General features: G+C 35.1%; 5 protein-coding genes across 12 annotated transcripts; 4 read left to right on the top strand and 1 right to left on the bottom strand.

Annotated features, from left to right (window-relative positions):
• The first annotated feature begins 663 nt into the window (after positions 1–663).
• On the top strand, positions 664–10,361 carry LOC130973645 (putative pentatricopeptide repeat-containing protein At5g43820). 8 transcript variants are annotated; one of them, XR_009084223.1, is made up of 4 exons: positions 4,309–4,514; positions 5,869–5,925; positions 6,484–8,812; positions 9,894–10,353. XR_009084223.1 is itself a non-coding variant. In XM_057898296.1 (4 exons), the coding sequence occupies exon 4, from the start codon at positions 6,563–6,565 to the stop codon at positions 8,231–8,233; it is 1,671 nt and encodes a 556-aa protein (XP_057754279.1). In that variant the 5' UTR covers positions 4,309–4,514; positions 4,839–4,901; positions 5,869–5,925; positions 6,524–6,562; the 3' UTR covers positions 8,234–10,361. The 8 variants fall into 8 exon arrangements, 7 of the variants coding, with proteins under 7 accessions (XP_057754260.1, XP_057754289.1, XP_057754279.1 ...); XM_057898296.1 differs by adding an exon at positions 4,839–4,901 and having other exon boundaries at positions 6,524–10,361; XM_057898277.1 differs by lacking the exon at positions 4,309–4,514 and adding an exon at positions 664–1,099 and having other exon boundaries at positions 6,484–10,361.
• A 914-nt stretch (positions 10,362–11,275) lies between these two features.
• On the top strand, positions 11,276–18,089 carry LOC130947154 (CASP-like protein ARALYDRAFT_485429). Its single transcript, XM_057875918.1, has 3 exons — positions 11,276–11,576; positions 17,441–17,573; positions 17,659–18,089. Exons 1-3 carry the CDS (start codon positions 11,428–11,430, stop codon positions 17,851–17,853), a joined length of 477 nt encoding a protein of 158 aa, XP_057731901.1. The 5' UTR covers positions 11,276–11,427; the 3' UTR covers positions 17,854–18,089.
• Positions 18,090–37,220: 19,131 nt separating this feature from the next.
• LOC130961866 (uncharacterized) lies at positions 37,221–38,382 on the top strand. The gene has a single exon (XM_057887905.1). The coding sequence runs from the start codon at positions 37,639–37,641 to the stop codon at positions 38,191–38,193; it is 555 nt and encodes a 184-aa protein (XP_057743888.1). The 5' UTR covers positions 37,221–37,638; the 3' UTR covers positions 38,194–38,382.
• Positions 38,383–41,350: 2,968 nt separating this feature from the next.
• LOC130942213 (STS14 protein-like) lies at positions 41,351–42,197 on the top strand. The gene has a single exon (XM_057870916.1). It carries the CDS (start codon positions 41,424–41,426, stop codon positions 41,952–41,954), a length of 531 nt encoding a protein of 176 aa, XP_057726899.1. The 5' UTR covers positions 41,351–41,423; the 3' UTR covers positions 41,955–42,197.
• Positions 42,198–43,643: 1,446 nt separating this feature from the next.
• On the bottom strand, positions 43,644–48,366 carry LOC130973343 (uncharacterized). Its single transcript, XM_057897830.1, has 12 exons — positions 47,911–48,366; positions 47,669–47,738; positions 47,292–47,358; positions 46,961–47,044; positions 46,699–46,818; positions 45,901–46,359; positions 45,268–45,677; positions 45,064–45,163; positions 44,903–44,962; positions 44,711–44,797; positions 44,470–44,598; positions 43,644–44,010 (listed from the first exon to the last, which is right to left on the bottom strand). The coding sequence occupies exons 2-12, from the start codon at positions 47,734–47,736 to the stop codon at positions 43,708–43,710; spliced, it is 1,887 nt and encodes a 628-aa protein (XP_057753813.1). The 5' UTR covers positions 47,737–47,738; positions 47,911–48,366; the 3' UTR covers positions 43,644–43,707.
• Positions 48,367–72,089: the final 23,723 nt, after the last annotated feature.

Genomic DNA, 72,089 nt, shown 5'->3' with positions numbered 1-72,089 from the left:
ACTGTTGGGAAGGAAGGGAGGAGGTTATTCCGGAACTATCGTTCTCAAAAACAAAGCATTTGGAGAGTTGACAATGCTCATTCAGTGCCTTTTTTTTCCTGTTAATCTTGTTAAATTTGGTTTGAAAAAACTGTTAATTTTTGTCAAAGCAGATTAATTATTGTGCTGATCTTGTTAAAATTGTTTGAAAATTTTGTCAATCTTAGTTAAATATAGTTAATTTTTGTTAATCTTAGTGTATTTATTTATATTTTATTATAAAACGGGTATTTCGGTTGAATTATGGTTGAACCGATTAGACTAATAAACTAGTAAATCAGCCATTAGAATGGTTTGATGACTGATCTGGTTTTCAGAACGTTGTCCGTGACTCACCAATTGAATCAGAGACCTAGTGACCAATAACATGACTGGTTCGATTGTCAAATTGGTTCTGACCAATATTCTAAAAATTGGACCAAACTTACCTGTTAGACCGATTCAACCACGAACCGGTAACATTAGCGATCCGGTCAGACATGTAAAACCATCAGTTAAAAAACCGGTGAAAAACCGTTGAACCGGACAAGAACCGACAGGTTGGACCGAACCGGAACCCCGCCCGGTTTACACAAAAACGGAAGCTCCTTCGTTTCTTCTCCCTTCCCCCCCCTCCCCCTCTCCCTCTCCCTCTCTTTCTTTCGTTCATTCAGAAAGAAATCAAATCACCCAACCCCAGCCAAAAGAGTGGCATACTGCCGCGTCCGTCGCACTTTAAAGTTCGCCATCCGTCCGTCTATCTAGCTTCCCTCGTGATCCAAGTCATCAACCCCTGTTCGCTGTCACCGATCGCGGCTGCTTCCTCGAGCTCGGCGTCCGTCGTCTTTGTCTGCTCAGCCACGCTTCGGTCGCCGTTTGTTTGCCGTTCACGTTTGCGTCTTTGTTCAGCTGTCGTCTTCGTTCGCGTTCATCGCCGTTCACGTTCGCTCGGCGTTCACTCGCCGTTCACCATTCGAGTTCGCATTCGTGTTCGTCTGGAAGCCACGTTGCTCTGCTTCAAACACTGCGACCAACCCGCGCGGTCCACCTAGCCGTCGAGCTGCTCTCTTTTGTCGCCGCCGTGAGTTCCCTAAATCCGCCACCAGACAATACACTCACACAACACCAATACTCTGCTTCAAACTCTGCAACTTCTGATTTCTATTACAATAAGTAACTATTTGATTTGGTAGTGGTTTGGATTATTTCATAGACTGAATTAAAGTTACAATAGTTATGTTCTCTTCTCTATCACATTGATATTAAGCTTTGAATTCTCTTATTTCGTTTTAATTTTACCGCACTCAACATGTTTGATGAAATGCTTTAACCATATTTCTGGTTGGTTTTATAATTTCTAGCTTTTAGAAACTTAGTAAGTTGATTGCATGTGAAATTAGAATAATTGGATCTTAGTAATTAGGAAATTTTAGCTGCACAAATAGCATCTTTGCAGAAAACATGTTAGCATGATGATTCCACTTGCATTAGTGTTCTTCTGGTAAATTTTAACTGTTATTGTGAATTTGTTAATTTGCTAACTGTTCTTGTGTTGTTGTTCTGTTGTTCTTCTGTTACTTTTAATTTTTTTGTTTTTGTTGTGATTTTCTGTTCTTGATTTAAGCTGTGATTGAAGGTTCTTTGGTTTTAGTATTCTTCACTTTCCTGTAAGCTTAGCTTTTAATTCTTTGAGCATACACGGATCAAATCATTGTTTTCAGCAGTGGTGATTTTTAGATTTTTTTTTGGGTTGCTTTGTTTTAAATGTTCCTATTGTTGTTGTGTTTTTGCTGTGATTTAAATGTTCTTTTGATTCTTTTTTTTTCGAATGCCCAGTCAGTACTTGGTTGATTGGTTTTGCTCACTGAATGTATTTGATGATAAATTTTAAATTGATAACTCTATTACTGCTTTACTGTCTGTTTCTGTAGTTAAATTTTATTAAAGTTTCTTGAATTTGCACTGCCTATGTTATTGATTCACTGTTCCTTCATTGCTTTTTTTTTTGTTGTTAATCATTGTGATGAGCTTTGTTAAAATTGGGTTGAAAACTACTAATCTTTCTTCATTTTTCACTGTATTAACTTCTGTTCTTATTAAAAGATTTGCAATTGGTGATCTTTTGATTTATTATATGCTTCATGTTTTCATTGTTCTGTTCTTATGAAGAAAAAATGTGCAATTAGTGATTGTATGATTCATGTTTTCATTTTGTTATATAAACAAAATTCTGTTTTCATTGTTTGGTTGCACTGTCCCTGTTCTTGATCTCCGCCGACTTGCTACCCCTCCTCTGTGTTGGATTCTTTTTGTTTCAGGCTTTGTTGTGTTTTTGTTTCAGCCTCTGTTGTGTTGTGTGTTTGTTTTGGGCTCTGTTGTGTGTTTATTGTGCAACACTATCATTTTTTGTCTTACTTTTTGACTTAGCTACATTAAGATAATATTCTCTATCTTTAACTTGTGCATTGTAATTCAATCCAGCTATTTTTAATGGAAGTATAATCAACAATTTTGCAGCAAGCGATTGCATATTTCTATGATTAATTACATTTAGTTGGTGATATTTTACGTAGGATTTTAAATTTGAAAGATATTTAGGATGTTTATTTATAATTTATTTATTATTTTATTATGGAACGGTTTTTCCGGTTGAATCACGGTTAGACCGGTTGGACCAGTAAACTAATGAACCAGTGACTAAAACGGTTTGATGATCGGTTCGGTTTTCAGAACCTTGGTTCTGACAACTATGGGTGTGTTTGGCAAACACGTTGGGGAGGAGAGAAGCACGTTTGAGCTTTTTGAAAGTTTCACTTTTTTGTTTGGCCATTTTTATCTTCCTGAACGCAGAAGTGATTCTGTTTCTAAACGCATGTTTAGGAGAAGCTAAAATTTGTAGCTTCTGCGTTTCACTTTCATGGTTGCTTGTTGTCTTTGGAAAATTAGATAAAATTTTATTTCTTTTTTACTAATCCTACCCTTCATTTTCTTCTATAAAAAGATACTAGTAACTATTACTTTCATAATAATTTTTTTGTAGTTCTTCTTAGTTCTTCATAGTTATTCGTTACAAATTTTTCATTAAAATAGTTCAAATTTATTTTAATCACTAGAAAATTAAATATTTTAATTTTTTTATTATTTTTAATACTCATTTTTATATTTTAATTTTTATATTTTTTATTGTATTTTTAACTTATATTTTTTATTATATTTTTTATTTATATGATAAATACTTTTATATTATTTGTGTAGCGTTCTGATTTCTCATGTTATGTTTTTATGAGTTTTTTTAATCATTTATTATACTATTTTTTATATGTATATTTTTTTATGAAATTTTTTTATTTTTGTTTGATTTTTTATTTATTTTATTGTATTTCTTTTATTCATATGACAAATGTTATTGACTTTTTTAGGATATTTTTATTTTTTTATATGAATTCTTTTTTTTTTCTATCCTTTACTGCATTATATTTATGTTGCGTATGAAATTTTTTATTTCTTTTAATTTTATTCATACAAATTTTATTTACTTTTTATTATATTTTTTTGTTCATATGATATATGTTGTTGATTTTATGAAATTTTTATTATTTCTTATGTGTATGATTTTTTTCTATTCTTTAAAGTACTCTATTTTTGTTTTGTATTAATTTTTTTATTTTTTATTCTGACTTTGTAAAATTTGTAATTGTAATTATTATATACTACGTTTATTATCAAATTTTGTATAATATAAATTATGATCCTATAAAAAAAGATAAAATAAATAAGAAATTAATTATAAGTAACAACAAAATCATAAATAATGAAAATTTATAGTAAAAAATAATACTAAATTAAAGAGTACTAACAGTACTAAAAAATTATAGAATATTTTTTTTGTTTGACATTATCAAATTTATAGTACTCTCTTTTATATTTTTATTTTTTTATTATATTTATTTTATTTATATGATAAATATTTTTATATTATTTTTGTTAGTATTTTGATTTTGCATATAAAAAAAATCATTTAAATTGATGTCTCTTTTAGTAATTTTTCATCTAAAAATGATTTTGAGTAGTATAATCCAAACAACATTTATTTTACTGCAATCAATTTTGATATAAAAATTGCCAAACAAAAATTACGTTAACCCAAACTTACTTTTCATCAAAATCAATTTTGCAAAATCACTTTTATGCAAACTCCCGTTTGCAAACTGAAATCCAAACACACACTATGCCTCTGCCATCTTATTCGTTTTTGTGTTTATCCACTACCGCATCCCATTTTCTATTCACTTACCTAGCAATTCCCACTACTCCCAAAGTCCCTCCCTCTCCCCATTTGAGCCTCTCTCTCAAACATCAGAACGGTGGCCACTTCTTTCTCTAGTGTTACTCCCATATCTTCACTGCGGCTTTTGTTATGTGTTCTCTCTCCATCGTCACTGTTGCTATGTAATGTCTCTCCAGCGAGGCTGCAACCTTTTAGCTATCTGCTCTATGTAATGTCTTTTCTGATTAATTGATTACTGATGACTTGATCTATTAACAAGATGAATTAGTTCAATCTTTTAAATTTCTTTGTTCAGCGATCTATTTTATCCGATTAGTTCTGGTTTTGCCTCTTTAAGATATGAAAATAAAGTGAGTGATTAAAATGATTAAATTCAAAGCTAGCTCTCAACTCTTTGTGCTTTGTTCTGCCCAACTAGAATCTTAATTTGCCTGACTGTGAATAAACCTTGTTATTATGAATGAACTAATTAACATTCTGGAGCTTTAATTTGTTTCTGTTTTGCTTGTCATTTGAATGTAACAAATGGAAGGACGAAGGCTTATCATATGAAGAAAATTGTCAAGTCTTATAGGTGTGGCTCGGTTTTCACCTGGTATAGCCGTGGCACAAACAATGAGATTTATTGATGATCTTTTTTATTTTATGGTTTTCTTTTTCTCTTCTGTTGATATATTTTTCTGTTTGTGATTCTTTCTGTAATTCTATTTCTGTTGATCATATTTATTATATGGTTTTCAATTTCTATAAATTGATTTTGTAATTTTGTTTTAGTGATTCATCTGGAATTATGGATGATTACTTAAGGGATCTTGTCGATCCAAGCACTATGGTGGAGATTTCCTGATCTTACTGACATAATTGAGGAATCCTTCCAGCCTGTTGCATCTGACTTTTATAATTGATGCAGAAGTTAAAAAATAAGAAAATAATATAAAAAAAAATTCTACAATAAGTTACTACATATTTGTTCTCGTTAGTTAAGCTCCTGTTAATCCTAATTTCGTGGCTGTTGTTCCTTTCAGATTGTTGGTATTGAAAACAAAAAATAGATATAGGATTATGTCTTTCTTGGAATCTTCATGTGGTAGAGGAAGCAAAGATACTCTAGTTACTACAGAGAGCATAAAGGTTGTAATATACTTGCTTAAGAGAAACTGAAAAGCGTATATGCTTAACGCTATGAAGCCTAAAGTTAAAATTTAACTTACCAAGCATAACTATTTGAAAAATTAAAGAATTAGAGGATGTGTTCTGTGATGAGAAACCAGGGTATTTTGAATATGCAAAGGAAATAACAGTGAGTGCTCAATTTAAGAATACTAGTTTCTATGAACCCTTCAATTGTATATTGAAGCAGATGAGGCTTGCTCAAGTTTGTGTGGTATTCTTTTTATAAATTTTGGCAGCAAATTCTGCATAGATTTTGTTCTCTTAGTTAATGTCGCTGCTTTTACTCCCTCCCGTCCTTTTCTTGTCCTTTTTCAGTCTTTCCTCTTCATGCTATCTTGTGCTTTTGTTAGTACATTAGAATCTAAGTTTTGCCATTATTATGTCTGTAGGAAGTGCAAGTGGATCCTCTATAATGCTAGAACTTCAAATTAAGCACTTTGCAAAAGGTATAAGCTTTGCTAATTACAGTCCCATACACAATCTACACGATCTATGCATTACTGTTGGTTTTGTGATAAAATGGTTAGTTTTGGAGTTGATTTGATATGGATTCCCATTTTATATATGTGGAATTTAGCCTTCATAACTAAAGCTATTCTTAAAGCTGTAACTTTTTAGCCACTGTCAAGGGGCATCCAAATCAGAAATATCATCAAAATCTTGTTTAACTTATTCATCACAGTCATTCTTGAGTTACTGTACATTATGATAGACCTTCAACTGCTTTCTATGTTAATGTAGTATTCCAGTATATGGCATAGAAAATTAAACTCGTTGCATAATTAATGTCAGTGCACATCATTGCCTGTTTTGACTTATTGCTTTACTTACAAATTGGATGATTCTGTTATTGTACATTGTGTGTCGCAACTTATTAAGAATGAAAAAATGTTAGGTCTAGGGGTAAATTTATGTACTCATTACTCAAGGTGTTAGGAACAAAAGATTTTCTTTACCAATTTCTTTTTTTCTTTTACTAAATTGGCAAATCTTGTACCTTGTAGGGGTTCAAAATACAAAGCTAAATAAACGTACTCCTCTCAGGTATATGCAAAAGGCAACATTTAGTGGAGCTGGTCATCTATGGCATTTCGATTTCTACCGCTTCTAGTGCAGTGTGCCAAATTGAGGCACCCTTTTCCCTCCAAGCTTGGTTCCATTTCCACATCCCTCCACCATCTTCCAGATTCTTTCTTCTCGGAAGAACTGTTCCCTGATCGACAAAAAACCATTTCCAATATCGACGAACACCTCGTTCTTGAGCAAATATCGGATCTCTTACCCGTAGCCAAATGTGCATCACAGAACACTATCTTGAAAGACCACGAATCCAAATCCGTAAGGGAACCCGTTGATGGGTTTTTGTCACCGGAGGAGAAATTGCGTGGTGTTTTTCTTCAGAAGCTGAATGGTAAGGCTGCAACTGAACAAGCTTTATCCAATGTTGGTGTTGATGTGAATATTGATGTTCTCGGTAGGGTGGTGAACTCTGGGAACTTGGGTGGTGAAGCCATGGTTACATTTTTTAACTGGGCAATTAAACAGCCAATGTTACCTAAGGACATTGGTAGTTACCGTGTGATTGTTAAGGCACTAGGAAGAAGGAAGTTTTTCAAGTTCATGATGGAGGTATTAGATGACATGAAGGTTAATGGCTTAGAAGCTGATTTGTTACTGTTATCTATTGTTATTGATAGTTTCATCAGGGCTGGTCATGTGTCTAAAGCAATTCAAGTGTTTAGTAACTTGGATGATCTCGGGTTGAGACGCAATGCAGATGCCTTGAATGTACTCTTGTCGTGCCTTTGCCAACGGTCTCATATGAGTGCTGCAAGTTCTGTGTTTAATTCAATGAAAGGGAAAGTATCTTTTGATGTTACTACGTACAATGTTGTTGCTGGTGGTTGGTCTAAGTTGGGTAGTGTGAATGAGATTGAGAGGATTATGAAGGAAATGGAAGTAGATGGATTTCATCCTGATTGTAGGACTTTCAGTTTCCTTATTGAGGGTTTAGGCAGAGCTGGCCGAACTGATGAGGCTGTTGAGGTTTTCAATAAAATGCAGGAGAAAAATTGTCCACCTAATACTGAGACTTATAATGCAATGATTTTTAATTTTGTGTCGGTTAGAGATTTTGATGAGTCTATGAAATATTATAAAGCATTGTTGAGTAATAATTGTGAGCCTAGTCTTGATACTTACACAAGAATTATTATTGGCTTTTTGAGAGCTCGGAAGGTTGCTGATGCACTCCAGATGTTTGATGAAATGCTAAGGCAAGGAGTTGTTCCTTCTACTGGAATGGTAACCTCCTTCATCAAGCATTTATGCAAGTATGGTCCGCCATATGCTGCATTAGTTATTTACAAGAAGGCGAGAAAATTAGGATGTATGATATCAATGAATGCTTATAAGATATTGCTTATGCGCCTAATGAAGTTTGCGAAATGTGGAATGTTACTAAATATCTGGCAGGAGATGCAAGAATGTGGGTATAATTCCGATATTGAAGTTTATGAGTGCATCATCACTGGACTTTGCAACGTAGGGCAGCTTGAAAATGCGGTTCTTGTTATGGAGGAGTCTTTGCAGAAAGGGTTCTGTCCAAGTAGGCTTGTATATAGTAAATTAAGTAACAGGTTGCTTGCTTCAAATAAAACAGAGATTGCATACAAGCTGTTTCTGAAGATAAAGCATGCTCGGTCCCTTAAAAGTGCAAGGAGCTTTTGGCGTTCTAATGGTTGGCACTTCTGAACAGGCATGCCAATCAACATCTCCTACAGTAGAGCCTCTTGTTTGATTTTAACACTAGTAAATAACTATAGCCAAGAAAAATATTGCTATACCAGTACATACCAAGAAATAGATCACATCTCAAAATATTACTAGTTTTCAGGTATTGTAATTATTTATTGTCGTGCTATTTGTGGCATAGACAGTATTGCCAGAGTTTTATTTAGCTAGATGGTGTAGACAAGTTGATGTTGTTCCAACTAAGGATTTATAAGTCATGAAGTAGTAGTCAATTTAAAGTACTTGTATACAAAGTAGCAAATATTATTAGGATAATGTTTTCTGAGTCACATTATGAGTTTTATCTATGGTATACGAAGAGTTGTGCTTTTTGGAGTGGAAAGCATCTTTAATCTATATGATATGCAGTGACAAAACTGTTATTCTAGCCGAATCCTTGACTAAATAAAGTTGAGATGTTATTTGCTTCCCAAGCTGTTTTACCTATGTGTTTTTGTTTGTTTGACTATGTATATGTGTTGTTGCAAGATGACTTCCCTCGGTGGTACTAACTGGTCACTGGCCAAAAATATGGTTAAGGTAATCCCCTCTCTATTCTTCTGCATAGTAAGTGTAACCTTCAATGGGAGAACATGTTTGAACTCTAAACAACTAGGTTCCCTTTTAAGTTGCCAATTTTTCTCATTCTTGTGGTGATTGTATTCGGGTGATTATTTGAACTACTGATTTTAAAGTGTACAAAATTTGATTGTTTGAATATCACTATGTCTTCCAGTAAAGGTATTGTAGTATCATTTTGCAATACACACGATAATTTAGTTGTCATATCATTTCTTCTTTTCCAATTGGCTTGTGTAATTTTCTAGTAAGTTGTGCTAAAGATGTGCACTTTAGATCTAAGGATAAAGCTATTTGTACCACCAAATTTCTCACCCAAGTTTTTATACTTTACTTGAGGAGGTGTAGGTGGCATGGGTTGAAGTGCATGCACATTTCTTCATATGCTTATGCATAGATTTAGTTCATAATCCGTCTGGATTGATCGAATGGTTTTCTGATGTAGCAAGATTTGCAGTCGACTTTATTTTTTCTGTAGTCATAGAGTTAGATGGACTAATTGAAAATTTTAAATCACAGCAAGGTGATTAAACTTTGTTCTAATTTTGAAGTCAACTAATTATAATTCTTTTTATTTTGCTATATTTCACATTACATTTAAGCAACCAAGCATTGCTTATCAGTTATCACTACATGATTCAAGAACTGTGGAAGTAACACGGTGATAACACCTTAGTTTACTTTATGTTCTCAGACTAGAAATATAATATAATGCATCACATATAATTCACCATTCTCATGCATTTGACACATTGCTACTCTAAACTGTGTAGAATTGCTTTTCACTTTCAAGTACTGGAATAATGTTAGTTTTTCCCAGAACTTGATTGGACTGAAAGGTTAATGTATTCATCAATTTTGGGTACTTCATATTTTTTGAGAATCTCCACTAAATGGTACTGTTTATTGGGTATGCTTGTATGTTAAACTTTGAAGATAACTAGCAAATTATAATTTGCAAGTACAATGTTATTTATAGTGTATTCAGCTTTATTGTTAAATGTTCGATTCTCGCCTTGAGCATAGAAGTCTGATAACACAGGGCTAGCTGTCTCATCCATTGATTTGCTTACAAGTCAGAGAGGGATTAATCACCATGTTCGATGGTAGAGACCAGGGACTAAAGAGACGAGCAAGCTCGTACAAACGGAATTATATGCAGATTGATGTGAAGTTTGTAGGTAATTTAGCTCTTGACATTTATGAAGTAAGCAGCAGTACAAGTAAACCGCTGTTGTTCAAGTGCATTTTTGTGTGTTCAAGATGTCTCTGATGCTTTAATCGATATCACCACCTATATATGTTGTAAATATTATTAACAGATTGATCTGTTATGACTTTTCAATTGTATACCTCTGAGTTGTCACAAATAGGAATCAAGTGAAATTTTTGAAGTGTGATGCTGTGAGCAATGTTACATGGCCAGTGCAATTTATTGTTCTTGTCTAGTAGTTAGCCATTAATATTTAAAAAGTATAGGTTAAAAGACCTGAGTTGGGTTGTTAGACACCTTGGACTAAAGGAATTAGATTGATGGCTAAAAATAGTAGAATACTTATCAATATTTCTCTTCATCTATTACTTTCTTAGTATATGTACATTTTAATTAAGATAAGTATTTGTAAATAGAATGCATTACCTCACTCTAGATGACAATCACTATATCGGATCGAAATTACACTTGAGGATAATTAATTTCTTTCAACAATAAGAAAAATGATATATAAATAATTGATTTAAGAATAATAGATAGATAATAGATCAAATTTCTTTTCGTCCGTGTGTGATTGGGCCATGTAAAGGAGGAGGATGCTGAACTTGTAATCGGTGGTGATGTAACAAATCAATGATGGAGATACCCGCAATATTAATGCATAGGTTGTGTAGATCTTGTATGAGATTGTACTTGGTCATGCCAGTACAATATTATTACAATAGATTCACGTAGCACACAAGTCACACTAATTTGTGAGTTTGAGTGGATTTCTATATGGCTGGCATACTCTTGTCTCTTTAGTGAGTATCAACTCGACTTTGAACTCGAACTTGCTGTGTGGACTGTGGAGAGTTGTTCAAGGAGAGTTGGTCAAGTAAGTTGTTTAAATACATTTTTTGTTAATACTTGTAATTATGGATTGGATATGAGGTACCACGCTTAACTTTTGTTAATATTAGTCGTACATTTTCTCAATAAGTAAGAGTTAAGACTTAAGAGTTAAGACCCACATATGTACTCGAAATCACTCTGCTACATTCTTAGTTGCAAGGCAATATGTGAGGCCCACAACACCTCTTACCTAAACGGTTTCATTTCATCACAAAATTACTCTTATCTCTTCTGCGTCGTGTCTAAGTCAATTGCAAACTGCCAACAAAACAAAAGCAAATAATACTACAAAAACAAAATTCAATTTATCATGTGACTAATATGCTGTTCCATTATCTTCACATTCATGTTCATATTCTTACTCACGGTCCCTAACTATTTTCCTTTTCTACATTTCCCTCGATATTTCCTTTTATTCATTCTTTTTTAAATTTAATAATTAAGAGAGAGAGAGAGAGAGATTAAGGGCATGTTTGGAAAATTTGGAATGGAGGAAGTTCCAGGAGCGTTTGGCACAAGCGCCAGCTTCGCTCTCCGTTTGGGGCAAACCGTCTTTTCCTCTGCTTCCCTTCTCTTCATGTGCTTGGACGTTGATTTCTATGCCTACACTGTTTTCTGGTACCCTCTTAACCTTCATTGTTTTTTTTCTTTTTTTTTTCCCCCATATGATTTTTATGTTCCTTCATTGATCTTCCTCGTCCCCATTTCCCTTTACGATTTTGGGTTTTTGCTTGCTTTATTTGTTAAATCTCGACTCTATTTCATGAGTTTTTCTAGAACAATTTACAACTGATTAGTGCTTCCTTGACTTTGAGAGTTGCATGCTTTTGATTTTCATGAATTCAGTCCCTTATGATTTTTATGTTACGCTGTTGGACATTTTTCCTGTCAACTTAACACAATTGTTAGAAGTATAAAATCAAGTGTAGTTTAAAGATAATGTTTTTAAGCATTCTTTCTTTAATTAGTGGAAAGAGATAGAATAAGTTTCAATACTTTTATAGATTAATAGTATAATTATTAATTGAAAATGTCAAACATTATGAAAAACATTCCAAAGTGACCGACACTAATAGTTACTCTGCTAAAATATTGTATGTTTTTATCATTATTAGCATAAAGTTTTTTTTTTAATTTATTAAACTTTTAAAATATTTTTAATATTTAAATTAAATAAAAATATCCAAATAAATCACGTTTAACAAAAAATTTTCAAACACAGATCACTACTACATTGGCACTAATATATAATTTTAATCAAAATTAATTTACAAAAAAACACCTTCATACTAACACTTATTTATAAATGTTAATCCAAACACACAAAATCACTTATCAAATCCAATTTAAAATGAAAACCAATCAAAATATACTAATTTAGATAAGATAATAATACGGTGAAGAGTATTTTTGAGTGAATAGTAAAATAATTTTTTTTATAAGAATAACGAGAAAAAAAATTACACATATTCTTTATTAATACAGTCAGAATCTTCACTATTCACTCAATTTTTTTTAAAAAAAAATTTCATTTGAATTTGGTTTGATTCTAACACAGATCAAATCCAATCCATAGTGCACAACTTGGTATACTATTATTATAGTGACAAATTCGACGATTTTAAGCTATGAAGTACGAACACTTTACTGTTTGCGTGTCGGACATATTTTGGATACGACACTCATCGATACTTATTCGACACGTATGTTTGCTGTGTTCAAACTGTGTCTCAATAAAAAATAAAAAATTATTTTTTGGACACACTTGGACACACTTAAATACAATCACGTGTCAGCATGTCCGGTTTTATTCTTAATATATATTTTTAAAATAAATTTAGATATGGTATATATTATTATTTATTGAAATAAAAAATATTTTAAATATTTAATATAATTAAAATAAGACATTAAAAATAATTTAAAAAATTAATTTATATTCTAATATCAATAAAATATTAAAATATAATCGTAATTTATCTAAAAAATACTTAATATTTTATATGTACGCGTGTTCTCGTGTCATGTAAGATTTTAAAATTCGTGTATCGACATATCCCGTATCGTGTTGCGTCCTGTGTCCGTGTCAGTGTCTATGCATCATAGATTTTAAGCGAACTTTTTGTAGTGATTCCCACACTCCTTTTGCCTTCCTAGCACGCCAACCACCTTCTCATCTTCGCAATGACTTTCGTTTAAAGACCCTTCATGGCTTCATCGATCTCCCTGGCTCTAATGATAGTGCAAAAGTTGGAAGTGCGCCTTCATTCGAAGATATCATCTCTACAGCGAGCTTTGATAACCCTACAAAATTCATCAGTAGTTGGAGTGTTTTCACGTAGCCGATCTAGATCTGAATTTAGATTTGTTGGCAATGAGGATGAGGTTAAAGCCTAGAGGTGAGAACAACAACGAAACTAGAAATTTATTTAAGGGACCAAACAAAAGCAAAATATTAAATAGTATTTTATATTATTATTTATATTTTATCTTAGATAAAAGTTAAGGTTCAAAAATATACTTTAATGATCTTAGTATTTTAAAATATATTCGATGACAATACCTTATATAGAGGAAAATTAAGGTTGTAAGAATCTCATTGGTCATTGACCGATAGAGTGATTGATTTAATAAGTGGTTAAACCAGTTTAACTAAATATATACTAAAATTATAAAAAAAATTAATATATAATTTTAAATATTTAAATTTAATAATTTTTTAAGTTAATAAAATTTAAAATTTGACAATTCTACACAATAAATTATCTATAATTTATTATTAAAAGTTCATAAATAATTTTAAACATCAAAGTTTATAACTAAAAAAAATCAAAACGCACATAAATGACAAATACAAAATGTTCTACCACAAAAAAAAACAACATTGAACAAACAAGTTTTCAACTAAACAAAGACACTATTTATCAGAAATCATAATCATCATTACGTGTTCCAATGTCTCCATCATAGGCATATCCGCTTTAACTTCTATGTCTCTTTCATCTAATAAAATAGAATAAAAAGTCAATAAGAAATCAAAATTAACAACATATATCTTTATGGAATGAAACAAATTTTGCCATTTCACTCACCATCAAAATACGAAGGCATAGCATTATCAGTGTATATTAAATTTTCAATGCCTTCAACGTCTCCATTAATAAATTCAGGATCATCCTCATCTGTCATTACCCAAAAACAATGTTTGTAAATTTATGAAAAGTGAAAAATTTATCCACCATCAATGTTTGTAAATATTTCTTGTGATCATATATACTTTTCAAAGTAATAAAAATAATGGCAAAACGTGTGATTTTTGGTCGAACAATTTCTTTTCAACTTTTTCTTTTTTCTAAACCAAGACAAAAGGATCATATGATTGTAAACAAACATAGTCATTTTTAAAGCACGGAAGCAAGATCATCTATATGAGGAATACTTGCAATATCTTTTAAAATAAGATTGATGCAATAGACAACACAATGAGACCAAAAAATATTTGAATACTTTTTATGAATGAGTTTTTCAGCAGATACATAATTAGCAGTATTATCAGTGACCATATGCACAATGTTATTAAGCCCAACCCACTAATAACATTACCAAACAAATTAAACAAGTATCGACAATTTTTTATCATATTAGAAGCATAAAAAGACTTGACAAATAACATTCCAACAGGACAATAAACTAGAAAGTTAATTAAGGTTTGTTGCCTTTGATCAGTCCAACCATCTGCCACCAACGTACTACCGGTGCTTTTCTATGAGCTCCTATAGATTTTAACAAGAAACTAACACTCTTCCTTAAGATTGGCCAAAAAATGAACTCTCATTTTATTAGATGATGGTCCCTTGAAATCAGGTCCAATTATAGCAATACCATCCAAAACAGGTTGAAAGTAAAGTAATTGAATTGCATTGAAAAGTGTGCATCAACAATCCATTTTGCGAACCCCAACTTAGCCTTGTACACAATTTTTCTACTGGCCAAAACACTTTTCAAGGTCGGAAGTAGTCATTTTCTTAAAATAACTTTTAATTTATATAGCAACAATAGCTCTTCTCTTTCCTTGTCTTCCATTGTTGTAGGAACAGCAAGTTGTACAGAGTTAAGTGATTCAGATTCTTGTGCTCGTGTTTTCACACTATAAGACTCCTCAAATTTTCTTTTTTTCATCTTATTTTTTTTATTTTTCACCAAAAGCCTTTTGGATTGAAGTTCAATCTCTTCAATAACTTTATTACATACTTTAATTTGTCCAAGAATGTTCGCAAAGTGATATTTCATTCTATATATCCTCCCTCCAATATAAGTATTCAAATAAAAAGATACATGTATATTGCGCCTTGTGATTTTTGTCATATGTCACAGTAAAATATTATCAAGTTGGGTCAGATTTTCTTCAAGAGGAACCGTTTGAGATTCTTGGACGACATTGTCTTGTGGTTGTTGACCACTTTGTGGTTGTTCTATCTAAATTACATACAATATACAAATTACAAATTATATGCAGCAAAATTAAACCTCATCCTTCAAAATCCAAAATTAAACTTATCATTGTTTTTGAAAATTATATCAAAATTCTATTAAGTATTACAACAATTCAGAAGGATTAATTCATATAATTAACAAAATAAAAAAATTAACTGAAAACTGAAATATTCATGGCGGCAATTCATATAATAAATAAAATAAAAAAAATTAACTAAAAAACTGAAGAACTCATTGCGGCAATTCATATAATTAATAAAATAAAAAATTTATTGAAAAACTGAAGAACTCACTGCGGCAAAGAGAGCAGAGAAGGCCTACAGTCTACGACAGATGCTCGGCAGGACAGAGGTAGCCGATGACAAAAGTTTCAAACTGGCTTTCCGACGGCGACGACGATAGAAGCTTCAAAGTGACCTTCTAATGACGATGACAACAGAAGCTTCGAGTGGCGAGGGTGGCAACCGCTGGTGGTCACTGCCGATGCCGATAGTGATAGAGATGGTGGAGGCATTCCTTCTGCTCGTTGGAGGAAATTAGAGTTGGAAGGGAGAGGGAGACTTTCGTGACTTCGTTAGTAATGTTTGGGAATCAGGACTGGGTTAGTAGGTTTTCTCTTTTTTTATTTGGCGTCAAAACGATGCTGTTTCCGAGGCAGATTATAAAATTGGGCCTTAAAAAAATCCGTCCAGTTCCTTCAGTTCACCGATTAACCATCGATTTGATCGATTTTTTACAAGACGATTCTAGAAATTAATCAAACCAACCAAATAACTAGTTTTTAATTAATCTAATCGAGCCGATCAGTCGGGTTCGATTTTCAGAATCTTGGAAAAAATCAACAATAACTCTATATAAAGTGAATTTTGAACCATTGGTAGAGCCTCATACAAGATAAGGGAGGCAATGACTTCCTCCAACCATCAATTTTTAATTTTGAACCATTGGTAGAGCCTCATACAAGTTAAGTATAAATTTTAATTTAGTCTCTTTAAAATTTTTATTTTATTCTTTGTTTACTATAAATTTTTCTTTCTAGCCTTTCTCAAAAAGTTAATCTACCTCCACCGTTGTTTTGAACCAATTTAATTTTAAATATAATGTTGTTATTTAATTAATAGACTGAGTGGTGAGTGGTGAGTGGTGATTAACTATCGATTTGGTGATGGAAGGGGAAGGGCGAGGTGATATTGAGGAGCAAATGATGACTTAGATCTTGATATAACGAAGGAAGATGTGATAATATAATTAGGATGATGATAATGATGTGGTTATGAACTTATGATAGGGGCAACTTTGAAAGAATACATTGACTAATTTTGACCATAAAATATAAATAAAAAGGTATATGTATTTTAATGTTAAGAATAAAGTTTTAGGAAAAAATTTAAAAAAAATTAAGGGTTAATAGAATTTATTGTTTTTTAACATCATTTTTAGTTATTAGTTTTATTTATTTATTTATTTTTTACTTTAACAACATATTTTTAGTTTATATTTTTAAATATTACTAATTAACTGCTGGTCCTTTAATATTTTTAAAAAAGTATATTATTATTATTTGAGTTAACTATCAATCTTTGGTGAATCATAAAAAAAAAAGTATAAGATAAATAAATAAAATTTGTGTAAAAATTAAGTAAGAAATTCTTGGTTAAAGAGTTGTATTAAATATATAATTATTCTTGTTACACCTCCTCCTATCAACTTAAATTTTTGAAAAAAATGGTATCATAAAAATTTACGCTACGTGGGTATTAAATTATGTTACTAATGCTCTGCAATTTTGTGGAAGTGTTGGCATGATGATAGAGGTGTTATTCATTCTTTCTGTAGAGTTTATATGTATACCATATTTATAGTTTATAATAAGAGGCATTAGAACTTAATTAGAAGCATGTTGGTGTATATGCTATGTAGCTTATCTTGTATGCATGCCTCAATAGGAGGATTTTCATCCTTTTGCTTTTGTTGATGATATTCAACAGCTATTTGGTGACAGTCATGGGGTTGGTAATTCCGTGGAGCATAACATTGCTGGTCGTAGACGCATACTCTGTGTTTATAAAATGTTTACCTCATCAAAGAAGACTCATATTCATGATCCTTTTGGGTGACATGGTATGTGCAAATTGACTAACTAAAAATTAATTCTTTATTTTTTCTATAATGCAATAATGAGAATAGAATATGTGACATACTTCAGGTTTTGTCATATCTCTCGCTAGCGGCAGCGTGTTCGACGGCCGGCGTCACAGATCTCCTGCTGGATGCGGACGGATCCTATTGTCCGCCAAAGTTGTGCAGCAGATATCAGTTGTCTGCTGCTATGGCCTTCTTGTCCTGGTTTCTTTCTTCAGCTTCTTGTCTGTTCAACTTTTGGATTTTTCCGTCTTTGTAGATTATTTTGCTGCCTGTTTATATGTTGTATGCAAATGATAAGTTTATTTTTTCTTTCAAGGGAATAAAGTTGTGATGAATATAGTTAATAATAATGTAATAATTGCTTAATTGGCCAATGAATTGCTGCATGTACAAGGCGGAATTCGAACTCCCAACACTTAATTAAGCGGACGAATAAGCTGACTATTCGACCAACCCAAGTTGGTTGGATTATGTATATTTTACTACATAATAATGAGCACTTTGCCAAAATCCATGATGATTCTTTTTTTTTTTTTTTGCAACAATAATTCTAGATAACTAAATCTAATAGAGATAAAGTATGTCATGTAATAGATCAAGATAAAGAAGATCAAGTCACACTTGTTAAGTGACTGATAATCCTAACTTGTTTTTAATTCTGTTATTTCTGTTTTAATAGAATTGTGGTAGTTTGCTATATATATAGCAAAGTTGTCTCATATATTATATAACATTCAATCATTCAATAATAGATCAACAATTCAATTCATCTCTATGTGTCAGTGAACACTCTTTCATGGTATCAAGAGCATAGATGATAGATCCATGACTTCAATCATTCCTCATCATAACCCACCTACTTTTTCTTCTTCTTTTTTCCCTTTTTTCTCAACCCTTTATTGCACCTGTTCTTGACAAATTGACTGAAAACACCTTTTGAATCTGGCAGAAGCTTGCCCTTCACGTTATCAATGCTAATGGACTTGTTGATCATCTTTCTGCTGACAAGATTCCATCACAATTTGAATCTAAATCTGCCAGAGAAGCGGGTACAGAATCAAAGGCTTATACGGCTTGGAAGCAAAAAGATGATTACCTTATGACATGACTCCTCTCTTCTCTGGACCTCACATTCAAGAATCGAATGCTGGATTGCAAGTATGTGCATCAAGCTTGGACAACTATCACTGAATATTTTGCAAAGACCTCCAACATCAAGATTCAGCAATTGAAGAATGAATTAAAGTCTGTAAAAAAAATAAGGTATGACAGCAAACGAGTATCTCAAGAAGATTCGAAAAATTGTTGATTCCATGGCATCAATAGGCTACACTCTTTCTCTAGAAGATCACATATCAGCTATTACAGATGGCCTTAATGAAGATAATGCTTTGTATCTCTCAACAGTAATAGAAAAATTTGAATCCATTACTCTTATTGAAGCTGAAGCACTTCTTCTTGGACATGAAAAAATGATTGAAAGGTTTAAAAAGGTTGCTTTGGGAACAATACAAGTACACTATACTCAATCACCATCTTTCCTTCCCAGATCACCGAATACCACAAATTATGCTCTAAGAAGAGGTTGAGGAGGAAGAAATTCTAACAGAGACAGGTTTGCAAATTCTGTTTCTAGATCGATTTGTCAAGTCTGTGGAAGGACCGGTCATACTGCACTCTCTTGTTTTCACTGCTTTGATCAACAATATCAAGCACCATCTTCTAAAGCAAGAACACCAACCCAATCTGGAATCTTGCCACCCCATACTACCTATCACAATCCAATGGCTTACATGGCTGCTTCATCCACTTTCTCATATGCAAGCTGGCTTTCTGACACGGAAGCAAGCAATCATATCACAAATGATGCACACTCTATTTTGGCTCCCTCTGAATTTTTTGGTACAGACCAACTCCTTTTAGGTAATGAAACATATAGTAGTATCTCTCATGTTGGACATTTATATTTGGTGAATTAGCTTCAAACAAACATTTTCTTTTGAATCAGCTTTTACTTGTTCCTGAAATTACACAAAATTTAGTGAATGTACACAAGTTTGCCACTGATAATGCATGCTTTTTTGAGTTTCATCCTAATGTTTGTTATGTGAAATCTCAAAACACTCAGGAGATTCTTCTACAAGGAGCTCCATATAATGGGGTGTACAAGTTTGATAACATTGCTGTCACAAAATTTGCACCTAAAAATAGTCATATATCTTCACCAAATTCTAACTCTTGTATTTCAGTGCCTACTGCTTATGCTTCCCAATTAGATACTTACAATTTATGGCACAAACGTTTAAGTTATTGTGCATCTAAGATTGTTGTTTCTATAATGAACAAGTGTAATTTACCTATTTCTTCTGCTTCAAAAAAATCTGGTGTTTGTAACCATGGTTGTCAGGCTAAAATACACTTGTTGCCTTTTCAATTAGATGAATTCAATTTTCATGCCCCTTTAGAAATGGTTTATAGTGATATTTGGGGCCATTCACCATATACATCCTATCATGGTTTCACATATTATATTTCTTTTGTGGATGCTTACACTCGATATACTTGCATTTATTTACTTCATACCAAATCACAAGCTTTTCAAGCTTTCTTTCAATACAAAGCTGAAATGGAAACTTTCACTGATTTAAAATTAAAACAATTACAGATTGATCATGGCAGGGAGTATCTCTCTTATGCCTTCACACAATATCTAGCTCAAGAAGGTATATCTCATCGCTTCTCCTGCCCTTATATTCATCAACAAAATGGGAGGACAGAGAGGAAGCATAGACATGTGACTGAAGTAGGCTTGGCATTTTTAGCCACTGCCTCAATCCCTTTAACTCACTGGGATAATGCTTTTATTTCTGCAACATATATTATTAATAGACTCCCTTCCTCTAACACTAATAATCTATACCCTTTTGAACTTTTACATCATCACCCACCTGATTACTCCTTTTTAAAGATTTTTGGTTGTGCTGCTTTTCCTTGTATGAAATCTTATAATACTCATAAATTAGATTTTAAATCACATCTCTCTATATTTTTAGGTTATGCTCCTCATCATAAAGGCTACAAATGCCTGACTAGAGAAGGTAACGTTATTATTACAAGGCATATCTTGTTTGATGAAAATAGATTTCCTTATGCTGAACTTATTTCACTTCAGAAATCCTCTTCACCATCTGGTCAGTTTCCTCATACAACTCTCCCTTTGCCTCTTATTTTATTTCCTCCATCCTCCCCAAGTATGACAGAATTTTTGTCATCTTCTTCTGCCACTCCTGCCCTTGAGACTACTACTGCTTCCATTCAGCACTCTGAACCTACCACTCCCTTTCTAACATCACAGGTAAAATCTGCTCAGCCACACCAATCCCTACATCCTCACAACAACTCCATCACTGACACTATTATTCAATTTGAAAACTCCCCTCCTACTAGAATTTTTTCTAATACTCACCCTATGTAAACCAGATCTAAGTCTGGCATATTTAAACCAAAAGCCCTTACTGTCCCTTATGTGATCTTGTTAATAATATACCCTCATCTGTTGTTGCTGCCCTAAAATCAGAACACTGGAAGAATGCTATGTTGGAGGAATTACAAGCCTTATACAAGACTAATACATGGAAACTGGTCAATTCAACACCCACCAATAAGGTTATTGGCTTCCGTTGCATTTTTGCGATCAAAAGACATCCCAATGACCAAATCATGAAGTATAAATCTCGTTTGGCCAAAGGCAATCACCAAATTGAAGGAATTGATTATGATCAGACATTTGCCCCTGTGATTAAACCCTCTACAATTCGGGTGTTGCTCTCTTTGGCCCTGAATTTTCATTGGACAATCAGACAACTAGACTTTAATAATGTCTTTCTGAATGGGGATCTCAGGAAACTTGTCTACATGTCTTAGCCACCAGGCTTCCTGCAAGGTGACTCATCATGTGTATGTAAGTTAAATAAGTTCATTTATGGCCTTAAACAAGCTCCTCGAGTTTGGTTTTTGAAATTGGCCTCAACTCATGCTGCTTTTGGTTTCTACAAAACAAGGTCAGATCCTTCCTTATTTATTAAATCTTCTAGTAACATTATTCTCTACATTTTAGTTTATATTGATGATCTTTTTATTACGGGTAATGATAACAGTGTTATTCAAACCACCATTACTCAATTAAACAATGCTATCTCTTTAAAGGATCTTGGAGAATTTAGTTACTTCTTAGGGATAGAAGCTACTAAATTATCTTCAGATTCTTTTCATTTGTCTCAATCAAAGTATATTCAATCACTATTAGAGAAGGCAAACATGCTAAACTGCAAAGGAGTTCCTACTCTTATGGTCACGAATTTAAAACTCTCATGCCAGGGAGATGATGAATTTGATAATTCATATCTATATAGGTCTGTAGTAGGATCATTGCAATATGAAACTTTTACCAGGCTTGAGATCTCCTTTTTGGTAAATAAGGTTAGCCAGTATATGCAACGATCGCTGCTCACACATTGGAAATGTCTAAAGAGGATTTTGTGATACTTGGCTGGCACTATTAATCAAAGTCTATTGTTTCATGCTTCTACTGATTTATGGCTATTTGGCTTTACAGATTGGGGGTCTGACATTGATGACAGAAGATCTACTTGTGGATATGGAATTTACTTGGGATCGAATCTTGTTTCATGGTCAAGCAAGAAACAATCTTTAGTGAGCCGATCCAGCACAAAAGCTTAATATCGTGGGTTAGCTGCAACAGACTCTGAAATTATCTGGCTATATAATTTATTAAAGGAACTTCGCATATCACTCTCGGGTACCCCACTCTTTTCTGTGACAACATCAGTACTGTGTTGCTTGCTGAAAATTTTGTTCTTCATAGCAGAACAAAACATTTTGATTTGGACTTCCATTTTGTCCGTGAGAGGATTAATCAGAACTAATTGAAAGTTGTATATATTCCCTCTATATAACATGTTGCTGACATTTTTACCAAGGTCTTATCAACTCCTACCTTTGAGAAGTTTCGTTTCAAACTCAAGGTTATTTCCAAAATCACCATGAGTTTGAGGGAGGGTAATAGAGATAAAGTATGTAATGTAATAGATCAAGATCAAAAAAATCAAGTCACACTTATTAAGTGACTAATAACCCTAGCCTATCTTATTTTCAATTCTATTATTTCTGTTTCAATAGAATTGTGGTAGCTTGCTATATATATAACAGAGTTGCCTCATATATTGTATAACATTCAATCACCTAATGATAAATTAACAATTTAGTTCATCTCTCTGCTCCAGTGAGCACTCTTTCAAAAAAATTTACGTAATTAAATTTAACTAAATTATGATATATACCCCCTTTAAATTTGAATTTTCTCATATTCAAGTTTTATCTATTTTACTTATATTAGTTAAGAAGGGATTCTATATTATATTACAAACTTAAACAAATTAGATAACAAGTAATAAAATTATTAAATTATATTTATGCTCGTTAATTATAAAAGCTCATATAAAATATTGTGAAATTGACATCAACCACTTGTTATTTAAAATAAATAATAATCATTTTACATGTTGATCTATCTAAGTATAAAACATACGTGTTATCAATCCTCTACTTTTGTTAGAGTATGTGCATCAAATATAATTGAGTAAATGTATATTCCGGTCTTTAATTATTTGGACGAAAAATTAAGCGCACATTTACAAATTGAAATTAAGTCAATAACTTTACTTTGAGTATCATTGGCAAACTTGGTAACTCTCTAACTATAGTCTTGGGTCAAAGATGAATACTCTTGCCATATTTGGCTATCTAAATGACACGGTACCCATTTCCACTACTCTCAATTTGTCTCGAATACATGGTTCATTTTCATTTTTCTCCCCCTTTTTTTCTCTATGCTAGCAAGCAGCAACAGCTGTTATACAATATTTTTCAAAAAAAAAAGAAAAAAAAAAAAGAAAGTATCTTTGTTAAAAAAAATCATTTATTACTGAATGTTAAAAGACAATTATTTATTAATTTTATTAACAGACAAACACTAAAATGATGAGGCCACAGTCTGCTTCATTTTGGAGAATCTGACATGCAAACAGTCACTCCAACACGCGGACATAACTCAAGACCGACACATATATTCAGCATATAAAGAGACTTCAACTGTTTAGCACCATAGAATCTCCCACCAAAAGAACATGTTAAGAAATAAGGGGCGGGATCTGCATGTGAGATGTGACCTCCCATTCCCTTACCTCCGCATAATAAAATAATAGGTATCCCAAAGAATAAATAAATCAATTTTGACAATTACATAAAATTACGAGAAATATATATTTACTACAAAATGGCCGATTGTTCATAAGAGTTTCATTAACAAATATTTTAAGAAAAAGTATAGGGTATCAATATATTATCTGTCAACTTATTGTCAACAATGATTAGTTATTATATTTTAAATACATATATAAAAAAACACATCCAAAAATATATCTATAAAAACACTTCTATTAAAACACAGCTATAAAAAAGATATTTTTATTAGACATATTAATAAAGACATTTTCATTAAACACAATTATAAATAAGAGTTGGTAAATGTTGGTAGAAATGATGTTAGTAACGTAGCGGGATTGATATTTTAAAGATAATCTTAATCATGCAAAAACAAAAAATTATCAAAAGTTAAATTTTTTTTATACATTTAATATTATGAAATCTTTAAAATTTATTTTTTAAAAAACGTTTTATCTATTATTAATAAATATTTTTAGAATATGGATTAACTAAACCCTTGTTTATAGCGTTTTTCTTTTCTGAAAGCTTACTGTTACGGCCCGGCCCAGAACCAGCTTTGGGCCGACCCGACCCATGTAACACCCGACCCGGGCACGCGTCCTGTACGGATCACACACGTGCTCCAGGACAGCGTCCTTGGGAATATGGGCCTGTCACGTAAGGGGCCCACTACTGACATGTATATAAGGGGAAGATTGGCTCTTCCCCCGAGGTACGTCACATTCTCTCTCACCCCATTATTCTGCCCGCCTTCACATTGCTGACTTGGGCGTCGGAGTGTCTTTGCAGGTGGCACCCCCCCCCTCGTCGTCCGTTCGCCAGTACAAGTGTTCGCCAGCTCGGCAGACCCACAATCAGTGCGACCAGGACTAAGACATCCTCACCTATCCATCTTTGCATCTTCTGTCCACCCGACCAGTTCGGAAGCCGACTAACGAACATTGGCGCCGTCTGTGGGGACGTCTAAATGGAAGCTGTACTGGGTCTTGGCGACCAAGGCCGGGCTGCCGGAGCAGAGGGGGCAGCCTCCGTCGCCTCGCAAGGGGGGCGGCGAAGGTCCCCCCATCGACGCACGGGGACACGACCATTCGGAGGAACGGGCGGCGATAGCGCCATAATAATGCAAGAGCTGCGCCACCGAGTCCAGAACCTGGAGCGGCAGCTTGCCGACCGGGAGCGGGACGGACGCTCTACCGATCCGAGCTATACCCCGTCTCCCGGAAGCGAGGAGGAAGACTCTTACCGAAGCCGCCCGCGGACGGAAGCAGAGAGTTCGCGGGAGGAGTCACCCATAATGAGGAGACGAAATGACACGATCATCTACTCCCGAGGCAGACCGACCCATCGAGCGACAAGAGGTCGCGAAGACGGAAGAACACGACAACCTGTGATAATGGGCGCCACCCCGTTCCACCGATCTATCCTCGAGGTCCGGCTGCCGAAGCACTTCGACAAGCCAACGGACATGAGGTACGACGGAACTCAAGACCCTCTAGAACACCTGACGGCCTTCGAGGCCAGGATGAATCTAGAGGGGGTAGGCGACGAAGTGAGATGCCGCGCCTTCCCGGTGACCTTAGCAGGACCAGCGATCAAATGGTTTAACGGCCTCCCCCAAGGTTCTATCTACAATTTCTCAGACATCAGCCGCGCTTTCCTGGCTCAATTCACAACGCGAATAGCAAAGGCTAAGCACCCCATCAACCTTCTGGGGATAACCCAGAGACAAGGAGAATCGACGAGGAAGTACTTGGATCGGTTCAACGACGAATGCTTGGAAATTGACGGCTTAACCGACTCGGTGGCCAGTCTTTGCCTAACGAACGGCCTCCTCAACGAGAACTTCCGGAAACACCTCACCACGAAACCAGTTTGGACGATGCATGAAATCCAAAGAGTGGCCAAGGAGTATATAAACGACGAGGAAGTCAGCCGAGTCGTGGCTGCCAATAAACGGCAGTCCGGTTACAGCCAAGCACGGCAGCCCGTCGACGGAGAGAGAGCAAAGGAAAAAGCTAGGGAAGAGGCGTCAAACAGGGCACCTCGACCATTCCCCAGGGTCGGGAAATTCAACAATTACGCCCCACTCACTCTCCCCATCGTGGAGGTCTACCAACAGATAGCGGAGAAGGGAATCCTCCCGAAGCCCCGAGCACTTAAGGACCGAACAGGAGGAAACAAGAACCTTTACTGTGATTACCACAAGGGGTATGGCCATCAAACACAGGACTGTTTCGACCTGAAGGATGCACTAGAACAGGCGATAAGGGAAGGAAAGCTAGCGGCGTTCTCCCATCTCATCAGGGAGCCGAGAAGGCGTTATCGCGATCAAGATGAGGAAGCCAAGGCGCGCTCGACCAGGCGGCGGCAGGAACCCGAAGGCGGGGACCATGGCCTCACCGTGATAAACGTGGTAACGGCAAAGAACGCCGCACCAAAATCCCGGTCGGCACACAAGAAGGACGCCAAGGTTTTGGCGATCTCATCTCCACCCGTGCAGAGTACCAAGAAACCTCCGTCCATTTCTTTCGGCCCAGAAGATCAATGGTTCAGCGACGCCCCGGAAAACCCTCCTATGGTCATAACGGCCAGAGTGGGAACCGGCCTCGTCAAACGGATCCTTATCGACACCGGGGCTGATTCAAACATCATGTTCCGCAACGTGTTCGACGCACTGGGGCTGAAGGATGCCGACCTGACGACCCACCAGCACGGGGTTATCGGGTTAGGCGATCACTTCATCAAACTAGACGGAGTCATTTCCCTACCGATCTCGGTAGGACAGTTGCAAGGCCGAAGATCGGCGATGGCCGAATTCGTGATCCTCCGAGACTCCACAGCCTACAACATCATCTTGGGAAGAAAGACAATCAATGACGTCGAAGCCATAATCAACACCAAGCTACTAGTTATGAAGTTCGTCACCGATGATGGATCCATAGGGACCATAAGAGGAGACCTCGAGACGGCGGTCGCTTGTGACAACGCCAGCCTTTCCCTCAGAAAGAAGTCCAAGGAAGCATCTGGCGTATTCCTAGCCGACCTCGATGCCAGAGTAGAAGACAACCCGAGGCCGGAACCAGAAGGGGACCTGGAGAAATTTAGCATCGGCGACGAAGGGGAAAAATTCACGTTCGTTAACAAGAACCTCCCACATGAGTTGAAGAAGCCTTTGATTGAAATGATAAGGGCCAACAAGGACCTGTTTGCATGGACGCCAGCCGACATGCCGGGCATCGATCCACAAATCATTTCACATCACCTAGCCGTCAAGCCGGAAGCACGACCAGTGGCTCAGCGAAGGAGAAAGATGTCGGCGGAAAGAGCGGAGGAGGTAGCCAAGCAAACGGCCGGCCTCCTAGAAGCAGGCTTCATACGAGAAGTGGACTACTCGACGTGGCTCTCAAATGTGGTATTAGTGAAAAAACACAATGGCAGATGGAGAATGTGCGTGGACTACTCTGACCTTAACAAAGCATGCCCCAAAGATTGCTTCCCCCTCCCCAACATAGATGCACTCGTCGACGCCGCGGCGGGGTACCGGTATCTGAGTTTCATGGACGCCTACTCCGGTTACAACCAGATACCGATGCACCGACCAGACGAAGACAAAACGGCGTTCATAACGCCAGGAGGAACTTTCTGCTACAAAGTAATGCCGTTTGGCTTGAAAAATGCAGGGGCGACATATCAAAGGCTGATGAACAGAATATTCCACGACATCATAGGGAAAACGGTCGAAGTTTATGTGGACGACATCCTGGCAAAAACAACACGACCTGACGACCTCCTGAACGACCTGGCAACTGTGTTTGCGTCCCTCCGTCAACATGGTATGAGGCTGAACCCCCTCAAGTGCGCCTTCGCCATGGAAGCCGGCAAGTTTCTGGGATTTATGATAACTCAGAGAGGGGTAGAAGCCAACCCGGAGAAATGCCAGGCAATACTTCAGATGAAGAGCCCGGGCTGTGTCAAGGACGTCCAGAGGTTGGCAGGGCGATTGACATCACTTTCCCGGTTTCTCGGGGCCTCGGCGACAAAGGCCCTGCCATTCTTCAATCTCATGAAGAAAGGGATGACGTTTGAGTGGACACCCGCGTGCGAAGAAGCCTTTCAACACTTCAAGGAAATCTTAGTGGCACCTCCTGTCCTCGCGAAGCCAAGGGACGGGGAACCACTGTACCTGTACCTCGCTATAACAAGCGAAGCCCTGGCCGCAGTTCTAGTGCGGGAAGACGGGAGGACCCAACAACCGGTCTACTTCATAAGCAGGGCCCTACAAGGAGCAGAGTTAAGATATAGCAAGTTGGAAAAGCTAGCCTTAGCACTCCTGACTTCCTCGAGAAGGTTAAAACAGTACTTCCAGAGTCACCAAGTGGTCGTCAGAACGGACCAAGGGATCCGGCAAGTTCTCCAAAAACCCGACCTGGCGGGAAGAATGATGACTTGGTCCATCGAACTCTCTCAATATGACATACGGTACGAGCCCCGGCAAGCCATCAAGGCGCAGGCCATGGCGGATTTTTTGGTTGAAGTAACAGGAGACCCAGGCGAAGACATGGGTACACGGTGGAAGCTCCATGTGGACGGAGCCTCCAACCAGACCTTCGGAGGAGCCGGGATCATCCTAGAAAGTCCAAACGGGGTCGTATACGAACAGTCGGTCAGATTCGAGTTTCCCATCTCGAACAACCAAGCAGAATACGAAGCCCTCATAGGAGGCTTGACCCTAGCAACAGAGGTCGGCGCAAAAAGGCTGGAAGTATGCAGCGATTCCCAAGTCGTCACTTCCCAAGTAAACGGCAGCTATCAAGCCAAGGACCCCTTGTTACAGAAGTACTTGGAAAAGGTCAAAAGCTTGAGCCAAAAGTTCGACGAGGTCACGGTCCAGCATGTACCCAGAGAAAGGAACACACGAGCAGACCTCCTATCAAAATTGGCCAGCACGAAGCCAGGGGAGGGAAACCGGTCTCTCATCCAAGGCATGACGAGAGAACCTGCAATTGCACTACACATAACAACCCTAAGTCCTTCGTGGCTAGACCCCATCACCAACTACCTAGAACACGGCCAAGTCCCTGGTGACGAAAAAGAGGCGGTGAAATTAAGAAGAGAAGCGGCCAAATACGCCGTCATCCAAGGACAGCTGTTCAGAAAAGGGCTCAGCCAGCCCCTACTGAAGTGCCTACACCCGACCAAACGGACTACGTCCTCAGGGAAGTCCACGAGGGCTGCTGTGGGCACCACATCGGAGGAAAAGCCCTAGCAAGGAAGTTGATCCGAGCTGGGTACTACTGGCCGTCGATGATGGCAGATTCCAAAGAGTTTGTCAAAAAGTGCATAAAGTGCCAACAGAACGCCAACTTTGCCAAGGCACTGGCAAACGAGTTGAGCTTGCTGACGACCTCCCGGCCATTCGCTCAGTGGGGAATCGACCTCTTAGGGCCCTTCCCTGTCGGCCCTGGGCAGGTCAAATATCTCATAGTGGCAATTGATTACTATACCAAGTGGATAGAAGCCGAACCATTGGCTAGCATATCCTCAGCCAATTGCAGAAAATTCATGTGGAGGCAGGTGATAACACGGTTCGGGATACCGGAAGTCGTCATCTCGGACAACGGCACACAATTTGCTGACAAAAAGTTCACAGAATTTCTCAACGGCCTAGGCATAAGGCAAAGGTTCTCTTCGGTAGAACACCCTCGAACGAACGGACAAGTGGAGTCCGCCAACAAGGTTATCCTTTCGGGGCTAAAGAAGAGGTTGGACAACAAAAAGGGTGCTTGGGCCGACGAGCTGGCATCGGTCCTCTGGTCTTATCGGACAACCGAGCAATCCTCCACCAAGGAAACCCCTTTCCGACTAACGTACGGGGTGGATGCAGTAATACCCGTGGAGATCGGTGAACCGAGCCCGCGATTGCTTTTGAAAGGAGTAGAGGAAACTGTAGAAAAGGACCTGATTGATGAAGCCCGGGAAATGGCCCATTTAACGGAAACAGCGCTAAAACAAAGGATAGCCCTGCGCTACAACACCAAAGTGCTCAAGAGGGACTTTGAGCCTGACAACCTCGTCCTGAGACGGAATGATATCGGCCCACCGACCCCCGGAGAAGGCAAGTTAGCGGCAAACTAGGAAGGCCCTTACAGAGTAAAAAAGGTGATGGGAAAAGGAGCCAATAAGTTAGAAAGGCTCGATGGCAAGGAGGTTCCGAGGGCATGGAACGCGGACAACCTGAGAAGATTCTACTCCTAAAAGGCGGAACGACATGCCGGCTAATCTAGCTAAGTAGTCAATCCGTCATTTATAGTAACTTTCAAATCCTTTATGTGATTACCGAATAAGATATACTTGTGCAAATTCTCCACCATGTTCTATCTAAGTTTTTCAGATAAACCGTCCCATCGTGACTGACAACGACGTGCGACCCGGGACTGATCACCCCGGGAAGTCGTCAATCAACGTCTTAACAAACAACTACACGAAAGGCCACGGGCCGCCAGTCTAAACAACTTCAAACCAAAAACGGTTAATAGGAACGATAACACGAGCAAGCGAGTAAACGACAAAGTATAAACCAATACGGTTAGAAATGATAACGCACTCAGACAAATAAAAAGCTTATCACGACAACATGGGCAAACGGCTAAAATGGTCATTAATCACAAGCCAAAATAAAACGGCTAAATTGTTCGCAAGCCAAAAACGGCCAAGACTAAGATAGTTTACAAGTCATAACAAAGCGGCTGCACGAAAGGCTGTAAACAAAAATTCACTTCTTGGGGACGTCGACAACCTTGCCATCAAGAATAACCTTGCGGACACCAATCGCCGACGTGTCTAACTCAAGAGCAACAACTTTAATTTGAGCTTTGAGGGCTTCCTCAGTACCCAAGATCGCAGCCTTGCCCTGCTTAACGACATCTTTATACTTCACCTTCCACGTTGCCAGCTCGGCCTCCGCGGCCTGCTTCTCTTTCTCGACTTCGGCCGTACGCTTCTGCGCTTCGCCGACCTGTTTCTCCAGAGCCATCTCACGCTCGACTAGACGTTCAATCGTCGCGTCCGACTCTTTCTGTTTCTTCTCGGCAGCTGTTAACTTTTGTTCGGCGGAAGTAGCTTTCTGCTCGGCGGTGGTGGCTTTCTTCTCGGCGGCATCCAACTTCTCCGAAGTTTGAGTCAACCGCTCCCGGAGAGTTTCCACTTCACTTTTCAATTCATTGTTGGCCTTCCCAGCGGAGTCCAACTTCCGACGGAGAGACTCCATCCCGGATAGCTCAAACTCGGCCTTCCGGGCTATCACGGCGCCCCGCAGAAGAGTTCGGTACATCCACCTCGCCTGCCCGGCAAGGGAAGACACATGGAAGTACTCCTCAGTGCCAGGAATGAGTTGGGTATCTATGAAGTTGCTGGCATCGAAATTCCTTTCCATGACGGTAAGGACACCCTCAGGACTAGAGGACGCCGTGGATGTCTTCTTTCTCTTTCTCTTCAGGCTAGAGACCTCCACCACCTCCTCCTCATCATCCGGATTGGGCATCGAACCCCCAGTCCCGACAACCTCACGGATAGGAGAAGCACGGACCGCCTTGCCACCTTCAACCGAGGCGCCCTGAGCCGAGGTCCCGATCCCATCGGTTGCGGCCTTCTGCTCGGGAGCGTCTTTGTCCTCCGGAGCATCAGGTCCCTTGGAGGCGGGTTGCTCGTCACTCTCCTCATCGTCGCCACCACCAAGGAAAGTTTGAAACAAGTCGGGAAGACCCGTCACGGACGCCGACATATCCACTGCGGGAAAACAAGTAAGGTCGGTTAGTCGTCACATAATATCAACAAGAAAGGAAAAAGATAAAGCGTAAAGTAAAGAGCTTCTCACAAATATAATTACGACCGGAATCCCGATCACCCATGAGGAGGTGGGGATTTACTGGGTTCTTCCCAAAACCGCGTTTAGCACCTCGGCAATCTGCTGATCTTCTGCCGACATGTTTTATAACTACCTTAATAAAACTATTGGCTCCTGCCCCGAAGCTCCAATAAGTCGGGATGAGCCGTACCCCCTCCAGAGACAACCAAAAGGGGTGGCGACCTTTGGCCGGACGGACCTTAAAATACTTGTCCTTAAACCCATGGTAAGAATCTTCGAACAAGCCGAAAATCTTCCGACCCTGAGCAGCCCGGAAGGACATGAACCCTTTCCTGTGTTTCCCCTGCTTGGTAGGGTTTGTGAGGGTGAAGAAAAAGAGGAAGACATCTACGGACACCGGCAGGTCGAGATATTCACAAACCATCTCGAAACAGCGGATCGAAGCCCAACTGTTCGGATGCAACTGCGACGGTGACACAGAAATTCGGTTTAAGAGCGCCATTTGAAAGGCTGAGAACGGAATGCGAACTCCGACTTGAGTGAACATGGCCTTGTAGAACCAAATCCAGTCGGCGACCTGGCGGGGTTGGAAGTTGATTTCATACAACCGCTCGTGAGCAGCCGGGACGAAGGCGTCATAATTGGCCTCCTCGTCAGTCCCGCCACACAGATACCCGGCTTGTCGGAACTCGGTGAGCTCCTCTTCGCTCATTTGGTTGGGTGAATCCCTCACATCTGAGACGACCCAAGCATACTGGTCGTAAGCCGCAGGGTTAACGGATGCTCGGGAGACCGTGCGGGCCATACCTACATGGGGGTACCATCCAGTTAGTCTAAGAGATCGGTCGCTCAGGCCGAAAACAAACACCACCCCCCACGACTTCCCGACTAACGGCAAACAAGACTAAAAGACTAAAGGAACGAGAAAAAGCCTACCCTAGAATGGTACTTTCCCCCTAACACGTCTACTCGCAACTAAGGCTACGCAGTAACATCAAAAGAACCAAATAACAAGCATGCAGAAGTAATGCATAAAAGGGAGGATGATCAGGAAAAATTACCTGAATTGATGAGAGGAAGATGGAGTTGAATCTGGTAAAATGCAAGAAACCCGAACGGAGGCACCACAGCAAAGCCTTGTAGCAAGGAGGGGGAAGGGAGAATAGAGGGTGCGGAAAAAGTACATAAAATGAAGAAATACCAAAACCGCTCGTTTAAAAGCTGCCTCCAGAGCGCGAAACGCCTGGGGGCAAAATGGTCTTTTCAAACGGGGTTTTTCACCCCATTATGAGCATTCAATGCTCGGCGCAGGAAACGAGGCGATGAAACGGTTGTTTGAGCAACCAAGAGACGCGCCTTGGGGGCACGTCCTCCCCACGAGCGACCGACCAGACGAGATGCGAGACGACACGCCACTGGTAGCTCCCACGACTACCATTGGCGCGTGGGGGCACTGTTACGGCCCGGCCCAGAACCAGCTTTGGGCCGACCGGACCCATGTAACACCCGACCCGGGCACGCGTCCTGTACGGATCACACACGTGCTCCAGGACAGCGTCCTTGGGAATATGGGCCTGTCACGTAAGGGGCCCACTACTGACATGTATATAAGGGGAAGATTGGCTCTTCCCCCGAGGTACGTCACATTCTCTCTCACCCCATTATTCTGCCCGCCTGCACATTGCTGACTTGAGCGTCGGAGTGTCTTTGCAGGTGGCACCCCCCCCCTCGTCGTCCGTTCGCCAGTACAAGTGTTCGCCAGCTCGGCAGACCCACAATCAGTGCGACCAGGACTAAGACATCCTCACCTATCCATCTTTGCATCTTCTGTCCACCCGACCAATTCGGAAGCCGACTAACGAACACTTACAAAAGCGAAGAGCCACAATAGTTTCGTTCCATCCAACTTGCCTGCTAGTAAACTTTTAAATTGGTATTGAACTTTGGGTTTTCAATAAGTTTTCATTATTATAAAATTTTCAAAAAAATATTTTTTTTTTATTTTCGATCACTTTTAATAAAATTTTTAATATGTGTATTAGATAAATAAATTTTTAACAAAATTTATTATAAGACGAATAAATTCTAAAATGTAAACATTACAAGACAAAGCAATAATTCTCCTTCCGAAAAGATCAATTCGTTTTAAAATTTTAAAAATAAATTTTTTTTTTCAAAAACAAAAGATCTAATTTACTCTTTGTCTGCCCTATCTACATCATAGTATCAACATTGACACTGAATATCTATTAAAAAATTTTGTGTATCTAAGACATTTCCGGGGGGACACTGAAGTAAGCACATCTCATTGATCGTAAACAAAGTGTGGGGATATATTAAATGAAGTATGTTTGAATGAAACATCTAACATTTAAGGTAGAAATTTAGGTCAGTCGACTTTACGTAAAGTTGATAACTGAGAACTATTAGATGATTAAACTAATTTGACTAATTTTTTATCTAATGACTTTCAACCATAAAGTTAATTGCACTTAAATTTTTACCAACATTTAAACAACATTTAGAAAGTAAACACGTAAGAAACAAAAACTAGCAGACCAAAATCCGGCACTCGGCGGCAATTCTCTTTTTTTTTTGTGTTAGAAACTGTTAATTATGAGCTGGATGATCCTGCCCGAAAATAAAAATTAAAAAAAGAAGAAGGATGATATAATAATGTTAGATAGCTTCGTGCAAATATTCGGGTGTAACTTTTAATGCATTTTTCGTAAAAAAATAGAATTAAAATTTTTCAAGAGACTTGACAGGAAATTAAATCAAGAAAATACAATATTGTAACATAATAGTAGAAATAATTTTTTTCAATTTTTATTAATTGAAAAATTGTGATTTTTAATCTTTAATATTTTTTTATATTTTTTTAATTTTATTTATAAAATTAATAAAAAAAATCACATATTATTTTTTTTCAATTATTAAAAAAAAGAGAGAGAATTCATTTGCTAAAACGGTTAGTGCAAGAAAATTGATAAATCAAAAAATTATTTTTATTTTTGTCTTCTTTTAAATATATGTCGTAACAACAATAAATATTGGGATCGTTATAACAAGGAGATGTTCTCCTCTTCAAGGAGATCTATTAACAATAAGTGCTGTGACCGTTTTACAGTCAATGGAAAATCTTTTTAATTTTGTTCTTCAAATCCTTGCTATCATAAGTGTAGTATCGGTTGATATACTCATAGAGTTTTTTTTTTCGATTTCATCTTATAGAATATTTTTTATTATTTTCTTATTTTTGTGAGAAAATTTTAGAATAAAATACTTATTTGCTTTGATGTTTGTTTGTTGAAAATAAAAATTTATCAAAATTTTCTTACAATATTTGGAATATAAAATTAATACACTCAAACAATTATATCTCAATCAAATATTTATTATTATCAAATTTGTTAGATATTTTCTCAACTTAACAAAAATTATAAAACAAATAATGATTTTTTTCTCTATCCGTTTGTACAATAATCTAAAATTTTAATATGAAAAAAGTTTGGGACCAAATTTAGAGAATCAAAATCAGCCAAAATTTTCTATTTTTAACTTTATAATGAGATGAACAAAATTTAATTGTTATTTTTTCACGCACCTATTTTTTCTTTACTGCAATATTTATTCTATATAAAAACATTAATTGCATATATTAAATAGCATATTATAAGTATATACATTTATCAATTTACATTTTTATTAAATGAATACACATAATTTATATTTATGGTATTTAATTTATATTATAATAACAAAAACACATTTTTTATTTATTATGTCACATCTATATATTCATAGACATAATTTTCATAATTAATATATTCTTTTAATTAATATTATTCAACTTTAAACTATATTTTTTTATATATTTTAAATGATTTCACATATACACTAATAAATCATAATTTAAAATATTTTAGTATTTTTTTAAGATATTATACATTTAAATCAACGTATAATTTCTTAAATCATCGTCTTTGATAATTAAAAAATTTGCTTCATTTTTGTCAAAGCGAAAATGATTTATTCTTATTCACATATATTTTTAAATTTTACTATAATTAGATTTGAAAAAAAAATATCAAATATCTAAATTAATTTATTCAATTGACAAATTTATTCATAACATCTATAAGTTCATACACATAACATCTATAATTAAGTAAGATGCACATAACATTCAAAATTTTATATTAATAACATTCATAATTTCATACTCATAATTACATTCATAATTTTATACATATAATATTCATAATTAATAAATTTTTACAATTAATATTACCAAATTTTAAACTATGTGTCTTGTTATATATTTCAAATGATCTTACATGTACACAAAGGATCATAATTTTAATATTTTTTATTTACTATTCATATGTATATGTATGCTTATTTATTGATTTTAATATGACGAGTTAATAATTACTTTTAAAATTTTATTTTTTAATTTTGTTTATATTTTATTTTTTATTTTTTAATTTTATAATAGTCTATAAATAAAATATGAGTTGTATAACAGAAGTTATTAAATTCTCTAATTTAATATCCATATTTTTATACGTATAATATTTATAATTTTATATATATAATATCCATAATCAATAAATTGGTGCTAATTTATTATTATTTATTATTTTATTTTGTAAGTCATGAACCACTATTTTGGATGTTTTTAATTTTCAATAAATAGAAATCGATCAAATTTAAGATTTGTTTTTATAAAATGTAATGAGGTAATTTGAGATTTTTTTAAAATTAAAAATATAAGAATTTAAAATTTTTATTTGAGAGAAAAAAATGATAAAATTATAAATGCATGTAGTAATAGTGAAAGAGAAATTTTTAGAATCTGATTCACATTAAATTTAGAATTAACTTTAGTATAATTAAGTAAAAAAAGATAATTAATTATATAAATTAATTACGTCAATTAAATTAAGAGAATGATTTACACTCTTTTCTAAGCGTAAATATTATTAATTATATATCTTTATTTATTATCTATAATATTTTGGCTACGTAGCATTATTCGTGTATATATATATTACAAATTATATTATTATCACAAAAATTCTCAAATATATTAATGGCTTGTAATTAATTTCATGATAATAATTATATATAGTCAATAGTTGTTGGGCATCAAAATGAACTCCTATCTGTAAACATAATGTCTATCTGAAACGAACTAAATTTCGTCATTAAATTTACTTGTTTAGGCAGTAGTTGACTTGTGTAGTTAGATACTTGCGCAACAAGAATTTTATTTCTTAAGCTGGAAATTTTTGTGAAACCTAAAACCTAAATTCATAACAATGTCATGACTTTTCGGAGTTTTCAACTCTTCATTGCGTGTAATTAGATTTTGTTTCCTTCTTTCCTGTTTCAAAAATATTTTTTTGTTTTAAAAAAATAGGTGTAATTCCAGTATTCCATCTTATCGTTTTAAGTCTGATATTTTCATCGCTAGAATTACACGCGTTATCTACCATACCACAGCTCATGTTAGTAGTTTCGAACTTTCTTTAATTAAAAACAAAAAAAAAAAACAAAACAAAAAAAAAATTATCCAACGCGGTATTTTTCTTTTCTTTCTCATATATACACCAGGCTTCTTTTCAACGTCCAACCCGTGTTTTCTTTTCTCCAATCTTCAAAAAGAAAAAAAAAATAGAAGCCACGAAAAATTGAAAAAAAAATTACCATTCAGGCATTCACGCCAGGTTCCGAGATATACAATTCCCAAAACGATTCCGATTCACCGAGTTAGGTTATTTTTCTTTTTCATTTTCAATTTTCTCATTTCCAATTTCTTTCTGTTATTTCATAGAAGAAATTAGAAGTTATTGGAAAAGAAAAATGGGCAATTGCTTTTGCGTTTCTTTGGATTCGCAACAGATGGAGGTGGAGGTGGAGGTTGAGACGGCGAAGCTGATCGTACACGACGGAAGGTTTCAGGAATTCTCTTACACCGTTAAGGTCTCGTATCTGTTGCAATTGTATCAAGGTTGTTTCGTTTGCAACTCCGACGATATGGAATTTGACGGCGTCATCAGGGCCGTTAGAGAAACCGAGGTTTTAAAACTCGGCCAGCTATATTTCGTGCTTCCGTTGAACCGGTTGAACCGGATATTGAAGCCGGAGGAGATGGCTGCATTGGCGGTAATGGCTGCCTCGGCAATCGCAAAGAGTGGGTTTGGCCATCGCCCGAAACAGATTGTATTCTTCGCCGGCGATGAAAACGGAAAGAACTGCCGGAAAGTTGCGCCGGATGTTGCGGATTTTGGTGGTACTGGTGGTGGTCAGCCGTTGAAGATGGTAAGGAGAGGAAAAGGTGGCGGTGGTGGTGACCGTCACAGCGACGGTAATAAGGGGAGGAAGTTTGAGACGGCGTTGAGTGTCATACCGGAGTAGGGTAGTAAAAATTTAAAAGTAGTCGCTGTAGATTTTTTTTAATTATTTTATTTTTTTTGTGAATAGTTTAGCAAATATGTACTATATTATTAATTTATTATTATTACTGCATCTTATGTGGTGTCGAGTTGTTTCATTATCATGAATGATAATGAACTAATGATTAATAGAAGCCAATGGATTAGTGAAGTTTGAACTCTCATTTCCCTTCCTTTTTTTTTTCTTTAGTGCGGTTATTAAATAAATAGAATTTTTCTCATCAAATTTATTTTTTAAAAATTTTAAATTAGTTATATTAATTTTTTTTATAGTATCAAAATTTATTAATGTGTACGTTAAGTGATACCATAATACATACTTAAAAATCTTAATTAATTATAAACATAATAAGTTTATAAAATTAGATCAATGAGGTATTTTGTGTTAGAAGCCTAGGATTAGTGAACTATGATCCTTAGTTGAATTTTGGTTGTTGGACTTGAATATTGTATGAGTATAATTGTTGATTTAAGGTAGATTTATTGTGGTGACTGTTATGATGATGAGGAAGGGTATGTTGAATTGAAAAGAAAGCAGGTTTGGACCTGAAAAGGATGGCGAAGTCCGAGTTTTAGAGGAGATGCTGTCGAAATTTTATAAAAATTAGAGATTTTGTTTATATGATTATTTAAAAAGATTTAGATTCAAAAGTTATATGGTTTGATTTAGAGTTATTAAAAAAATGAGCATGTTTTAAGTTTGATTCATTTAAAAAAGAATGAACTATGTTTTGAATTGGAACTATTGATGGACGGAATGGGAGGTGTGATAACGAAGGATAAGAATTGAACATGATTGACGTATAATGATGAATGAGATGCGATTGAGAATTATGTGGATGTTGATGAATTATAATTGAATTATTTATATGACTTATGAATTTGAATAATCTGAGATACGAGATTCACTGGATCAAGTGCCGTGGCTTGCCACCACGTGTACCAGGTTGAAAACTCGATACTCTGTTGACCCTACGACGTAAGTGTGACCGGGCACTATATAAATTCTCGAGAATGTTGCCCCCATTGAGCAATATTGATTATTTGAGAAAAAGTTATGCATAGACTCTTGGGAATACACGTCGGGGGATAGTCTAAGGACAATTCAGACTTGTCGAGTTGGCTGGATAACCGACAGATGAGCCTCATCAACCATAGGACAGGCATGCATCATACGCATATTACTTGAATTACTTGCTTATGCTTTAATTGGGTGTGCCTATATGTACTTGCCATGCTAAATGTGTATTTGTTACCTTTAATAACTGTAACATTTTTGTGTTTGCCTTATCTGTCTATTTGTCTGTGAAAATGCATGAAGGAGTTGGAGGTATGGAGGAATGGCAGTATGGGACTTAGATTTAAGGTTAAGTTAAGTTAGGATTAAATATTTTCAGAAAACTACCTTTTATAGCTTCTGTTTAATACTTTAAGCTTTATAATCTGAGTGTCAGCGTTCTAAGATTGCCTCTGGCATTTCCAGAGCCTTATATATTATATGTGTGGCACCTTTACCATACTGAGAACCTCCGGTTTTCATTCCATACTATGTTGTTGTTTTTCAAATGCAGGTCGAGAGGCATCTCGTTAGGCGTCTGGACCCTTGAAACGGAGTGGTTACAGGGTTATTTTGTTATGCTATGATGTGTATATATGTACTTGGTTTTCTCTCCGCATAACTTGTTCTTTTGATCTTCCTAGAGGTTTATGGAGAGGTAGGATTGTGTATATGTACTTTTCGATTTTGGGATATGTATGTATATATATGTAAATATTCTCTGGCCAGTCTTGACTTCGCAGGTTGAGTTAGGAGCTTGTTATTTTGTTCCTTTGGCACTCTATTCCTACTTCTGTTATCTTATGTTTAATAATTATGATTTTCTTAGCACGTAAGTTAACTCGTACCTTGAGCGTTGCACTTTTACTTCGCGATTTTTGTTTCCTCTTTTCTTCAAGGCTCCTAGCATATTATAATTCTTCTACTATTATATGTATTCATTTTATTTTAGATGTCGTAATACCACACCACCTCTATTTTACGGCTTAAGCGTAAAGCTTAGTGTGGTAGGGTGTTACATACTGCACCATATTGAAACAGCCATGGATAAAGCAGAGCAACTCTCATTAACTCTGTCAAGTGAATTCAAGTGTGAAGAAAAGAGAAAAGGAGGAAACGAAGTAAGAGAAGAGAGCAACAACAAGAAGAAGGATCAACCAACAAAAAAAGAGGAGAAGGAGAAAAAAGGAAGAATCTGATTTTATTTCTCACAAAATTGATTTAGAAGAATCTTAGATTCAATTAGCTGTAATATATATATATATATATATATATATATATATATATATATTGTTCCGTCCTTATGTTACCGAGGTATAGCGGCTCCTTCTGCTTGCAATTGTGCTCTGGTGAAAGAGGTATACGTCGGCTGGGTTGGAACACTACAGCAAAAATACCTACAAAAAATACTCTGATACTCAAGTAAGAATGTCAATTATGAGGAAATAAGAGAAATAAATTATAGTGAGTTGTGTGACCTGTTTTATTCCAAGATTGCCTATTTGTTTATATAGGCATTTTTGATATGTTTGGTTATAGTTTTATGACTTTCGAGATTACCTCCATGATGATGTTTAGAAGTGTTGGTTATGACTTTCGAAATTATCTTCAGGATACCGCTTAAAAGTATTAATTATGATTTTCAAACTTTATTATAACTCGTCTGGACTTGGTGGATTTGTTATTATTTGATTGCGTTTTTATCCGAGATATTTGCATATCTTACTTGCCAAAGTATACGTTATGTATCATAATTTTTAACTAATCTAACATAATTGATTTGCTGCACTAATTACTAGTTATATAACATACTAACATCCTAACTAATTTTGATTACACTAACTAATTTTTTTTGTCTGATACAGAGATGCTGCAATATAGAGTCTTTTATCATGTACCAAATATAGACTATAACATTGCTCATTAAACAAAATAACGTTGAGGTTTGTTCTTCAGTTTTTGTGCTGATTTTTTATTTTATTTTTTCAAAACAAAAATTGTAAAACAATATATCTCAGCAGATAATTAATGCCTCCATGTGTCATTTCGATATAATAAATAGATGCAGCTGACTTTGCTCATCGCAGTTGCACACACACCAACAGAACTAGTACACTCATTAACATCCCACAATAATGAAACAAAACACTCTCCTCTCCTCTCTGCTTCTACTGGCATCACTCCCCATCCTCCTCCACGTCTCAGCCCAAGCAGCAACCTCCCCACCGCCGCCGCTATCACCCGCCGCAACAGAGTTCCTGGCAGCTCACAACGAGGCACGAGCCGCGGTGGGCGTTCAACCCCTAATCTGGAGCCAGCAGCTGGCTAACGTCACAAGCCGACTCGTCCGGCTCCAGAGGGACAAGATGGGCTGCCAGTTCGCCAACCTGACAGCTGGCAAGTACGGCGCCAACCAGCTGATGACAAGTGGCGGAGCCGTGACGCCCCGCATAGCGGTGGAAGAGTGGGTGAGGCAAAAGCAATATTACAACCACGCCAACAATTCTTGCGTTCCAAATCACAGGTGCGGTGTTTACACGCAGGTAGTGTGGAGGAAATCGATTATGTTGGGGTGCGCTCAAGCCACGTGCGTTAAGGAGGATGCTAGCTTGACCATTTGTTTCTATAATCCACCTGGGAATTACTTTGGGGAGAGTCCATACTGATCCATGCTCTATTTCTTAATTGTGATCGTTGCTGAGTGTTTCGTTTAGTGTTAATTAACTAGAATGGTGCTGAGATTGGGCTTTTGAGGTCATTGAACCATTTTGGCATGATGCCATTCCCAGTTTGCTACTAATAATAATGGATCTTGTTTACTAGTTAAGAAAATGAGATCGATCTTTATTTATTTTAATATTTTTATTATTTTCAAGGAGGAGACCGTTTGCATTTGGCCCACGGTTACTGAAATATCAATCAATGATCGCTGATCCAAATTAATGTTTTCCTATTATATTATTTTGGACCTACTCCAGGTCCTCCCAACTATAATTTATTAACTTTCTTTTATAACTGGAAACCCTATTTTTATTAGTCAATAATCAACAAACACTAGCTTTACATAAGAGAGGGAGAGAGATGGACACACCTATAATTATTCCACATAGCATGGAAACGCAACGAATTCGATAGAAAGGGACTTTCAGGCCGCAATGCATTTTCCCCTTCCGTGCCTCAAACATAATAATAATAATAATAATAATAATAATAATAATAATAATAATAATAAGAAGAAGAAAAAGTATATAGAACTAACTCCAAATCAGGAATAGAACAACTTAGTTAATTATAAATATAGTAATTAATTTTATTTATTTATAATTTAAAATATTGATTATTAAATGTTTCACCACATTTAAATTAGGAGAAGATACGTTCAGTATCATTGCAAAGTGAACCATGGAAACTGATTCAATTAGCTTCCGTCTCTTCACTCTCCTTCCCTTTCCAAATGCCTAAAACATAATAAATCAGAAAACAGATTTAGAATCATCCAATTTATAAAGAAAAGAAACATCCTAATGCCTAGCATAAGCAACATCCACGTAGAGGTTTTGGACTCACCCAGATGCATTTGGCTGGTTTTTTGTTAAAACCATCTTGGTTCCTAGCATTATTGTAATAATAATGAACAATATAGAAGGAAGCAGAATTTATTGTTTTTGGCATCAGTTAGTTAATAATGTTTAAAAGCATAAACTAAAAATATATTATTAAATTGTTAGACAAAAAAATTGAACTAATAACTAAAAATAATAGTAAAAAATAATAAATTATACTAATTTTTGAAGTTTTTCATAATTATAATAATATATTTCATTTTGTCAGTTGATTTTCTTCCCAACCAATGTGTTAGTTACGGTTCTTTCAGTCTACGTACATAACTTCAAAGAGTCTTAAGAGTAATATTCTATGAAGCCTATACATGACGTCTAAATTTGACACCAAACAAGATTCCTAACCGTTTTTATTTCAGTTTCAAGATTCGTTTAGTTAAAGTGTTTCAACCCATTTTTTAAGATGAAAAAACTAACAAATGACAAAGATAGTAACTTAATTGCACCGACGAAATTTGTACCTGGAGTTCACGTGAACATGTGAATCCCAAGACATTGTATCTTTCACTGTTTCTGATGAGATTTTCTTTGTAAAATTTTGTCAATATTGAACAAGGAAATAAAATCTATTTTTAGTTTTGGGGTCCAAATGACAATCAATTATAGCTCAAGATAATTTATATTGCTCACGGCAGAATCACTTTGATACATTACATATACTACTACCATTACTTACTACAAAAAAAAAAAAAAAAAAAAAAAAAAAAAAACACATTAGTAGTAAGATTTTGCTATTGCAATCTACCCTCTCTACTTTGTACAAAAGAATACATAGACTCAAACAATGTAACCAAAGCAATCACTTTACCAAATCCTTAGGAATGAGATATCTAAAAGAGAAATTGTGTGGAATCCATTCTATGCTTTTTGGAAATTTTTCCAAGTGACATTTCTTAACACTCTTTCTAAGTGATTCAGGCAGAGACTGTTGGATCATGTCAACTGTACCGGCGGGACACAAGCCGGAGTCCTTGACGAACGACTCAACGAGCTTTGGTAAAAGTATTTTGTGGTCCTTTCGTACCCCAAAAGTGGCACGAATGTACTCTTCCTTGGCTACTTCTAGTTCTTGAAGCACTCTCTTTGGTGTATATACACGTACCTGTCAAAAATTTTCATTACAAGACAAATGTCAAATTAATGTTAGGCAGCCATGTGAAAATGAAAGAGGAGATAGTAATTAGTATTACAGTACGATCATATGTTTGTCAATGCACGTTTTCTTGTTTAGTTTCCACTTTCCACCCGTGAAATTGTTTTGGTTCTATCATATTTATCACATGGAATGGTCCACCTATGTTACCTTTCAGGAAGCATTGTGATTTCTTGCTATATATATTAGTCCATTCTGGTACATAAAATCATTGTATACATGGTAATGAAATTCTTGTAATGTAATATGGTATAGTGAAACGCTAGCATGAAAACAATTTTCACAAATGATTCTTTTTTTTTTTTTTAATTTTTGTTCAATTTGAGTGCTTATATCTATCTATGAAGCAAGGGTACTTTCTAAGGAAATACCAATGATTGACATAGCATCAAGATTCGAATAATGTACCGCTGGATCGGAATGGTTTCCGGAGCAGAGTGCAAAGTGTAGAAGAGGTTCAGGATGCTCAATTGCATATGCTTGTTGTCCATTTCCGCCTTTGAATTTGGTTCTTGAAGAAAAGAACATTCTTAGCCACTTCAAGAACAAGGAAGTTAGAAGAGGAAGTCCTAAATATGGTATAGCATGAAAATACTTGACAAGTTAAAGACATAGCAAGATATTGTTCAAAACTATAGACATGATCCACCTGTCCAGGACGCGACATTCGGCACCCGAGTATAGCACTCTGTATTGTGTCTGCACTAACTGTATGACCTCCAACATTATATGCAGCCTGTAAAGAGCAAGTGGTTGAGCATGTTAGTCAAGGAAAATAGGCCTAAAAGGCTCATCCTTTAATTAAAATGATTGAATCTGCATCTCAGTTTTCAGTTTATACCTTCAACAAAAGAAAGACTCTCTTCACATTGTTTTGTGGGATACCATAAGCCAAAAATGCCTATTAGAAACCAAACAAGAGGTTTTAACTTTTAACACAATAAATCAAGTGACAGAAGAGGAGAAATAATAAAAGAGAAACATGGTTTTCAAGAAACTTGCATGCATCACTAAAGCATTGTGTATGTTGATCCAGAAAGCTAGCTTCTCCTCGTGTTTCAACTTCCCCGGATCGATGTCTTCTAGTCGAGAAATAATTGACCTGAAACAACATAGAGGCATGTCCATTACAATATCAAGAGATTAAAGAATTTCAATAATCTATGTACTTTTCTTATGTGAAACATTTATGATCATAATCTAAACCTGAAGTTCTGGAGTAACTGTTCTGTATCACCCAATTTGGTATTATCTCTGTAAATCCATGATACCTCAACCATGGTACTGTAAGGTCCACTAAACTCCTTGAGCCCTTCCACATGGAAAGGGTTGTCTAACCGTACATCAAAAGACGAATTGTTCCGGAAACCTGGACTCCACATATCACCATGATCTCCAACAGAAAATGCACTAACTGAAGACAAGGATGAACTTGGTGAGGAAAGGCCAGGATTCGTCGTAGGCGGGTCTGCAAGTTTACAGTATATAGCTGCTATGCACTTCACCATATCCTCAGAAAGCTTGTTAGGTGTATCCGGAATATGATCGGATATTCGTGTGCCAAGATGCTCTGCTAGGCTGATTATATTTGATGAACCATCAACATTTTCGGAATACTGTAAAAAAATCAACAGTCAGAATCCATAAAAGGCAAATAAATACTGAAATAGTTGTAAAGAGAAGTGGACATGGTAGAACTTCTCAATAAAGTACATATAAGAAGTTTTGTCAAAAAGGATCTTATTGCAGGCACTTAAATCCAAAGTATGAACTCAAGTAAAACATTAAAATGAAAATGCAAACCAAACGCACCCTAAAACTTCTCATTATGTGATTTACCTCCATCATGGACAATGGCTGCGAATGACAAGCTCGCAAGGATGCTGTAGGAGACTGTGCTGTTGCGAATGCTGGACAATGGGATAATGAAGAGTGGCAACGATATACACCAGAATCTAAATGCTGTTCTTCTGGCTGACTTACACTATGTTCTTTCTCCGGAGTCTCAACTTTATATCCATTAGTATGTTCTTTTCTAATAGTATCAAGAATATGACTGTTGGATTGAACTGCAGAACATCCTCTTTCGGTTAAGACCTCATGAGGCCTAGAAACTTCAGTGTATCTTGCTCTTGGAGTTGTTATTAGAGGAGACTCTAGTCTTTCCTCCTTGGTGGGTGGAGAGACAGAGGGTAACTGCGGATCGAATGCTTTGCGATACAAGGAGAGGAGATGTTGTTCCAAATACACAACTTCCAACTCTAACACTGCAATTTCCTTAATTAATTCTGTGGTTGGCTGAAGTCAAAAAGAAAAAGAAAAGTGGTTAAAATTTGACAAACAAATTCTTAAAAAAGATTTTATTCACAGTGGACTCTTAAGAGAATGCAGCATTCATTGATAGACTGCATAATAATCTTAGATAGCAGACACAAAGCAGGGTTGAGCCACAAAATTATGCACCTCGTGCTAGCATAAATTAGGAGAAACCATATATATGGTTTCAATTTCATTGTCAATGTTCCTTTATAGTTTTCATGATAGCATACATAAAACAGTCCACTGATTAATGGGGCCAAAAATGTTGACAATAGAAGCAATGCACGCACTTGTTGTGCCAAAAGAAGAAGTCCCAACCTTGGGTACTATTGTATGATTGGAACTAGCAAGAGATGATGAAGGTCGGTATCCAAGCGCCTTTTCTAATGTGCTTCGGACCTCAAATTGGTATTGCAGTCTTCTCTCAAGTTGTAGAATCTGCAACAAAGATAATTCCCAAAAAAAAAATGTAAAACACAGCTATTACATGAGGCAGAATTATGTAGAACAAAAATACGGTTGAATTAGAACATGTCAAAAAGGGAATTGTTATGAGCAGTTTCAAGAACTGTATTTGTACCTCTTGCTTCAGAGTAAATTCAGCATCATTTGTAGCTGTTTGTTTTGTCCTAGAATTACAGCATTCTGTGAGGTACCCAGTATCCTGAAATCAGATTAATGCCACACTTCAGCAATGAAATTCTCACTTATAAACTTTGTCCAGAAGCAATTGAACTAAACTACACCAACAATATCTTCACAGCTCACGATTATACAACATTGGATTATGCCAAAATATACATGCATGTCTCACAATGCATTTAGAAGAAGCAGTATCTACAAAAAGAAAAGGCTGAAAGAAAAACAGTGATGACATTTTCTTGATGAAATAATAGAGAAATTGGTTATACCAGCTTAATTCTATCTGTGGCCTCAGTGTCTGTACTATCCTCCTCAAACTTTTTCTTATCAGGAAAGCTGCCATTACAAAGAGAGAAGAAACGGTTAAGATTAGAATCAGTTTATATCTGGATCTGAACTTTTACTTGAGAGGTGCATTCACGAACTCCCAATTCTCAAAATGGTGTTTGACAATAATAAGAGTGAGAATTTTAGAATCTAAAATGGACACCACTTTACTCTCAATGTGAAATTCTCAGTTATGTGAAAACATTTCAGAGCATGTAGTTCATATGCTGTGTTTACATTCATGAAAATTTTCCACTCAAAAAATGGTTCTTCAATGCAAAATTTTACAAGTGTATAAATATTCCACAGAAGGGGGCACCTCTTTGAACGCTTGTGCCTTGAAACCAACCTCAGTTCCATATTTTCTTTAACCCCTTCAAGCTCCATGCCTGAAAATACCATGAAGAAAACAAAAAGTGAGTTATCTCTGTTTCAGAAAGAAAAAAAAAAAAAAAGTGTCCTGTTTTAACAGAAAGTAATGCAGCAAATGTGCAAAAAAAAACTCTTTTTTTTTAAATGAAAAAAAAAAGAGAAAGAAAGCAGCATGAGTTAGCATCGTACCCAGGAGCTAAACAAGTAAGAACACAGAAAGAGAGGAAGAAAATGATGCAGAAGAAGAAGAAGCAGCACTATTCCAGAATAGGAATAGAAAGTAGAAAGTAGATTCCAAGAATTTCAGGTTAGGCTTGAAAGGGATCATTTACTTTGCTTGCTGTGTATAATAAATAATGAGAGTTTTGACCAATGAGCCCCTGGCTTATGCTAAGGTATAACCTTTTGTGAATGATTGCCTTTTAGATATTGCATTGAAGACATGAAATAAAAGTAGTGTTGCTCGTTGGGGTTGGGGTTCTTCAAGCAGCATTTTCCTTTTTTTTAAGCTAACTGTGTTTTTATTTATAGAACGGTGACTGCTTTGTTGCAAAAGTCAAAACGTCCAAAACAGGACACAGTCTCTCTCTCTCTCTGTAAAGTTTCTTGAGAAATGAGAACAGAGATCCAAATTCACTTCAGAGAGAGAGAAGAAAGAAGAAGAAAGGAAGAAAATTAATAAATAGAGGCTGAATTCTGAGTTTGTTACTTTGTTTGCACACTTGTTTATAAATAATATTATTATAAAAACACTAAAAATTAATCACTAAATTAAGTAAGTTTAATTATTCTGTTTATATGGTTTTTATAATTTTACAAAATTTTTAATTAGATTTTTATATTTTTTTTTAATTGAATCTTTGCATCAAATTTTTTTTAATTGAGTTCTTATATTTTATTTTATTTGAGTCTCTGCACTAATTTTTTTTAGTTAGGTTCTTAAACAATTAAACCAACTACTATAAAAAAGGACATAATCAGGGACCCAATTAAAAAAAAATAAAAACCTAATTAAAAATTTTGTAAAATTATAGAGACTAACAAAATAATTAAACTAATTAAATATTAGAGTAAAGTATCGTTTTTGTCCCTAACGTTTAGGGTAAGTCCCAAAGTTGTCCCTAACGTTTCAATCGTCCTATTTAAGTCCCTAACGTTTCAAAATTGACTCAATGTTGTCCTGCCGTTAGGGATCCGTTAATAGAATTAACGGCGGGACAAAATTGAGACAATTTTAAAACGTTGGGGACAAAAACGATACATAGAAATAAATTTTAATTTTATCCTTCAATAATATTAATTTTTACTGTACATAATATTCAATCGTTTTTTAAATTACAGTTAATCACATTACTTTTATTTTAAATAAATTAATTTTGTTATAATTTTATTCTTAAAGTAATGTAATTTTTTTATAAATAAATAAATTTTACACTTTCATTCTAAATAATGTAATTTTACTTTCATTATTTAATCACATTACTTATAATTTTTTTAATAATTTTACACTTTCATTCTAAATAAATTAATTTTTTTATAATTTTACATTTAAAGTAATTTAAAGTAATGTAATTTTTTTTATAAATAAATAACTTTTACACTTTCATTCTAAATAATATAATTTTACTTTCATTACTTAATCACATTACTTATATTTTTTTTTAATTTTACACTTTCATTCTAAATAAATAAATTTTTTATAAGGGCAATTTACCAATTTAAAATGATTGGTTGAATCCTTTACCAGATTACAACATTTGGAAATTGCATACCAATTTGTCTTGTTTAATTTTATATAGAAACCGTGGGAGGCAACCACGGTTTCAAAATCAACATAAACCGTGGCTGGTAGCCAGGTTTTACGAGGAAATCAATTTGAGTGTAAACCGTGGTAGGCAGCCACGGTTTACGTGAAGAAAGAGACAAGCATAAACCGTGGTAGGCAGCCACGGTTTATGAAAAAATGGTTTCGTACATAAAACCCTAGAGGCAGCCACGGTTTATACATGAGCGACTATGTGAAGTAGGGTGGCTGATAGAGAATTCGAAGAGTTTTGTGGTTTATAGAGTCAGCAAATTTATTTACGTTTTAATACGATTTGAATTGTATTAGTATATTTTTATTTTTTAATTAATTTAATTTTATATAAATAATTAAAATTTTAAATTATAAAATTTGTATTAGTTTGTAATTTAAAATTTTAATAGACATAATTTAAATTAATAATTTATAAAATTGTATGTATTCGTATTATTGTACTCATATGATTTATTTTTACTATTGTATTCATATGAATATTTGTAACTAACTATAACTAACTATAAGTTTACAAATATGATACTATAAATTTACAAATATGATACTATATAAATCAATGATATGTGTAAACTTATAGTTAGTTATTGTAATTGTGTAAAGTAAAGTACTTTATAAGGATATTTATTGAAACTAATATGTTAATTATTATATACTTAATCTGGACACTATAATTTGCATTAAGATAAAAAAAACTATTAAAATTATCATGGTTTATTATAATCAACTACTATTAATATTATTGCACATCATTCAGCCATTATATTTATAATTCAATGATTATAATGTAATTTGAAGTATTCCAAAGTCAAAATACATGATACAAGACATCCAACATAATTACATTGTGAACTTTACATATATATGTACTAATATCTCAAAAACTCAGTCAAACGATTGTCACTGAAGTTATTAAATATAATTCAAAAATTAAATTATACCACTCAATGGTATTATCATATGATAATTTAAAATGTTGAGGATAAATAAAAATAAAAGATGAAATTAGATGATAATTAAATACATTCATATTATTTTCAAATTAAAAGAATATACTTATTTAAAATAATATGATTACGTTTATTTAAATTTAAAAAATTTTAATAAGAATATGTTTATTTAAAATATTAAAATTTTAAATTTTAAATAAACCTGCTTATATTAATTTTAAATTTTATTTAAAATAATACAAATATATTTATTTAAATTAAAATTTAAAATAATAAGAGTACATTTATTTAAAAAATTTTAATTTAAAAATAATATAAGTGTATTTATTTATTAGTTAAAAATTAGCAACTGTTATTTTTTTTAAATAGAATAAATATAATTAATCATATGAATACAATAGTAAAATAAATCATATGAGTACAATAATACGAATACATATAATTTTATAAATTATTAATTTAAATTATGTCTATTTAAATTTTAAATTAGAAACTAATACAAATTTTATAATTTAAAATTCTAATTATTTATAAACCGTGGGTTTTACGCACGAATTACATCCTTCATAAACCGTGGCTGCCTACCACGGTTTATGTATAGCTCTCTCCTCACGTAAGCCGTGGCTGCCTACCACGGTTTACATTCAAAGTCATATCATCATAAAACTTGGCTACCAGCCACGGTTTATGTTGATTCTAAAACCGTGGTTAGCTCCCACGGTTTCTATATAAAATGAAACAAGACATAAAGGTATGCAACTTCCAATTGTTGTAATCTGGTAAAAGATTCTCCAAATTCTTTTAAATTGGTAAATTGCCCTTTTTATAATTTTATGCTTAAGTATTGTAATTCTTTTATAAATAAATAAATTTTATACTTTCATTCTAAATAATGTAATTTTACTTTCATTACTTAATCACATTACTTATAATTTTTTTTTTATAATTTTACACTTTCATTCAAAATAAATTAATTTTTTTATACTTTTACTCTTTCATTCTAAATAATGTAATTTTACTTTCATTACTCAATCACATTACTTATATTTTTTTTTATAATTTTACACTTTCATTCTATTCATATTACATTATTTATTTAGAATAAAAGTATAAAATTTATTTATTTATAAAAAAATTACATTACTTTAAGTATAAAATAAAAAAAATTATTTAGAATAAAAGTGATGTGATTAAGTGTAAATGTGATTAAAAATAATTAAATACTATGTATAGTAAAAAATTATTATTATTGAAGAATAAAATTAAAATTTATTTCTATGTATCATTTTTGTCCCCAACGTTTTCGTCCTATTTAAATCCCTAACGTTTCAAAATCATTTCAATTTTGTCCCGCCGTCAATTTTATTAACGGATCCTAACGGTAGGACAACATTGAGTCAATTTTGAAACGTTGGGGACTTAAATAGGACAATTGAAACGTTAGGGACAACTTTGAGACTTACCCCAAACGTTGGGGACAAAAACGATACTTTACTCTAAATATTATAAAGTTACCAAAAAAATATTATATATTTATATATAAATATATATACTATTTAATTTATTTTTAATATATATTTTATATTAATAATTAATGTAATATCTAATTTTTTATATACACGTGTAACATGGTTAAAATTATTACTATTTTACATGGATGAAGGTAAAGTAAGGTAAAGGTCTCAAGGATAACAGATTGTCCTCTTGGTACAGTTATCTAGCTAAGCATTTTAGACTTAGGATTTTTACATAGGAATAAATTGATGGAAAAAATAGAAACAGAGAGATTTCTGACAAAATTTTGTCTCTATTTTTTTTTTATATTATTACGTATGTAACTAACTGACATTTTCATCTGAATTCTATAACAAATAATATATATTTGAAACTTCAAAGTATAAATATATATTAGACTTAATTATTCTTATAGTTCTTATATTTTATCACATTTTTAATTAAATTTTTATATTTTAAAAATTTATAATTGAGTTTTTGTATTAGATAAAAAATTTTAATTAGTCTTTTCTGAATTTTTGGTTAAAAAATATAATTCTTTAAAATATTCATTTTTGTGTGTTTGATTTAAGATGAATTATGAATATTTTTAAAAAAAATATTCTAGAATTATTGTGTTTTTATGAAAAATAGTAACTAAAAAAGATCTAAGTATAAATTCATCTAGTATAAAAATCGTATTATAAATTTTTAAATTATAAAAATTTAATTAAAATTTTGATAAAATTATAAGCCTAATAGAATAATTAAACTTATAGATTATATATACTTTTAATTATACTTCTTTTAGTTGTCTTATATAATTATTTGTTTTATTTATTTATATAGCATCATTGATATTTAACATATATGTAAAGATTTTGTTGTGTAACATGATAGTAAAATTTAAACGTAGGGTTATTCAGCGGTTTAATATCATGTATTAGAGCAGATAATTAAATTATTTATAATTTAGATGCCATGTTAATTTGTGATAGAATTTAAAAAATGGTGTGTTTTACTAGTGAGATAAGCTCAGGTTGGCCTATTATTTTTTTATTATCTAATAATTAATTTGGTCATTGAGTTTTAAGCATATTTAGTTTGATTCGTGAGTTTTATAATTGTGAATTAACTTTATCATCCTGTCATCAATCTAAATCATAGAATTCTTATGTATACATAGTTTATTGTTGTTGTCATAGATTAGTAGCTAGCTCACATACATATCACCAATAATTAAATTTTATCAATCATTAGGTGTATGTATATCAAAATTAGTATAATATATATATTAAAATATAATATATATATATATATATTTAATTTTAATATATTTTTATTATTTTAAATAAAGATATTCATAGGTCTAGTTGGTTTAAGTTTGGAAAAATGAAAATCTAACCGATTGAATTTTAATTGATTTAGATTAGTTTAGATTTGTGATTTTTAGTAAGTAGATTCAAACTGATTAAATTCGGATTAGATGAGTTCCGATAATTGAATATTCGATTGAAAATAAAATTCAAAAAAACTTGAAAAAAATTAGAAAGAATAAAAAAATATCTAAATACTATAAATAATTAAATATGTAATGATAATAATAGCAATAAAAAAATATATGATTGATTTAAACTTAAATAACTATCATAATATAAAAGACTTTAGAATTAAAAGATAAATTTGTATATATATTATTAGATTTTATTTTATTTAATTAATATTAAACTAATCGAATAATCAAGTTTCACTATTCTAAAATTAATACTCGAACCAATTAAAATTGGGTCTATAACCAATATAGTTAGATCGGATTAATTTTAGGCAGATGGTCGAATTAATTGTATCTATGAACACTCCTAATTTTAAAATTTGTATACATCTACCATTTTTAAATTTTATATATGTGGGCGAAATTTAATTCATTCAAATGTCAAATTGAGTTTCGTTGACTAGCTATTAAGTTATTAAAATAGCAGTGAATTATAGAGAATGGATCTTCTGAAAAAAAAAATTTAATTGTTTAGTAAAATATGATTTGTTACTTTATATTATTTAAGTGAGATAAAAAAATATATAAAAAAATATTAAATAATAAATAATCACACTTTACCAAATAATTGAAAAAAATAAATTGAGAAGATCCACTTCCCTAGATTATACATATTAGTATATTAATGATAGAAAGATCAACTTAATTTATAATTATAAAATGTTTGTTTAGACACTATTAAATCGATAAAAATTTTTTTTTTTTAATTAAAAATATATTTTTTATTTTGTAATATGTTTGAAAAAATTTTAATAATAAAAGTAAAAGTACTAGAAAAAAATTTTTTTTTGAGAAACTACAATTTAAGAGCTTATTTGGGCGCTATTCTCAAAAAAGATTTTTTTAAATAATATTTTTTTTTAAAGATTTTTTACAAAAATAAAAGTAATTTTATGTTTGGATATTTCATACAAAAAGATATTTTTATCTATCAATTATGTTTTGGGTAAAATAAGATAAAAATACTTTTTTGTTCATTTATTACGTGAAAAACATCTTTTAAAAAATATGTAAATTTTAGCTTTTCAAAAAAGATATTTTTTAATTCTAGTGCTTTTACTTTTACAATTAAAAATTTGTCAAACACACTAAAAAATAAAAAAAGATATTTTTTATTGAAAAAATATCTTTTTTATCGATTTAATAGCATCCTAACAAGCACTTACATATTTTTTTAAGAAAAAAAATATGTTTTCACATAATAGATAAATAAAAAAGTACTTTTATCTTATTTTACCCAAACATATTTGATAGATAAAAAGATTTTTTTACATGAGATATCCAAACATAAAATCACTTTTACTTTTGTAAAAGATCTTTTAAAAAAATTATTAAAAAAATCTTTTCTAAAAATGATGTCCAAAGATCATATATCAAATTGATTATTACATGAAGTTAAGAATCAATTTTTTTTTCAAAAAAAAAAAGTAGGGTAAACTATCAAAATAGTACTCGAAAGATTTTGACATTAACAAAAAGATCCTAAAAGACACAAAAAACAAAGCAATTTTTGATAAATTTTAAAATTTGACAAAAACACCCAAACTTAAAAAGCATGATGCCATACTGAAAGAAAAGCACTCATCTAGCAATTGAAGGAGCTTCGGTGATGGCGACAGAGAGCTTCAATGACGTTTTCGTCGCGTCCTTTCCCTTCCTCTCTCACTTCTTCTACCACCAAGGCCGCGACCACTTCTTCATCTCCAAGATCACCTTCATACCTTCTCATAACCACAAATTTGCAGCAAAATCACCCGTTTTCGATTAAGATTTCCGTCAATTTCAAATGTCGTGGCTGCTTTCGCCGTCTACTTTCTCAACTTTTGTGGTGATATTTTCATTAATTTTCTCTCTCTCTCTCTATCTGTCTTATATAGGTTTTCAACACAATAATAAATAAACGTAAAACATGTTTTCTTATTTTGAACTTAGTGTTTTCATGGTTAAATGGTGATGGATTGTTGATATGTATTTTTAGGAGTTTAGTTTCTTTGTAAATAAAACTACTTTTTGTGTTGACTTATGATTATTTTCTTCTAGGAAAACCATGGTAAATGCTTTATGAACCTATATTTTGCAATTGAAGGGGTTCGATACTTGTCCTATGAGGTGGTAGAAGAAGTGGTGGCCGTGGCCTTGATGGTAGAAGAAGTGAAAAAAGAAGGGAAAGGATGCGACGGAAATGTCATTAAAGTTTTCTGTTGCTATTACCGTTGCCAAAAATGTCATGGGAGTTGTTTGCCGTCATCACTGAAGCTCTTTCAATTATCAAATCAGCATTTTTCATTCAATACGATGTCATACTTTTTATGTTTTTGTCAAATTTTAAAATTTTTCAGAGTTATTTGTCTTTTATATTTTTTAAGATTTTTTTTATCAACACTAAAATTTTTTGGATACCATTTTATTAGTATCATTTTGTTAGTTTATCCAAAATAGTATTATGTTTATGCCTTTTGATTTTTGCAAAACAATAAGAATACAAAAGGAATTATCTTAGTCAACTAATAAAACTTAAGTAAAAGATTTTTGTTGCTATAAAAGCAGTTAAGCATCTCTTTCTACTTTCTAGGGCTACTGTCTACTGATAATCTGATACATTAAATATTTATAATTTATATTTAATTAATGAATAGGCACAAGAAACCAACTTTAATTAGCCAATGTTATGTATTTTTTATTATAAAATTAATTTTTTAATTCTTAGTTTTTAAAGAAATTAGAATTTATGATTAGAAAATTTATTTAGTGTTTAGAATTTAAATATAATTTTTAAAAATAATTTTTATTTTAGTTAAAAATAAACTACTGTGTGAAATGTTAATTAATAATGCATAATTTTTATGTGATTTAGGTATAATGCACTATCTCTGCTCTCGTTGGGAAGAAAGTGGGAGTTGGTGACTGCCCTTCCACCCTTTGTCTCATTTTGCAGTTGGCATCACTTCTTTATTCATTAAGCTAATTGCTTTGATGTAACATAATCAAGAAAAAATGAGAAATGGTTGATAAAAGCAGATAGCACATAACAGTTAATTTTTTTTTTTTTATACACATTCAATTCGACCTATCACTATTTTTTTTTCTTTTGTTGGACTTAGTTTCTGATCTTCAATTATGAAAAATGTGAAATAAATTAGCCCTTTTTTTATGTGTAATTTTAAAACTTAATTCATCTTATATTTTTCCTCCTTAATTGAAGACCAAACTGTCATTTTATTTTGGTTCTAATGGTAACATTTTATGGATTTTTTTAATTTAAATAAAAAAATTATTTATCCAAATAAATTAAATTACAAAAATTTTATAAGTTTAGACATTTAGTTGCATTTTCGTATGTTGCAACTGTAAAAATGAAATTTACATGATTTTTTTGTTTCTATAATTATAAAAATGAAGCAGAAATAAGATTCTCATTTTCAGTCCCTCAATACAATCGAAATAAAACTAAAATTTGAGCCTATTTTTGGATTCTATGGCTGCAAATATATACCAGAATTTTTATTTTTATAGGTTGAAAATGCAAAAATTATTATTTTTTATTTATTTTTGTTGACACCACAAATAAAAATGGAAAAACAAAAGTTGGCTTTGAAAAACCATGCAAAATTTGTTTTCTCAGCTTCTGAATACGAAATGAACCTAAGTACACTTATTTAAATTAGTAAATAATCAATTTAAGAGAACCATAATTTTACTGTGCCAACATTTGTTTTTCAGGTACACTAGTGTTAAGAGAAGGCTCTCTCTGGAATGATTTGAATTCTTTCATATTTTGGTGTTAGTGGTACCTGTCATGTATCATGAAAAAGGCACTTTCTTTGTATAGAGTCCCAATATTATTAGACCACTTTTAATTTCACAGATTATATAATCAATAATAATAACGATGATATATAGCTAGGAAACAAGTGACTAGGTAACAAAATACTGGGTTGCAAGAAAGAAAAGAAAAGGATATACCTCAAAAGGAGTAAAGGACGTTTGGATGCTTCAAAGCATTAGAGGTTTTGTGGGGTTTCCCTTTGTCTAAATGTCTTTTGTGATGCCCAAATTGTCCTCCAGTATCTAGAAGACTAACGTTTGTCATAGAATCCACAAAATAATAATATATTATTATAATTGGTGGGTAGATCAAATTTGGAATCCACGCAATATTTGAGGTTATTTTTTTGGATATTGAATAAAAATTAGTGTAATCCTTTAATATTAGAAGGTATCATGTTTTGTAAAATTATGGAAGTTGTAAATTTGCAAAGGACAGATTATCATATCAAATTTTTTGTAATTTATAAAGACAACACAAAAACCGTGTATTATAATATTTTAATATTAAATTATAATACTTATTTTAATATTAAATTACAATACACATATTACATATTATAAATACATAAATTATATATTATCAGTGAAATATATATTTTGTATATTATACTTACACAGAATAACGCCCTCAAAATATCATAAAATTTCATTTTTTGTAACATTAATATAAAATTTCATTCATTCTTTAATATTAAAATAAAAAATCCAATATTTGATTGTATAACCAGATCACGTAGAATTATTTTATTTTTAGATAATAAAATTTGCACATTTGTAATTTAATTGGTACAAATAAAAAAATAATTATTATATTGGTAAAAATTTAGATATAATTATTTTTATGTGAAGTTGATAATTGAGAATTTTTATCTAACGATTTCAAGTATTAATTTTATATGAAGACAATTACATGTGAGTTTTTATCTATTATATTATAATACTAATATTTTTGTCCGTAATAACATACCAAAATTGAAATATTTTAAAATGATGTCGATTTTGTCTTGAAATTATATTTTATGGCGCAAAAATTTTTTAGAATTAAATTACTTTTATATATAAAAAGGTCGTAAAGGATAAAAGTTTTCATCAACTAAAAATGTCAGAGTCTTTGTAGATAAAAAAATTAAATAATCATTTTTAGTTATTATTTTTATGTGAAAGAATTTAATTTTATACTAATAATTAATTTTAACATTTATTATCTAAAAATTGAAACAATTTAATGTGTATATTTTATATTTAATTAGATAATAAATCTGTTGTACAAATAAAAAAATTAATTTTCATAATTATTATTAAAAATAATATTTTCTCTCTATATATATAATTAAATATTAGTACAAAAAATTATATTGATAATTATAAAATTAACTAAAAATCAATTTTTTTAAGTAATTGAATCTTGATTCTAATTATTAATTACAATATTAATATTCTCTCTAAAGTATATGTAATAAATATTAAAAGAAGAGAAGTGAAAATATATATTAAAAAGATAAGTAGTGAAAATTTGATACTAGATAAAAAAATTTAAAAAATATGCATATAAGAATAATATTTTTTTTATTTGCATAATATTACGAGATTATTTTATAATATATTTAATTATAAATTTAATATATATTTTTATAATTTTTAAATTTATTTGATTTATATTGTTTTATTAATAAAAAAAGAGAAAGATAAAGAATAAGGAAAGAGAAAATTTGTTAATTTTGGAAGAAAATTTTTTATTTCAATTGTAATAAAAGAATATCTCGTTACACATTTTGGTTGTCAAATTAGTAATTGTTACGGTAGGTAACCGGAGATTAGTCCAATGGATGGCGTTCGGCGGCCCAAGTGTATAATAGAGGAGGACTCCAGGTAGGTTCGCAACTCGGGAGGCTCCGTCCGACTTGTGCTCGCGTGTGAATGGGGGGTGGTACCTGCAAAGACACTCCGATGCCTAAGTTAGCAAGGGTGTAAGCAGGTCTTATAGAGTATTGGACTTAGGAATACCTGAGGCGTGTCAGTGTACTTATAGTGGTGAGCCAATAACCACCGTTGGAGTAGTGCCGTATCTTTAGGATAATAACCGTCCCATTATCTTAGGGAGGTTAAGATATGGCTTTATGAAGTGGTTAGAGAGATTTTCGGGGCGGTTACTCATTTGAATGAGTGTTTATCTGCCAGCTAATCTCATAACCGACTTCTTCATCGCGGGTCGGGATGAACACCGACTTCGTATGTGAAGGCCGGCGTTTAGTAAGGCTTAATCTATTGGATTAGGCTTTTTAATAGGACCTGGGCCCTTATCATTGGGCCAGGGTATGAACAGTGCCCCTACTTGAGCCCAAGATCCTTTTAAGGCTTGGGTTCAAGTATTCAACTCGGGTGCGTAGTCGACTTGTTTGAAAGAACACGGGTTTTGGAAACCGACGTGATTTTCGTGACCTTTAGTTTCTGACAGTTACGTCAATTCAAGCGTCGTGTCCGTTGAGGGATCATTTAGGGATTGAGGACCTTGGTAACGGTGCAGTCTCATTAATGACTGCCTCGTCTTTTACCATTATGCCCCTTAGCGTATTTATAAATACTTTCCCTTTCTTTCCATTTTCCGTTTCTGCAATCTTTCAAACTTCTCCTTATCTTGTTCGTGCTGCATTCTTGCGTTCGAAGACTTCTATTCTTCTCCAACCTTCATTTTCGGCTAAAGGTTAGTTTTGCCTTTTTCATGTCATACTTTTTGTTTGCATGTTTTGTTTTGCAAGTAGATAGGTTGACCTGTAGATTCTAGTTTCGAATCTTTCTCCTTAGAGGCCGTGTTTTTTGATTTTTCCTTTTCTTTTTCCCTTTTTGTAGGTTTCTGCCACTTTTCTTTATATATAAAAAATGGCTTCCGTAGACGTTCTTTCTCAATGGGTAGATGTTACGGTCCTTGGGGAGGAACCGTTGGTCGACGCTGAGTTCATCACTCATCTTCGCACTCATCACAGGCTCTGTACTTCAGAGGAGGACGAGCCCAAATATGAACTGATAATCCCGGGTCCTGAAGACCGGGTCTGTTTCGGGAGAGAAAATGAGGAGGCCCCTCATTTTTTCTTTATGTATGAGTGCATGATCACCCGTTTGGGTGTTTTTCTTCCTTTCTCAGATTTTGAGATATCTGTTTTGCATCATTGTAATGTTGCCCCTACTCAACTTCACCCCAATTCTTGGGGTTTTTTGAAGATTTATCAGTTTATAAGCCATGCTCTGGACTTTCCGACTTCTCTAAAGATTTTTTCTTTCTCTTCCATGTGACCAAGCCCTTTAGTGGGCTCAACAATAAACAGCAATGGGTATCCTTCCGAGCCATTCAAGGTCGGAGGATTTTCACCCTTTTTGATGAATCTTTCCACGACTTTAAAAACTTCTTTTTCAAAGTTCAAGCCGTAGAGGGTCACCATCCCTTTTTTCTGGATGAGCATTCCTCCCCGCTTTCCCCTTTATTGGTCGCCGCCCTCCTCTTGCGAAAAATATGGTCCCGATGACCTGGATGAGGTGGAGGCGGCCATTGTAGGGTTTTTCCGAGAAGCGTGGGGGAGGTCCCCATACTTGGATACCAGAAAAATTCTTCAGGGAACACCGACTTTCGTTCAATCTCAACTAGGTAGTGCATGCATTATTTATTTCCGAGTAGTTTCCGCCGACTTATATTATACCGACTTGTAACTTGGTTGTTTCTTTTGTAGATATGGCAAAAAAGAACGCTCAGGAGGCCTACCAAAGGGTCCGAGAGGCCAAGGCGAAGTCCCGGGCTAGGTCCGGGGCGATCACCTCTCCTCCCCCTCCACCTCCTCCTCCTAAGAACACTGGCACTCCTTCTCAACCCATTGTAATTTCTTCCTCGAGTTTGCCCCGACCACCCCCTTCAGCCCAAATTCTCTCCGAGCCCGAGAAGAAGAAGCGCAAGACTTTGGAGTCTGGCTCTTCTTCCTTCGATGGTGGGGTTAAGGCGGATGCTATGGCATTCGTCCGAAAGAACATCTATCCTTTTATCAGTATGGATGATGTTTCTGTTCGAAACCACCTTACCACCATGGCTGAGGAGAGTTTTAGGGCGGCGGGTGTTTGTGGCAAACTTTTGGACATTTTTGAGAAGGCTCCCCTCAGCTCTTTGGGGGCATCCTCGAGGGTTGAGGAGTTAGAGGGGAGGATTCTTATTTATGAAAAGCATGAGAAGGAGTTGAAGGAGGAGAGGGATAATGGTGCGCGAAATTGTGAACAATACTTTTTCACAACTCAAATAATCCCTGGTAATGGCTCCAAGAACTTGGTGGCTCAATACCATGGCATTACACAACTTCGCACAACTAACCAGCAAGTGCACTGGGTCGTCCAAGTAATAAACCTTACGTGAGTAAGGGTCGATCCCACGGAGATTGTTAGTATTGAAGCAAGCTATGGTCATCTTGTAAATCTTAGTCAGGCAAACTCAGATGTATATGATGATGATGAACGAAAATAACATAAAAGATAAAGATAGTGATACTTATGTAATTCATTGGTGTAAGAGCTTCAGACAAGTGTATGAAGATGCCTTCCCTTCCGTCTCTCTGCTTTCCTACAGCCTTCATCCAATCCTTTCCATGGCAAACTCGTGTAGGGTCTCACTGTTGTCAGCAGCTACCTCCCATCCTCGCAGTGAAAGCTAATGCACACACTCTGTCACAGTGCTGCCAATCACCGGTGTGGTTCCCTCCCCTACTGGAATAGAATCCAGTGATTCTTTTGCGTCTGTCACTAACGCCCAGCAAGTTACAGGTTTGAAGCACGTCACAGTCATTCAATCATTGAATCCTACTCAGAACACCACAGACAAGGTTAGACCTTCCGGATTCTCTTGAATGCTGCCATCAGTTCTTGCCTATACCACGAAGACTCTGATCTCACGGAATGGCTGGCTCGTTTGTCAGGCGAGCACTCGGTTGTCAGGCGATCAACCATGCATCGTGCAATCAGGAATCCAAGAGATATTCACTAAAGCCTCGAATGCTTGTAGAACAAGAATGGTTGTCAGTCACCTTGTTCATAGGTTGAAGAACGAGTGATATCTTAGATAAAGAACAAGCGGAGTTGAATAGAAGAACAATAGTAATTGCATTAATACTCGAGGTACAGCAGAGCTTCACACCCTTAATCTATGGTGTGTAGAAACTCCACCGTTGAAAATACATAAGCATAAGGTCCAGGCATGGCCGAATGGCCAGCCTCCCAAAGATCTAAGATAGCATAAAAGTGAAGATAGCTACCAAAGTCTACTAATACAATAGTAAAAGGTCCTATTAATAGTAAACTAGTAACCTAAGGTGTACAGAAATGAGTAAATGACATAAAAATCCACTTCCGGGCCCACTTGGTGTGTGCTTGGGCTGAGCAATCAAGGAAATTCGTGTAGAGACCTTTTCTGGAGTTAAACGCCAGCTCCCATGCCAGTTTGGGCGTTTAACTCCAACTTTTATTCCTGTTCCGGCGTTTAACGCTGGAATTCCTGAGGCCGGATTGCTTCGCGGGTTTGGGCCATCAAATCTTGGACAAAGTATGGACTATTATATATTGCTGGAAAGCCCTGGATGTCTACTTTCCAACGCCGTTGAGAGCGCGCCAATTGGGCTTCTGTAGCTCCAGAAAATCCACTTCGAGTGCAGGGATGTCAGAATCCAACAGCATCTGCAGTCCTTTTTGGTCTCTGAATCAGATTTTGCTCAGGTCCCTCAATTTCAGCCAGAAAATACCTGAAATCACAGAAAAACACACAAACTCATAGTAAAGTCCAGAAAAGTGAATTTTAAATAAAAACTAATAAAAATGTACTAAAATCTAACTAAAAGATATCAAAAACATACTAAAAACAATGCCAAAAAGTATACAAATTATCCGCTCATCACAACACCAAACTTAAATTGTTGCTTGTCCTCAAGCAACTGAAAATCAAATAAGATCAAAAGAAGAGAATATGCAATGAATTCCAAAAACATCTGTGAAGATCAGTATTAATTAGATGAGCGGGGCTTTTAACCTTCTGTCTCTGAACAGTTTTGGCATCTCAATCTATCCCTTGAAATTCAGAATGGTTGGCTTCTTTAGGAACTCAGAGTCCAGATAGTGTTTAATGATTCTCCTAGTAAAGTATGATGATTCTTGAACATAGCTATTTATTGAGTCTTGGCTGTGGCCCAAAGCACTCTGTCTTCCAGTATTACCACCGGATACATACATGCCACAGACACATAATTGGGTGAACCTTTTCAGATTGTGACTCAGCTTTGCTAAAGTCCCCAATTAGAGGTGTCCAGGGTTCTTAAGCACACTCTTATTTGCCTTGGATCACAACTTTATTTCTTTTCTTTTTCTTTCTTTTCTTTCTTTTTTTTCGATTTTTTTTTTCCTTTTTTTTTTTTTGAATAGCTTTTTCTTGCTTCAAGAATCATTTTATTGATTTTTCAGATCCTCAGTAACATGTCTCCTTTTTCATCATTCTTTCAAGAGCCAACATTCATGAACCACAAATTCAAGATACATATGCACTGTTTACACATACATTCAGAGAAAAAAAATATTGCCACCACATCAAAATAATTAAACTATTATAAAATTCAAAATTCATGCAATTCTTTCCTTTTCAATTAAGCACGTTTTTATTGAAGAAAGGTGATGGATTCATAGGACATTCATAACTTTAAGGCATAGACACTAAGACACTAATGATCACAAGACACAAACATGGGTAACATAAAGCATAAAAATTCGAAAAACAGAAGGATAGAGAACAAGGAAATTAAGGAACGGGTCCACCTTAGTGATGGCGGCTCTTCCTTGCTTTTGAAGGTCCTATGGAGTGCTTGAGCTCCTCAATGTCTCTTCCTTGCCTTTGTTGCTCCTCCCTCATGATTCTTTGATCTTCTCTAATTTCATGGAGGAGAATGGAGTGTTCTTGATGCTCCACCCTTAGTTGTCCCATGTTGGAACTTAATTCTCCTAGGGAGGTGTTTAGTTGCTCCCAATAGTTTTGTGGAGGAAAACTCATTCCTTGAGGAATCTCAGGGATCTCATGATGAGTAGGGTCCCTTGTGTATTCCATCCTTTTCTTGGTGATGGGCTTGTCCTCATCAATGGGGATATCTCCTTCTATGTCAACTCCAACTGAATAACAGAGGTGACAAATGAGGTGAGGAAAGGCTAATCTTGCCAAAGTGGAGGTCTTGTCCGCCACCTTGTAGAGTTCTTGGGCTATAACCTCATGAACTTCTATTTCTTCTCTAATCATGATGCTATGGATCATGATGGCCCGGTCTATGGTAACTTCGGACCGGTTGCTAGTGGGAATGATTGAGCGTTGTATGAACTCTAACCATCCTCTAGCCACGGGCTTGAGGTCATGCCTTCTCAATTGGACCGGCTTTCCTCTTGAATCTTGCTTCCATTGTGCGCCCTCTTCACATGTGACTGTGAGGACTTGGTCCAACCTTTGATCAAAGTTGACCCTTCTAGTGAAAGGATGCTCATCTCCTTGCATCATAGGCAAGTTGAACGCCACCCTCACACTCTCCGGACTAAAATCCAAGTATTTTCCCCGAACCATAGTAAGATAATTCTTTGGATTCGGGTTCACACTTTGGTCATGGTTCTTTGTGATCCATGCATTGGCATAGAACTCTTGAACCATCAAGATTCCAACTTGTTGAATGGGGTTGGTGAGAACTTCCCAACTCTTCTTTGGATCTCATGGCGGATCTCCGGATATTCACCCTTTTTGAGTAAAAAGGGGACTTCGGGGATCACCTTCTTCAAGGCCACAACTTCATAGAAGTGGTCTTGATGCACCTTTGAGAGGAATCTATCCATCTCCCATGACTCGGAGGTGGAAGCTTTTGCTTTCCCTTTCCTCTTTTTAGAGGTTTCTCCGGCCTTTGGTGCCATAATGGTTATGGAAAAACGAAAAAGCAACGCTTTTACCACACCAAACTTAAAATGTTTGCTCGTCCTCGAGCAAAAGAAGAAAGAAAGGAGTAGAAGAAGAAGAAATGAGGAAGAGGGGGAGGGTAGTGTGTTCGGCCATTTGAGGGTGGGTTTGGGAGGGAAAGTGGTTTGAATTTGAAGGGTGAGGTTGGTGGGGTTTTATGAAGGATGGATGTGAGTGGTGAAGAGAAAGATGGGATTTGATAGGTGAGGGGTTTTTGGGGAAGAGGTATTGAGGTGATTGGTGAATGGGGGAAGAAGAGAGAGAGTGATGGTAGGGTCCTGTGGGGTCCACAGATCCTGTAGTGTCAAGGAAAAGTCATCCCTGCACCAAATGGCATCAAAATCCACGTTTTGACCCATTTCTGGCGTTAAACGCCGGGCTGGTGCCCATTCCTGGCGTTTAACGCCAGGTTGTTGCCCTTTACTGGCGTTTAACGCCAGTCTGGTGCCCTTTTCTGGCGTTAAACGCCCAGAAAGGTGCCAGACTGGGCGTTAAACGCCCAACTGCTAGGCTGACTGGCGTTTGAACGCCAGCAGCATCTTCCTCCAGGGTGTGCTGTTTTTCTTCCTGTTTTTCATTTTGTTTTTGCTTTTTTCATTGTTTTTGTGACTTCTTATGATCATCAACCTACAAAAAAGATAAAATAACAAAAGAAAATAATTAATTATAAAACATTGGGTTGCCTCCCAACAAGCGCTTCTTTAGTGTCATTAGCTTGACAGAGGACTCCCATGGAGCCTCAGAAACACTCAGAACCTTGTTGAAACCTCCCAACACCAAACTTAGAGTTTGAATGTGGGGTTTCAACACCAAACTTAGATTTTGGTTGTGGCCTCCCAACACCAAACTTAGAGTTTGACTGTGGGGGCTCTGCTTGGCTCTGTTTTGAGAGAAGCTCTTCATGCTTCTTCTCCATGATGATAGAGGGATATCCTTGGGCCTTAAACACCATGGATTCTTCATTCACTTGAATGATCAACTCTCCTCTATCAACATCAATCACAGCCTTTGCTGTGGCTAGGAATGGTCTGCCAAGGATGATGGATTCATCCATGCACTTCCCAGTCTCTAGGACTATGAAATCAGTAGGAATGTAATGGTTTTCAACCTTAACCAGAACATCCTCTACAAGTCCATGGGCTTGTTTTCTTGAGTTGTCTGCCATTTCTAGTGAGATTTTTGCAGCTTGCACCTCAAAGATCCCTAATTTCTCCATTACAGAGAGGGGCATGAGGTTTACACTTGACCCTAAGTCACACAAGGCCTTCTTGAAGGTCATGGTGCCTATGGTACAAGGTATAGAAAACTTCCCAGGATCCTGCCTCTTTTGAGGCAGTTTCTGCCTAGACAGGTCATCCAGTTCTTTGGTGAGCAAGGGAGGTTCATCTTCCCAAGTCTCATTTCCAAATAACTTGTCATTTAGCTTCATGATTGCTCCAAGGTATTTAGTAACTTGCTCTTCAGTGACATACTCATCCTCTTCAGAGGAAGAATACTCATCAGAGCTCATGAAAGGCAGTAGCAAGTCCAAGGGAATCTCTATGGTCTCAGTCTGAGCCTCAGATTCCCAAGGTTCCTCATTGGGGAACTCATTAGAGGCCAGTGGACGTCCAGTGAGGCCTTCCTCAGTGGCGTTCACTGCCTCTTCTTCCTCCCAGAATTTGGCCATGTTTATGGCTTTGCACTCTCCTTTTGGATTTCTTCAGTGTTACTTGGGAGAGTGCTTGGAGGAAGTTCAGTAATTTTCTTGCTCAGCTGACCCACTTGTCCTTCCAAATTCCTAATGGAAGATCTAGTTTCAGTCATGAAACTTTGAGTGGTTTTGATCAGATCAGAGACCATGGTTGCTAAGTCAGAATTATTCTGCTTAGAGCTCTCTGTCTGTTGCTGAGAAGATGATGGAAAAGGCTTGCCATTGTTAAACCTGTTTCTTCCACCATTGTTATTGAAACCTTGTTGAGGTCTCTCGTGATTCTTCCATGAAAGATTTGGGTGATTTCTCCATGAAGAATTATAGGTGTTACCATAGGGTTCTCCTAGGTAATTTACCTCTTCCATGGAAGGGTTCTCAGGATCATAAGCTTCTTCCTCAGATGAAGCTTCCTTAGTACTGTTTGGTGCATTTTGCATTCCAGACAGACTTTGAGAAATCAAATTGACTTGTTGAGTCAATATTTTATTCTGGGCCAAAATGGCATTCAGAGTGTCAATATCAAGAACTCCTTTCTTCTGACTAGTCCCATTGTTCACAGGATTTCTTTCAGAAGTGTACATGAATTGGTTATTTGCAACCATTTCAATCAGTTCTTGAGCTTCAGTAGGCGTCTTCTTCAGATGAAGAGATCCTCCTGCAGAGCTATCCAAGGACATCTTAGATAGTTCAGAGAGACCATCATAGAAAATACCTATGATGCTCCATTCAGAAAGCATGTCAGAAGGACATTTCTGATTAATTGTTTGTATCTTTCCCAAGCTTCATAGAGGGATTCTCCATCCTTTTGTCTAAAGGTTTGGACTTCCACTCTAAGCTTACTCCATCTTTGTGGTGGAAAGAATTTTGCCAAGAAGGCATTGACTAGCTTTTCCCATGAGTCCAGGCTTTCTTTAGGTTGAGAGTCCAACCATATTCTAGCTCTGTCTCTTACAGCAAAAGGGAATAGCATCAGTCTATAGACTTCAGGGTCAACCCCATTAGTCTTGACTGTGTCACAGATTTGCAAGAATTCAGCTAAAAACTGATGAGGATCTTCCATTGGAAGTCCATGGAACTTGCAATTCTGTTGCATTAGAGAAACTAATTGAGGCTTAAGCTCAAAGTTGTTTGCTCCAATGGCAGGGATAGAGATGCTTCTCCCATAAAAATCAGGAGTAGGTGCAGTAAAGTCACCCAGCACCTTCCTTGCATTGTTTGCATTGTTGTTGTTTTCTGCTGCCATGTGTTCTTCTTCCTTGAAGAATTCGGTCAGGTCCTCTAAGAGAGTTGTGCCTTGGCTTCTCTTAGCTTTCTCTTCAAGGTTCTCTCGGGTTCAGGGTCAGCTTCAACAAGAATGCCTTTGTCTCTGCTCCTGCTCATATGATAGAGAAGAGAACAAGAAAATGTGGAGTCCTCTATGTCACAGTATAGAGATTCCTTGAAATGTCAGAGGAAAAGAGAAATAGAAAGAAGAAGGAGAAGATGAATTCGAACTTTAGTTAGATAAGGTTCGAATTGTGCATTGAGAAGGAGTGGCACTCCATAAATAGGAGGATGTGGGAAGGAGGGAAGTTTATTTTCGAAAATTAATTAAAATACTTTGAAAACATTTTTGAAAAACATCAATTGATTTTCGAAAATCAAAGTGGAAAAGAAACCAAGTGATTTTTGAAAAAGATTTTGAAATTAGAAATTAAAAAGATTTGATTGAAAACTGTTTTGAAAAAGATGTGGTTAAAAAGATTTAATTGAAAAGTTATGAGTTTAAAAAAAAAGATGTGATTGAGAAGATATGATTTGAAAACATTTTTAAAAGATATGATTTGAAAACCATTTGAAAAGATATGATTTTAAAAAAGAATGACTTGCCTAACAAGAAAAGATATGATTTGAAACATTCAAACCTTTCTCAACAGAAAAGGTAACAATCTTGTGATGTTCAATCAAATCATTAATTGTTAGTAAGTATCTTTTAAAAAGGAAAGAAATTGATTTTGAAAACATTTGATTGAAAAGATTTGATTTGAAAAAGATTTGATTTTGAAAAACTAAGAAAATTTGATTTTGAAAACAAAATCTTCCCCCTGCACCATCCTGGCGTTAAACGCCCAGAATGGTATACATTCTGGCGTTTAACGCCCAAAATGCTACCTCTTTGGGCGTTAAACGCCCAACCAGGTACCCTGGCTGGCGTTTAAACGCCAGTCTGCCTTCTTCACTGGGCATTTTTGAATGCTCAGCTTTTTCTGTATAATTCCTCTGCAGCATGTTTTGAATCTTCAATTCTTTGTATCATTGACTTGAAAGGACACAAATTAAAATATTTTTGGATTTTTGATAATCAAAATGCAAAAGGAATCAATTAACAATGCATGCAAGACACCAAACTTAGCAGTTTGTGTACTACTGACACTAACAACATGAAAATGCATATGAGACACACAAAATACTTCAAGTCAATAGAATTCAAAGATCAAAACAAAGAAATATATGCATGGATTCGAAAAATATAACAAAAACATGCATCTGACACTAAACTTAAGATGAGACTCTAGACTCAAACAAGAAATATTTTTGGGATTTTATGGTTTTGCAAATTTTTTTGTATTTTTCGAAAATTAAGTGAAAAAAAGTATCAAAATTCTTAATGAGAATTCCAGGAATCAGTGCAATGCTAGTCTAAGGCTCCGGTCCAGGAATTAGACATGGCTTCACAGCCAGCCAAGCTTTCAAAGAAAGCTTCGGTCCAAAACACTAGACATGACCAAGGTCAGCCAAGCCTTAGCAAATCACTGCTCCAACAGCAAGATTGATACGAAATCAACAAGCTCTTGTGGTGATAAGTTGAAACCTCGGTCCAATCAGATTAGACATGGCTTCTCAGCCAGCCAGATTTCAACAAATCATCATGAAACTCTAGAATTCACCTTCAAGAATTTCGAAAAAAAATACCTAATCTAAGCAACAAGATGAACCGTCAGTTGTCCAGCCTAAACAATCCCGGGCAATAACACCAAAACTTGATGTTGTTGCCGGATCTTGGCACTGATGTTACCAAAAGCTTGCTCAAAACTTGAACAATCCCCGGCAACGGCGCCAAAAACTTGGTGCGCGAAATTGTGAACAATACTTTTTCACAACTCAAATAATCCCTGGTAATGGCTCCAAGAACTTGGTGGCTCAATACCATGGCATTACACAACTTCGCACAACTAACCAGCAAGTGCACTGGGTCGTCCAAGTAATAAACCTTACGTGAGTAAGGGTCGATCCCACGGAGATTGTTAGTATTGAAGCAAGCTATGGTCATCTTGTAAATCTTAGTCAGGCAAACTCAGATGTATATGATGATGATGAACGAAAATAACATAAAAGATAAAGATAGTGATACTTATGTAATTCATTGGTGTAAGAGCTTCAGACAAGTGTATGAAGATGCCTTCCCTTCCGTCTCTCTGCTTTCCTACAGCCTTCATCCAATCCTTCTTACTCCTTTCCATGGCAAACTCGTGTAGGGTCTCACTGTTGTCAGCAGCTACCTCCCATCCTCGCAGTGAAAGCTAATGCACACACTCTGTCACAGTGCTGCCAATCACCGGTGTGGTTCCCTCCCCTACTGGAATAGAATCCAGTGATTCTTTTGCGTCTGTCACTAACGCCCAGCAAGTTACAGGTTTGAAGCACGTCACAGTCATTCAATCATTAAATCCTACTCAGAACACCACAGACAAGGTTAGACCTTCCGGATTCTCTTGAATGCTGCCATCAGTTCTTGCCTATACCACGAAGACTCTGATCTCACGGAATGGCTGGCTCGTTTGTCAGGCGAGCACTCAGTTGTCAGGCGATCAACCATGCATCGTGCAATCAGGAATCCAAGAGATATTCACTAAAGCCTCGAATGCTTGTAGAACAAGAATGGTTGTCAGTCACCTTGTTCATAGGTTGAAGAACGAGTGATATCTTAGATAAAGAACAAGCGGAGTTGAATAGAAGAACAATAGTAATTGCATTAATACTCGAGGTACAGCAGAGCTTCACACCCTTAATCTATGGTGTGTAGAAACTCCACCGTTGAAAATACATAAGCATAAGGTCCAGGCATGGCCGAATGGCCAGCCTCCCAAAGATCTAAGATAGCATAAAAGTGAAGATAGCTACCAAAGTCTACTAATACAATAGTAAAAGGTCCTATTAATAGTAAACTAGTAACCTAAGGTGTACAGAAATGAGTAAATGACATAAAAATCCACTTCCGGGCCCACTTGGTGTGTGCTTGGGCTGAGCAATCAAGGAAATTCGTGTAGAGACCTTTTCTGGAGTTAAACGCCAGCTCCCATGCCAGTTTGGGCGTTTAACTCCAACTTTTATTCCTGTTCCGGCGTTTAACGCTGGAATTCCTGAGGCCGGATTGCTTCGCGGGTTTGGGCCATCAAATCTTGGACAAAGTATGGACTATTATATATTGCTGGAAAGCCCTGGATGTCTACTTTCCAACGCCGTTGAGAGCGCGCCAATTGGGCTTCTGTAGCTCCAGAAAATCCACTTCGAGTGCAGGGAGGTCAGAATCCAACAGCATCTGCAGTCCTTTTTGGTCTCTGAATCAGATTTTTGCTCAGGTCCCTCAATTTCAGCCAGAAAATACCTGAAATCACAGAAAAACACACAAACTCATAGTAAAGTCCAGAAAAGTGAATTTTAAATAAAAACTAATAAAAATGTACTAAAATCTAACTAAAAGATATCAAAAACATACTAAAAACAATGCCAAAAAGTATACAAATTATCCGCTCATCAGATAAATTGAGGAAGGAGAGGGATCACCTGAAGGAGGAGGAGGGTAAACTGCGGGCCCAATGCACTTTGGAGGCGAATCTGAGGAAAACGGCGCAAGACAGCTACCACAGCTTATTTCAAGATATTGTGGCCGTGAGGAAGGACTTGCTGAATTCTCGGAACGCATACGCCGAGTTGGAGGACTCTATCGCCGATGGTGCCGAGGAGTCTTGGAGAATTTTCTTGGAACAGGTCAGAGTTATCGCTCC

Source organism: Arachis stenosperma, chromosome 1 (genome assembly GCF_014773155.1).
Source record: "Arachis stenosperma cultivar V10309 chromosome 1, arast.V10309.gnm1.PFL2, whole genome shotgun sequence".
Taxonomy (NCBI): Eukaryota; Viridiplantae; Streptophyta; class Magnoliopsida; order Fabales; family Fabaceae; genus Arachis; species Arachis stenosperma.
This window is presented reverse-complemented; position numbering and strand designations above follow the sequence as displayed.

Coding starts and splice junctions, on each gene's coding strand:
- LOC130973645 (XM_057898306.1), top strand. CDS start 6,563: ATGGCATTTCGATTTCTACCGCTTCTAGTGCAGTGTGCCAAATTGAGG.
- LOC130947154 (XM_057875918.1), top strand. CDS start 11,428: ATGTTTGGAAAATTTGGAATGGAGGAAGTTCCAGGAGCGTTTGGCACA. Junction 11,577..17,440: donor TATGCCTACACTGTTTTCTG/GTACCCTCTTAA, acceptor GATATTCAACAG/CTATTTGGTGACAGTCATGG. Junction 17,574..17,658: donor TGATCCTTTTGGGTGACATG/GTATGTGCAAAT, acceptor GACATACTTCAG/GTTTTGTCATATCTCTCGCT.
- LOC130961866 (XM_057887905.1), top strand. CDS start 37,639: ATGGGCAATTGCTTTTGCGTTTCTTTGGATTCGCAACAGATGGAGGTG.
- LOC130942213 (XM_057870916.1), top strand. CDS start 41,424: ATGAAACAAAACACTCTCCTCTCCTCTCTGCTTCTACTGGCATCACTC.
- LOC130973343 (XM_057897830.1), bottom strand. CDS start 47,736: ATGGAGCTTGAAGGGGTTAAAGAAAATATGGAACTGAGGTTGGTTTCA. Junction 46,360..46,698: donor ATCATACAATAGTACCCAAG/GTTGGGACTTCT, acceptor TTTTGACTTCAG/CCAACCACAGAATTAATTAA. Junction 45,678..45,900: donor AGCCATTGTCCATGATGGAG/GTAAATCACATA, acceptor ATTTTTTTACAG/TATTCCGAAAATGTTGATGG.